The following is a 72,089-nucleotide window of genomic DNA, read 5'->3' as shown; positions in this document are numbered from 1 at the left end:
CAGTGGTCCCTAGACTTTTCGGATTATGATTGGCATTTTGTGGCAGGGTATGCCCAGACGTGGGTCCCTTCGTCACTTTTCCACTGGATTCAAGCTAGCCTTGCTGAAGAGGGCTGTTAGCCCGAAACCGGTCCCAGGATGCTTGTTTCCGGTCCAGGGAAGACATGGCTTGGCAGTTCGGGCTGGATTGTTCCCATGAGGCACAGGGTCAAGACTGATTTGCATATAGCTGTCCCTGAACTGGGGTGGCAAAATGAGCTAAAGAATGATGATGGATTCAACCCAGATCTGTGACTGGGGGTGAGTGTTTGAAAAGTATCAGCACTCCGTCCATCATCTTCTTGTGCTGGCTTTTTGTGTACCCAGATAATTCCAAACTCTACCCCAAATATGGAAGTAATACTCTGGCTGTGTATTTCCAACATATAATACTTGGGGGCTATTTTATGTTCGTGTCTCTAATTAAAACAATGAACTGGTAGGATACCTTACATATCGCAAACATTGCATGCTGTAGCCGTATATTCCTAATGTAATCATATGTTATCACTGCTAATGTCCCCTGATTGAGACCCCAGTAATGTTCCACATTAAATCTGTATCAATTGCGTTCGTATTTGAATTATTACAAAATCCAGGTTATAATTTCACAAACTCTTCCTGTCTCCCCTATACTATGCAGTTTAGGCGCTTTCAGCTTTTCCTGTGTTTGTTCTTTGTTTGCTTTTTGTGTTGGATAATCTCGAGCAGGGATGCAACTGTCAAAAGGAGTTTACAAATCATGTAACAAATGCGCACTTTGCCGTTAAATCTCATCTCCTGATGATAAAGCAAAACTAAGGTTTGCAGAAATATGGGAAAGCGTTCAGAAATATAATGAGCATGTCTAGACATTGTGATTTAGACTTAATGCTCCTGTTGCAATCGTTTAAGTACACTTTGCATTATGTATATACATGAAATTAGTCATGCTTCATGAATCAAAAATGACAAGTTGAAACAGGAATTTTGATCAAAGATATGGTTCTTACATTTGAAGTCGATTTTTTATTCTTGGTAGATAGACACTGTAGGAAAAAATATACAAAAGGGCTGTGCGTCTTCAGTTAAAAAGACTAAAGTCTGTGCTTGCCCTGCCTCTTGGGGCTTCCAATCCCTGAATGGCTAAATTTTTAATATCCTTTCCTAAAGAACGGCATGTTTCGTATCTGCTAAGTAACGCTACTAGGGTCGTCTCCCTGTTTTGCTGTTAACCCCTGTCACTGGTGAAAACAGATCTTGACTTTTTGTTGTAGCCTGATATTCCCCTTGTTAGTCGCACTTTCACATACGTGTACTGATTAAACAGTTTGACGTAGCTCATACTAATCTTCGCACAACACCATACCAATTACTAACAGGCAGGGAGGGCACTGCTGGTTTCTTGAACCAAAGTCCATGAGTTAATACTTTGTAACACTTCCATAGGATAACTTGCAAATGGCCCAGTAAAATGCCTTCAAACTCCAGCAGCACATAGAAAGATCGAAAGGCAGTTTCATTCACACAATTTTTGCTGCAGATACAATCTACTCCTGTATTTCCCGAAATCAACCTTCCTCAAGGGTAAACCCCCACGGCGAAGAGCCAAACTCTGAGAATGGAGATGATTTGAAAATGAACAATGTCAGCAGTAGCAAGTGAGTAATACCAGATAGGGACCTACATCTTGGTTGAATTAAAATGCTTTCCATTGTGGATGATGTAGTAGGAATGATGGTCTGCTGTTCCTTGAAGGCTACCATCCCTGTGATTTTTTGCACACAGTGACCTGCTTAATGAATAATAATAGCCTAGGAACTCCTGAGGTGGAAGCCGGGAGATCGTTTTTTTAAATTGCACCACTCGCACCTGTATTATTATTTACACGAAGAACTTTTAAACTTGCTTTGTTTAAAAATTGCTTTGTTAAGAATTGCAATCTATTGAGGCACCCCACGCACTTTACCGATTTAGGGCGGAGTGCAGGCAAGAACCCACGACCCAGAGGCAGCCGGTGGAGCGAGCGGCCATCTTGGGTGTAGGGAAGGGTTGCAGGCTAGTTGTTTTAGGCAGCGCGATTGGGAGCCACATTTAAAGACGCCTTATGCGTTCGCGCAGCTGACGCGAGCAGCGGGCGCGCCGATGGCGCGCCAAAGGCAAGCCCGTCTGCGACCGTCCGAGCCAGGCCGGGCCCAGGGGCCAAGTCCCCTGCTCGTGTCACTGTAGCCCCCCTCAAATATTTGCACTCCTCCCTCTTGCAATTTAGAGGCGCTGTTGACACTGCATGCAGACACTCAGTTAATATCGAAAAAAAACAACAGAGATGCCGGCATTGTACCTTTCAACTTAACCTGATGGAGGAGAATCGGCGGAAAACGGTGTGTGAGCTTAATATGGCATTGCTGAACTGCAGATCCTTGCCAAAACATGTCATAGAAATCTCAATGCTGTTACAGAACATGGCACTTGATGTGCTGTTTCTCACAGAAACTTGGTTAGGACCCAGCTCTGGCCCAGATATAGTCCAGGCTTTGCCCCCTGGGTTCCTGATCCAACACACTGACAGATTAGGGAAGACAGGGGGAGGAATTGCAATCCTGTATAAGGAACACCTAGTATGCCGACTCCTAGACAGCCCGCTTTCGGACTGTGAAAATGTCCACTTCTCCATTGCCCCGTCACCGTCAGCATCGTTTACAGGTCTCCAGGTATATCGGCCCCAGGATCTGCGGGACAATTCCCCAATGCACTACTGGAAATGGTAGTGAACCTGGCTAGTTCAGCTTCGAATTTCACCCTGTTGGGAGATCTTAATCTGCACTTTGATGACCCACAAGATACAATAGTCAAGGATCTGGCCCAAGACCTGGCAGCATGTGAAATGTTTTTAAAAATCCAGCAAGCTACCCACATAAGGGGACATCACCTGGACCCAATTTTTTCTAACATCAAAGAACTAACCACTAAGGATCCTAGTCCGGTCCCGTGGTCGGACCATTTTGTAATACCGTTTACCTGGAGTTCACCCCTTCCGGGTCCGATTAGACCCTTTGGTAGAACGCAGGCTAGACACTGGCGGAAGTATTGAGGGCTACTTACCCCCCGGCTAATCCTGATATTACAATAGCAAGTTCGGAGTTCAACCAGTGGATAGAACACTCGCTGGACATAGTGCTTCCCAGGAAATCCAAAGTCCAAAAGATTGGCTCAACCAATCACCCTTGGTTTGGCTCTGAACTCAGGAAACTTAAACAATGTTGCAAACGAGAGGGAAGACAATGGAGGAAAGACTTTAGTTCGGAGAAAAAAATCAAATACAGGACCTCTATCAATGCCTATAAATCCGCTCTAAAGACGGCTAAAATGGCCTTCTACGCAGAGAAAATTATTGCTTCCTCCAATGCACCTAAAGAGATCTTTAGGATCGTTAAATCCCTTCTGAAGGCCCCAGACTCTCCCTCCGTCCCAGATGTAACAGGATCCGGCTGTGAAGAACTAGCAACCTTCTTTCACACTAAAATTCAAAAAATTCTTTCGGGCCTCCCTCCTAGTCCCACTCCTGAATCATCCCTGCAATCTGAAATACCCCCTCAAAATAATGCTCCCAAGTTGTCATCCTTCACCCCCCTTACCGAGGAACTGCTGCTCCCTCTTCTTAAATCAATAAAAAGTGTTTCGCCTCTTGATCCTGCTCCAATTAACATTTTAAAAACAGCCCTGCCTATCATCATCTCACCAATCATTAACTTGGTTAATTCCTCGATAGAAGCTGGTATAGTCCCACCGGACTGGAAGTTGGCCATTGTCAAACCTCTGATAAAAAAAACTAATCTTGACCCCGGAGATCTTTCCAATTATCGCCCTATATCCCTCCTCCCGTGTATCAGTAAATTGGCGGAAAGATTTGTAAACCGCCAACTGTCCTCTTTCTCGAAACCTTCAATCTTCTCCACCCCTCTCAGGCAGGCTTCCGCCCTGGACGAGGGACGGAGACGGCGCTTGTAAAAGTGGTCGAGGAGTCTAGGAGGATCCTGGATGCGGGAGGTGATGTGGCCATCATCCTCCTAGACCTCAGCCCGGCCTTTGATACGGTGATTCACCGTATCCTTCTAACCCGTCTAAACAAACTCGGAGTCTCTGGAAAGGCCCTTGCCTGGTTGGAATCATTCCTGCAGGAAAGACATTTTAAGGTGTTTGAAGGGGACTCTCACTCCTTGCCCTTGCCTCTGCAGTGTGGGGTTCTTCAGGGCTTCTCCTTTAGCCCCACGCTTTTTAACGTATACATGTCTCCCCTGGCAGAGATAGTGGCTCCCTATGGGATTCAATTGGTCAGCTACGCCGACGACACGCAGCTTGTGGTCTCTCTTAACCAAGCAGAACTGTCCCCAATGAGCTTGAGTGCCTGTTTGGAAGAAGTCGCCAATTGGATGAGTCAGTCCCAACTCAAGCTTAACGGTGAAAAAAATGAACTTATGCTATTAGGCAGGCAGGCATCATTTAACGCTTCAACACTATGGCCACCTTGCATGGGCCCAGGACCAACCCCAAAAAGCGAAATCAAGAGTCTGGGACTCTGGCTAGACAAGGAGCTCTCCTGCAAAGTTCAAGCCAGGAAAACAGCGGCCACCTGTTTTGGGCTGCTAAAATCTATTCGGAAAATTCTTCCCCAGCTACCTGAGAAGGCCAAAATAATCTTAGTCCAAGCCTTGATTTTATCTAGGCTTGATTATGGCAATGCTATCTATTTGGGAGCCCCGACTTCGGTTACCTGTAAGCTTCAGGTGGTCCAGAATTCAGCGGCTAGACTGCTGACTGGCATAAATAACCGTACCTCAGCCAAACCAGCATTAAGATCACTTCACTGGCTACCCATAAAGGAACGTATACATTTTAAGGCATTGCTCACAAAAACCTTCATGGCAAAGGTCCTCCTATTCTCACCAATCTCATAAACCCTACAAAATGCCCAGAAATTTGCGATCCAACGATCTCCATCTGGCAGAAGTGCCCAGAATTAGTAAGTTCCGCTCCGGGGGCCGTCTCTTTTCTTACAATGCATCGAAACTGTGGAATTCCCTGCCCCTCTCCCTTCGTCAAGAACCCAACCTCCTCACGTTCCGTAAGAAACTAAAGACATGGCTTTTCCCTTAAAACAAAAAAAAACTCAACCCTTCCGCCTCCCTTTTGTTCCAAGCGCTGGGATGCTCCTGGGTAGCCATGCGCTATATAAGAACAGTTTCCGTTCCTTCCATTCCATTCCATTCCTTTACTGGACTTAGGGCCAGATGTAGGTAATCCCAGTTTACCGACTCTTAAATACCGAATCATACCGATTCGGTATTTAAGTACAGGCAAATGGGATGTAGGGAATTTTTCGTAAAAAATTACCGAATCGGTAAGTTTGGGTAATTACCAAATAGGTATTTACCGATTCGGTAATTGCCATTCATTCCTATGGGCCTTAAGGCCATAGGAGTGAATGTTAATTACCGAATCGGTAAATACTGATTCGGTAAAAGGGGGAAACATTGAAGGGTGTCACTTTGACACCGTGTTGCACCCCTCAATTGTGTATGGGTGCACATGTTGCAGACATATATGCCCTAAGGGCATGTATGTCTGCAACATGGCACTGTTGGAAAAGCAAAAAAAATGCTTTTTCAAAGGTTTTCATTATTTACCACCAACTTCAAGTTGGTGGTAAATAACGAATCCTTAACTGAGGAATGCACTAACTTGAGTGCTCCCTACATCCTGCATTTGGTAATTTACTGAATCGGTATGTTAAGAATTCGGTATTTTACAGAACCCTTAAATTACCGATTCGGTAAAATACCGAATCCTACAAAAATGGCACCTACATCTAAAAAGCCCAATACCGGTCGGTAATGGCCTAAATTCGGTAATTTCGGCCATTACCAACCGGTATTGGGTGACCTACATCTGGCCCCTAATGAGAACAGTGACCTTTATACTTGTGGTGGCCTACCATCCTCCCCAACTAATAATCCACTTCATCACATTGGTGTTCAGCTGTGAGATCCATAATTTGTGTTTAGCAGTATCACTCAGTTATTAGGTTGGAAATTAAAAATCCTTAAATTGAACTGAAAACAAAAATTGATTTTTGATTTTCAATTGAAATCAGGTCTTTAATTTGGTTATATTTATTCTTCCAAATTATTTTTCATTCCAATATTTGAACCTTTAATATCGAAGGTAACATTGAGTTGAATCTGATTACCCAACATTTCTCAAAGAAGTGGAGATGAAGGCCCTATACAAAAAAGAAAGCTAAAGCTGGGCCACAATGATAAGAAGGCGGTTTTTGACAGAGCCCTCAGGGGACAGGAGGAAGCCAGCCGAGCACAGACCCCCCTCTGTGGAAGAGGCAACTTCAGAGGAAGCTAAAGAAGGGTACAACCTGTCCCAACATGGTTTCTCTGGTGCACCATCCAGCGCTGGAAGTGAAGCAGGCTCTGCCAGCTCCTCTGAACTAGCCATCTGCAAGCAGGAGATCAGTGATAGGCTTTCAGAAAAAGATTTTCTGGGCAAACAGGCAGCCATAGCTCTGGAGGAAAAGAAACTGTCACTAGAAGGAAAATAAATTGGGCTTGCAGAAAAAAAGACAAGACAGGGGTTGATGCCCTGTGAAGATGGTGGTATAAAGGTGAGGTCTCTGAGGACACACACTGTTGCTCAAGGGTATAGTGACTACCTTTGAGCTGGGGGACAAAATTGATAAATGGTTTACCTCTGACGAAGGTTATTGTGAATGAGCAGAGTGGGTGAACAGCACTGGAGAGCCTCGCTATGGGAGTTAGTACCAACACACTGGAGGGATGCACCTGTGAATCTAGCAGAAGGAGTAGCTGATCCCTACACTCACATAAGGGATATTCTTGTGCAGAATTTCGACTCACACCTGAGGAGTACCGGAAGAAGATCCAGAACACACACAAAGACACACAACAATCCTGAGTTGACTCGGTAGACGTCTCACTGAGGGCGCTAAAGGGCTGGAGGAAAGGCAATACAGTCACTACTTACAATGGATGTTAGAAATGGGGTCTCTAGTTAGTAGTGACTTGTACCCTGTCCAAGTAGGGACTCTTTTTTCTACTAAGGATAAGGAAGTTACACGTCTAGATAACCCCTGCTCACCCCCGTGGCATGAGCAGTCAAGCTTATCACAGAGGCAATGTGTAAAGTATTTGTACATAACACACATAGTAATACAATGAAAACACTACAAATTGACACCACACCAGTTTAGAAAAATAAAGTATCATGAAATATGACTTTTAAAAGGTTTAAAGCAATTCTTTCCATAGAACTTCATGGGTGCAGTTCTTTTACACAAAGTGCCTCAAATGTGTCAAAATACAATAGGCAAAACAACCAGAGAGGAAGGTAGCATCTGAAAACACATTAATGTGTCAATTCCTGAGTTCTTGGGGAGGCACTGCACCAGATCTGCTGCACGCAGAAGAAGTCTTGCTTCGAATCCGGACTGTCGGGAGAACCAACGCGCCAAAATTCCTGATGGTTCTCATTTCCGGGTGATGTGTCAGAAACTTGCTGCACAGGTGCAATGCGTGGAAATCTGGACACCCTTGAGATTGAGGCTGGCACAGCCCCACAATGCAACGATTCTTTCAGCCCACAACAGGGCCTGCGTCGAGTCAGTGCGGTGGTCTCGGACTTCGGAGACTCTGTGCATTGAATTCGAGCTGTGGTGGTTTCCTCGTCTGTGTGCATTGCTGCATCAATTTCTTCACCGCAAGGCAGCGGTGCATGGAAATTTCTCCCACACAGCTGTGCTACATTGGAAAAACATGTGCTGGAAAGGCAATGCATCGATTTTGATGGTTTTAAGCAGATCTTTGGAACAGAAACAACCTTTCAACAGCCCAAAACTGGAATTGGCACCACGTGGCAGGTCAGAATTCCAGCAGTGGAGTGCAGGGATGCTGCAGGTGAAGTCGGTGCTGGCCCTGAGACTTCCTAAACGTTCACAAACACACACAAGCCCTTGGAGAAACTTCTCAAGCAGGATACAAAGCAAAGCCTTGTTCTTTTGCTCTACAAAGCAACTTCAGGCCAACTAAGCAAAACAACACACATCAAATGGGCAATGCTCCTCCTCATAGCTCTTTAGCTCTTCTCATTGGCAAAGGTTCCTCTTGTTCCAGAAGCACTCTAAAAGTCTGGGGTTTTAGGTCCAAAATGTATACCCCTTTTAGCCTTTGAAGTAGGAATTCTTCAAAGGATCGTCTTTGTAGTGCACAAGTTCATTTCCTGTCTGGTCTTAGCTCCAGACACACCCCAGGGGGGTGGAGACAGCATTATGAGAGGCCAGACACAGACCTATTCTGATGCAGGGGACAGCTCGTTCCACTACTCTAGCTCGGGAAGGCCCTTCAGCCTGGTGATGGAGCTTCAGAATATGCAGGGCACACCTCAACTCCCTTTGTTTGACTATCTAGAGTAAATGCACAATCAGCTCAGCTGTCAGCTTAAACTAAACCATAAGTCCAAAAGTCAGGCAGAGACACAGGATGTTAAAGCAAGAAAATACCCACCTTAACTAAAAGATGTATTTTTAGGTCTCGGCCTGCGAAAGACTGAGCACATGCGCAGTCGAGCTGGTGAGATTTAATGATGTAGGGAGAGTTTCACTAGCGAGGTTAAGCCCGCCCCTCTTCTCCTTTGGCTGGCATCCAAAACTGTGGCCAGCCATTGGAGAAGAGGTCCTAGTGATGTTTTTCTTTCTCTCTAAGCCCCGTCCTTTTCAGACTGGCTTTCTTGACTTACTGCTCCGGTAAAAGCTTTCTTATCTTTTTTATGGGGCCATCTGTTTCGCCACATAAAGAAGATAAAGAACCTTTTACCGCAGCAGTAAGTCATGCCGAGCCCGCCTGAAAAGGATGGGGCTAAAAGAGAAATTTATTTTATTTTAGTATGATTGCGGCACCCGAGCATTACTTTTAAAATGTTATTAAGTAAAGAGCAGGTGCCACAATTATACTAAAATGAAAGAAATAGAAAAAAATCAATTTCTTTCATTTTGGTATAATCGCGGCACCCGCGCTTTACTTATAACATTTTAAAAGTAATGCGCGGGTTCCGCAATTATACCAAAATGAAAGAAATAGATGTTATTTCTATTTCTTTCATTTTGGCATAATCGCAGCACCTGCGCGTTACTTGTAACATTTCAAAAGTAATGCGCGGATGCCGCGATTGTACCAAAATGAAAGAAATAGATATTTCTTTTATTTCTTTAATTTTGGTATAATCGTGGCACCCGCGCATTACTTTTAAAATGTTACAAGTAAAGCGCGGGTGCCGCGATTACACTAACATGAAATAAATAGAAAACACATCTATTTCTTTCATTTTCGTCTAATCACGGCACCCGCGTTTTACTTGAAACATTGTAAAAGTAAAGCCCAGTTTCAGTTAAACGTCTATGAGTATGCAATTATGTGCAAAATGCAACCGATTTTCTCTTACACCTTTGCACTGCTACAGGTTTCCACAGCATGATTGAAGCACTGTTCAGGGCCGGAACATTGCTACAAAGGCCACATTATATATCCACCCACAACAAACCACACACAACAAAGGGATACGCCTCGTCCACCCAGAAGCTCTTGGACTGGTGTTAATGATGTGAGGCACTAGAAAACTTTACAATAAAATACGACATACATCTTTAAGTTCTTTTTTTTGTTTTTAAAAGCCAAACAAGGAGAAATGAAAAATAAAACAACATTTTAAAATTTTTAGCATTTATTTCACTTTTTAAGGTTAACAGAGCTGAATCCACAACAACATATTATTGTATTTCCTAATGTTGAAAAAATGTTTCTGCACCTCTTGTTCTTGCCTGAAAGCACATTGTACAAGTCATCCCCTTACAACTTCCCACACCTGGGTGTCGTCCCTCTCTTGCAGACCTTGGCAGGATGACTTCCCCTTCAGCCCGGCAGCCATGCTGACCCTGTTTGAAAGTTGCCTGAATCACCAGTGGTGAGGGCTTTGAAGCTTCGAGTCCCAGCATGCACCTCGCGGGGGGAGAAAGTGAGGGCTGGCACAGCCCGAAAGTGAAGTGCACACACCAGGCTGTCAGGCGCTGGGTGTAGAGTCAAACTATCGAGTTTTTAATATCGACTAGACATAATATCGAGTGAAAAATATAGAATGGACATAATATCGACTAGACATAATATAGACTACCAAAATATCGACTAGAAAATTTTAATATCGAAAAGAATGGACATAATATCGAATCAAAAATATAGAATGGACCTAATATCGACTAGACATAATATAGACAACAAAAATATCGAATTTAAGGTAAGTTATTATTAATTTTTATTTTTTGTGTAGTATAATTCTGTAGCGGGTTGTGGGTTTATAGGTGAATAGAGTGGGAAGTAATTTAATTATAATTAATTAAATATGTTATTCCATTCATTGGTATTTATTTAGAATTCATTGTTAATTAATTATTAATTGGTAATTAATTAAAATATAATTGGTAATTAATTTTAACTGATTAATTGATAAATATGTTAAATTTAGTAATTTATTTTCTGTAGCGGGTTGTGGGTTTATAGGAGAATAGGGTGGGAAGTACTTTTATTATAATTATTTAAATATGTAATTTAATGTTTAGGTATTTATTTAGAACTAATTGTTAATTACTTATTCATTGGCAATTCATTAAAATATAATTGGTAATTTATTTTAATTGATTAATTGATAAATATGTTAATTTTAGTAATTTATTTTCTGTAGCAGGTTGTGGGTTTATAGGGGAATAGGGTGGAAAGTAATTTAATTATAATTATTTAAATATGTTAATTTAATTATTGGTATTTATATAGAATTAATCGTAAATTAATTATTAATTTGTAATTAATTAAAATATATTTTGAAATTTATTGTAATTTATTATTTGTTAATTATGTTACTTTTATTAAATTAATTTCTGTAGTGGGTTGTGTGTTTTTAGGGGAATAGCTTGTGAAGTAATTTAATTGTAAGTAATTACATGTTTTAATAAATAATTTATTGAGTTAATTTTTAAAAATACTTTTAAATTGTTAAATATTTTATTATTAATAGGTAAATGATTATTATCAATAGGTAATTTTTATTATTAAATAATGTTTATTTGTATTTTAAATTGATTATTTAATATATTTTACACAATTGTAAAATATTGTAATTAATTTGAAATCCGTGTTACTATTTATATTATTTATATTTAAATAAGAAGTATTTACTTGCCCTACTATTGCACTCACTGTAGTTGGAATAGTAATTTTTACCCCTACGCTATCCAACGCTTTCCCTACTGTTGCACTCACTGGAGTTGGAATAGTAATTGTAACCCCTACGCTATCCAACGCTTTCCCTACTGTTGCACTCTCTGGAGTGAGAATAGTAATTTTACCCCTACGCTATCCAACGCTTTCCCTACTGTTGCACTCTCTGGAGTGGTAATAGTAATTTTTACCCCTACGCTATCCAATGTTTTCCCTACTGTTGCACTCTCTGGAGTTGGAATAGTAATTTTTACTCCTACTCTATCCAACGCTTACCCTACTGTTACACTCACTGGAGTTGGAATAGTAATTTTTACCCCTACGCTATCCAACGCTTTTCCTACTGTTGCATTCTCTGGAGTGGTAATAGTAATTTTTACCCCTACGCTATCCAATGTTTTCCCTACTGTTGCACTCTCTGGAGTTGGAATAGTAATTTTTACTCCTATGCTATCCAACGCTTACCCTACTGTTACACTCACTGGAGTTGGAATAGTAATTTAAACCCCTACACTATCCAACGCTTTCCCTACTGTTGCACTCACTGGAGTGGGAATAGTAATTTTTACCTCTACGCTATCCAACGCTTTCCCTACTGTTGCACTCTCTGGAGTGGTAATAGTAATTTTTACCCCTACTCTATCCAATGTTTTCCCTACTGTTGCACTCGCTGGAGTGGGAATAGTAATTTTTACCCCTACGCTATCCAACGCTTTCCCTACTGTTGCACTCACTGGAGTGGGAATATTATTTTTTACCCCTACGCTATCCAACGCTTTCCCTACTGTTGCACTCACTGGAGTTGGAATAGTAATTTTAACCCCTACGCTATCCAACGCTTTCCCTACTGTTGCACTCTCTGGAGTGAAAATAGTAATTTTTACACCTACGCTATCCAACGCTTTCCCTACTGTTGCACTCTCTGGAGTGGGAATAGTAATTTTTACCCCTACGCTATCCAACGCTTTCCCTACTGTTGCACTCTCTGGAGTTGGAATAGTAATTTTTACCCCTACGCTATCCAATGCTTTCCCTACTGTTGCACTCACTGGAGTCGTTACAGTAAATCTAACCCTTTCGCTATCCTACAAAAAATATTGTATATGTTTTGTAAATAATATATATATATATATATATATATATATATATATATATATATATATATATATATATATATATATATATATATATATATATATATATATATATTTGTATTGAAAATATATATTTTTTAAAGTTACATTAATTATTTCTCAATTTTAAGTTTATTTAAGTATTTTAAATATGTTTAAATTAATTTAATGTATTATTATATTACTTTTAATTTACTTTTAAGACATTTAAAAAATTCGATATTTTGACAGTCTATATTTTTTACACTCGATATTTTGGAGTGGATTTTTTTGTACTTACCTGTTTGAAGATAGGAAGTCGATATTTTTGCAGTCGACATTTTGTCCTCTCGATATTTTGTCTGTCGATGTTCTGTCAGTGATCCCTTTCTGATCTTGTCTCTCTGCCTAACATATTGGGTGTCAACTTGCTTCAAAATGGGCTGCACAAACGAAGTGATACAGCCATGTCGAGGGCCCTAATGAACAAGGAAAATGGACTCCATAGCCCTGCTGAGCAGTAAACAACAACCAGGTGCCAGTCACACTCCTGGACCGCAGTGCCACTGCACCTGTTGCACCATTGATACCCAACCCCCTGACCAGATTGAAATCATAGACAAAGTGCGCGGAAAATTCAAACAGAGGTGCAAGCGCACTGCACTTAGAACACTAAACACGTGCACATCTGCAAATGAGGTCAGCAAATTCATGCGCAAGGAATATGATGCAATTACAGGAAGAATGTTGTAAGGAAAATGAGATGGCAGGAAACTTAAACATGTTCAGAACGACTTCGGCTGTCTTAGAAAAGATCTGTGAGCCAGGGGGTTGGTACATGTTTGAAAATGCCCAATTCCCTACATTTTCTGCAGCAGGTATCAGAGGCCTCACCCTCAAGAGAGGTTGCAGGAAAGAGCACCTCGTGTTACACGTAATACCCCGATTACCAGGAGTTTCAAGTGTACCTTTCATTCAAAGTGCATGGGCGTACCCCGAAAACCACTCAAAATCAAGTAGCTGTCAAGAGGTCAAGAGGACACGAGTGGCTGTGCCATCCGAAACACTGAGACCACATCAGCGAGACATGCCCATGGCAGGAGACGAGCCCTGGTACAAGATCCCCAGCTACGGGGTACCAAAAGGGACATTCCAGGGTTGCAAATCAATCAGAATGAATGTATAAGACTCTTAAAGGCGCACATTTTTTCCTTGATATTTCTCTACATCGATATTTATACATCGATATTCTAGCTCTGTACCCTTGTGAATATGTTCCAAGTGCCTGTGGATCAGAATATCAAGGGCAGGATCAGCCTACAAATATATTGTGACCACCAAAATACTGACGACCAAACTACTGTGAAGGTAAGTATAGATTTAGTGTTCTTATCACCACATCTGTGTACCTTTAAAATAAACAAATGCTCAATGTACATAACTGTGGAGTTACGTATAGTAAGCCTGTTCTTACGAGTATATACTGACTTTCACCATATCTCGGTGACAATATTGAGGTCACAATAGGTTTGTAGGACGATATTTGTTCCACACTATTCTGCACTACACAAATCTGGAAATATGTGTCACAAAATGGACTTTTAATTAACATTTTCTGTGGTCGAAATATAACACAAAGTTATTGAGGAAACGCACATCTCTCTAGTAAACCACTAATGTGAAATTGATAGCTTTCATTAAAAAATCGAATATGGTCATTTTTTGAATTCTGGATAATATTTTACAGCCACACAAAACTCATGAGACACAGGGTGCAAGTTATACATCACATGATTAAAGCATGTAGGAAAAACCAGGAGATCCCACGGCTAATGTTTCATTTTTCCCACCAACCTATAACCCCCACATCAGGATGCAATAAGCGAGGAGGCTGCTTCCTGACCTGGAGCTTAAACAGAATTTTGAGAAAGAGATCACTGCAGAGGAGAAAAACATGGAAACTGTGTGTGGTATTTTTCAATCTGCTTTCCACACATTTATCGAGCTCTACAAACAGAGCCCGCCATACGCTTAACAGCTGGAATTGTACCTCAAAGCGAAGTCGATAACTGCTGCGAAGCAGAGATATAAAAATCTATCGGAAATGGATAGACTTCGGCTGTTTCGGATGAAAAAAACAGACTTTTGAAAAGATTAAAAAAAGATATGTTCCATTCAGCAGACTTCCATTTGTAGGGCGTGTCTGTCATCTCCGTTCTTCCTCTTTCTAATATAAGATTCTATAATGCTGCTCTACTTTATTGATACCCTGGATTAGGCTTAAAATGAATAGAATGCGTATAGATTGGTTCCAAATAAAAAGCACAGATTATATATGGCGCAGTGTTTCTGTCTTTAGTGCTTGCAATTTAACACGAATACTTATTTGTATGTGTACATGCTGCTTTGGTCAATCAATGTCTCTGTGTCTCATTAGCCTCCAGAAATGTTCTTGGGCGTCTACTGCTCAATTTATAAAACAGGCAATGCTCGTAGTATGAGGTTTCAATTTGAAAATGCTATATAGGGAGGTTGAGTGATTGAATGGATACATTTCCGGCTTCAGCCTCATGAGCGCTGGTTCTAATTTCACATTCAACACTTGATCAGTAATGTTGTGCTCCTGAGCAAATGGTTTTGTTCCTCTGTGCCTTGAACTTCAAATTTGAATAATTTAAATGTGTACAGTGCTGGATTGTGTGTAATGTGAAAACGCATACATGTCCATGAATGAGTCCATGAATGAAGGTAAAAAGAACAAACGATGGACAGAATGCTGAACAATGTCATACATTCACCCCAGAACAGAGATCCTGGCCTAAATCCATCGTTTTTTTGCTCCTTGTGGCATTCCAGTTTGGACCCAGCCATATGCAAATCAGTCTTGACCCTGTTCCCAGTGGGAACAGTCCAGCCCGACCTACTAAGCCAGGTCTTCCCTGGACTGGAAACAAGCATCTTAGGACCGGTATCAGGGTTTCACCCCTTATCAGCCAGGCTAGCTTGACTCCAGTGGCATGGGGAGCAAGGGATCCACGTCTGGGCATACGCGGCACACTTAAGGCGAGAAAGCAAAAGACAACCAGATGATGGACAGAATGCAGAGCAAATCAAGCATTCACCCCAGTCAAGATATCTGGGTTAAATCCGTCATTCGTTTGCTCACCATGCCACGCCAGTTTAGACCCAGCCATATGCAAATCAGCCTTGACCCTGTGCCTCATGGGAACAGTCTAGCATGAACTGCCAAGTCATGTCCTCCCTGGACCGGAAACAAGCATCCTGGTACCGGATTCTTGGCATCACCCCTCATCAGCCAGGCTAGCTTCAATCCAGTGAGCCTGGGACCCACATCTGGGCATGCCAGGGGCACAAGCGAAAACATCTTTGCTTTGCCCTGGATAGGTTCAAAATGCTGGGAGGGTTAGTCCTTTACAAAAGCGAAGCTTCACATGGGACACCTGCTATGTTTATGGGCAATAGCTTGCTTAATCTTCCCGATGGCCCTCATCGCCGATAGACCCTTACGGGTGTATGTTCAGGCTTTAGGAATGTGGATTATTATTATTATTATGTTTGTAAGTGCTTTGTGTTACGGTTTAAGTTCTGTGAATGAGCATCAGTGCCAGAGTGGAACCTGAGTCTTTATATATGATGGGTGTTATCAGGATTCACACACAATTTTGTCAGGACCCAATTTAGGCTATGCTCATACCAAAACGGTGGTTACACCCAGAGGCCACCTGTTCTAATTGTAAGTATTCACGTGTGTGATTGGTTTGTGCCCTCTTGTTCTTATGAATTTGCAGGGTAAATAAATTCCAAGGTTTCGTATTGGATGTGGTATATGTAGTCTTTTTTTATTCGAAAGCATGTGCAAAAGTAAGGAACAGCCGACAAGTGTTTCGCCCAGTGGCCAGCAGGCCAGGACTTTCTCAAGGCTGATTGTGAAAATAAAGGTGTGAAGCAAAATAAAAATTCCACATGGTGGACATGCCATCAAAAAGTAAGGATGGCAAACGGGGATGAGGTAAGGTAGAGGTAGAGGTAGAAAGAAGGTGGAGAGATCTGAATAATTGAAAGATAATAGGTGAAAAGCAAGTGAAAAAGGAAATGTAAGTGACACCCGATACAATGAATTGTGTGTGACAGTGAGATTAGAGGGAAAGAAAGCAGGGTTCAAATGAATATATATAAATCAGGATGAAAATACTGTGTAATTACAGTCATATGGGTAAATGGACCCAAGATGAATGGAAATCAACAAAGAGGTACATCAATGGGAAAATAGACATATTTGAAAAAAAGAGTTGTTGTAAATAAATTAGGTAGGAAGCAGGACACGCCTTCAGGTAATTAAGATATATTTATTAAGTTAGATAGAATAAGACAGCAGAGCAGTAAAACCTCACAGCTGACCAGACCAACTGCCAAGGCTGGAATCCACACACACCAGATAGAACACACTTAGGTACTATGGGAGATAGAAAAGTTAGGAACACTAAGAAAGGACTACAGACACCAAGTAGCCATATTGAACCAAGTAGGAATATACAACAAAAGTATTATTCATATTATATACAAGGCTGGAAAAGCACCCACAAGGGTAAATAAAATCAATGCATATACATAATAGGGCAGAAAACATTGTTTGGCGATTAATCCTAGCTTTTACCATATACAGGGGAGAAATAGTCCACCTAGGTTTGGTAGAGTAGAACAGCCACCTGGTTAGGGACATGTTGCCATGTGTACGAAGAATCAAGAAACAGTAAACAGACTTATGGCAAAATGTGGTGCATTGGTACTTTTTCCCATTTTGTATTGGAATTCTATAAATTATAAAAGTTACATACTGGTTGTACATATCTTTATTTGATTGGAAACATTTCTTAGTAATGCAAGTCGAGTTCAATTAACCAGAATATTTTATGATAATTAAGTTGTAGTTCAAATCTGTAAAGGTCAGAGGTCAAAGTGGAAAAGGAAAGAAAAACGTAAGGGATAGCCAGTTACCATTATGGATTGCATGTATGTAAGCGCGATCGCGTTAGAAAAGCGCTGATAGTGAAGCTTCGACAAATTAGGTGGGCAAAATGAGGGAAGAGTGTGAAGCAACAGTATCGTCGACAGGCTGGGTCCTAGGGAAAAGCGAGATAGGGGAGGCATGGAAAATCAGTGGTATGGAGAAAGGGTGGCCGGTACAATTCCGCATATTTAAAGTAAGATGGCCTGAAATTGTGAGGAAGGCCCAAAATAAATACTAAATTGCCATGGTTGGGGAAGAGGGAATGACCGGGACGGTTTTGTTTAAATACAGCTGTCTTTCTTTAAATATGCTGAATTGTACTGGAATGTAAAAGTGTACTCCAGATCGAATATTTATTATAAACATAAACCCTTTTGTGAATCGGACCTTCGTCACGCAGTGCATCCATGTTGTGACTGTTGGTGTCTAAAAGAGTATTTTCCCAACTGGTCCTGAGCATAAGAGTACAGAACCACGACAAGTTCGAGTCATGAGAGAAGGAAGAATGCAGTATGCTCTCACTGTAAATCACATTGGAAAGGAGTTGACATTACAGTGGGGAAAAGCATGGACAGGCAGATGAACTTTCTTTGGCACATGACTGTTGTATATGTGTAAGGATGCTTATGTAGAGCATATCAAGCAAGGGAGCACTGAAATGCAAGGTTTAGTTATGAGGACACGTGCTAGATTGCTTCTTTCTCATTCTCATGACTCTGTTGGTATGTTATGTTAAAAGCACTTATTAAGCGCACGTACACCAACGGTTTCTTGGCGCTCATGTGAGGATCGGGGCCATGGCAAGAGGGAAGCTCAATCAGAGTATGCTTGGGTAAACAGCAAGGTCTTTAACCCCTTCACTGCGGTGGCTATTCCGCCGCAGTGCTAAGGGGGCGGGGCGGCCGAGCGGCGGCCGCATGCTAGTGACGGAACCGCTCCATCACCAGCGTCAGTTGCGCTGTGCTTATGACGGAGCGGTTCCGTCATGGCCCCGCCCGCTCAATGGAACGCTCAGCGCAGGCGCGGAATTCGCGCCGCGCAGTAGCGTCGGGCGGGCCATGACGAAACCGCTCCGTCATCAGCACAGCGCCACCGCAGCTGATGACGGAGCGGTTCCATCATCAGCAGGCAAGGAGTTAACTGCCTCCTGAATTGGGCAAGAGAGGACAAAGACCATAGCTCAACAGGAAGGGAATTCCAAAGTTGCGGTGCAAGGACAGAGAACCGAAGTCAGCCATACTTCTTCCGTTTGGCATGGGGAATTTCCGGCACGTTGAGATGAGAGGATATGAGGCTACGAAAGGGAGTGCAACAGTGGGGACACACCGAGATGAAAGCCGGACCATTGCCATGTAGTGCTTTTAAAAATATTACAGCTCATCTTAAAAATGCGCTGCTTACTCACTGGGAGCCAATGTAAGCTTTTCATTAGTGGGCTGACATGATGCCATTTAGGCTGATGAAAATCAGCCTGGCCGCCTGATTCTGAACTAGCTGAAGACGCTAAAGCTGGTATGATGGAATGGCCATGTACAATGAATTGGCATAATCTAGAGGAGAGATCACTAGAGCCAGAGTGACCAACATCATGGCTTCCCTGCTCAGAAATCTGCTGATCTTCTTTATTTTACGCAACTGAAAGAATCCAGCAGAAACTACCAAGCTGATTTGGGATTTCATAGACACATCATTGCTAATAATAATCCCCAGACTCTTCGAAGAGACAGCTAGCGTAGGGGGATTACCAAGTTTAATGGGCCAAAAATTGGAGTGCCAAGGGTTAGCCAACCCACTTGTGAGGATTAGCTCCGTTTTCTCTGGATTCAACTTCAGCTGGTTGTTATTCATCCAGTCACTTATAAAAACCATTGTATCTTGGACTTTGGAGTCGGATGATGGGGATGAATTAACATTAAACACCAGTTGAAGAACGTCAGCATAGTTAAAAATACTGACATTCCTTTCCCTCAGAGAGTGAATTAGGGGAAGCAGAGAAAGATTGAAAAGAAGTGAAGAAAGAGAGGAGCCCTGGGGAACCCCAGAGGTAATGTCTCTTTTATTAGAAGAGAAATTGGCAAGGCGCACAGCTTGTGTCCGATTGCTCAAGAAGAGGATGAAAGCCACTTGAGGGCCAGCCCCTAGAAACCAGCATTCCTGACACGGTCGATCAAAATACCATGGTCGACCGTGTCAAAGGCAGCCGATAGATCCAGCAGAATCAGGGCCTGAATAGTGCCTAGATCCAACCCCCCCCGAGTACATCCATAACAGTGAGGATGACAGACTCGGTCGAGTGTGCGGGTCTAAAATCAGCCTGGCGAGTGTCCAAAACATGGAAGTGTTCCACAACGGAGCTGAGACAATTAGTTGCATGGACCTCTAAAACTTTACCCAGATAGGGCAACAGTGAAATGGGCCGATAGTTACTGGTTTCTTCAAGATTGGAATAATCTCTGCTCTTTTAAAGGAGTCCGGGACAATGCCAAGCTCAAGAGAATTATTTAACAATAGCCGGGGAGGATCAGGGCAAGTAGTACATGCTTCTCGAAGGAAATGCAGGGGGCAGCAATCCAGGGGTGAGCCAGAACTGACCTTTTTTAATAGGTTCAGGATAGTTTCTTCTGAAATCGGAAGGATTCTGTCAAGATGATGAGGACAGAGATCATTTTTGAGAGCAAGTGGGCCACATGCCACCGAAGAGATGCTAGCCTTGATGGTGGCTATCTTCTCTAAAAAATAAGAATTCAGAGAGTCACATAATGACTACGAGGGAACCGGCCCAGGTGTGACTCTATCTGGTTTGGAAAGTTGGTCAACTATTGAGAAAATCTCTTTAGAGTTGTTAGATGCATTCATTATTTTTTGAGAGCAGTAGCTAGCCTTTGTTTGGGTAATCAGATTTTTAGGGCTCAGGCCTGCCGTACACTGTGCAGGCAGTGTCGCGCAGCGAGAGTCCTTTTCCCGGGGAATTGAAAATGGACCTGGAAATTCCACGCAGTTCGTGCGTGTTATTTCCAAAGTCCATTTTCATTGGCCTTCGCGTGCGTGCTGTTTTTTAACAGAACACGCAATAGGCTATAGGCAGTCATGTAGCTCCGCCTATGGCCTATTGGTGTCTGTTACGCGCACCAGAGGCCAGATGTTTTGAATTATCGCGGCTTGACAGCTGAGATAATTCAAAGCATATGCTCGCAGTGGCTCGCTTGCGGGCTTATTTTTTTCTGTAGTTCGGGAAAAACACAGCACACTTTGCAATGTATAAAACTGAAAATAAGTGGCAATCAGACTGGCAATGCTGAAAGCTCAGGAACTCATCTGGACTTGGCTTTTGCTGGGAACTGCAAGTACACGTTTATTTGCAAAATCGCATTTTGCCTTTTTGATCGTTTCTGGTCTGAGTGCATAATGGTTTTGATTGCACTGTATTTTTTGGGTTGCATGCAGAATGAGGATGGAAGGATAGAGATGGGCTTAGAGGCAGCAGTGAGCTATGGAATCCTCGCGTGGCATTTTAATTTAATTTTTTACATTTTTCTTTGAAGTTCATATTTTTATTTGTTCGTAGTTCACGGAAAGTCCTGGATTTATTCCGGGCATTTTTGATGCAGATACAAGAACCGGCAGCCTTGGTTCGCATGGGAGGAGTCATGAGTACCCCTGGATATGTTTTTGCCTTCATTCTATTTTTTGCTCTCAGTACTACGTATGCAATTCGTAGACACATCCCTGGATGTTTGTGCGCCTTTCAATTATGGAGGCATGTTCCATTCAAGCACAGCACTGGCCCCGTTCTTCTTTTTTAACATAGTTATTTGTAATTATGTCGAAGCCATGAATTCACAGCCATTTGACGTACATCCTTGATTGTATTTTAGCACTACCCTTGACAGCAATCTGCGCGTTAGTTGCTGTGCTGCACCTGAATTCGTCCTTTTAATTTGATAAAACTATCATATTCTGTTTTTCAGTACTCTTGCTATATGCAGCCATTGTGTGTATTTCTGTATATATTAATATTTATGTGCACATCCACTGCCCTGGGTTATTTGTATGTTGCTGCTGATTGTGTCCTATATTGTGCGGCTGGCTGAAGCAATGTGTTCTATGCATTTGGAATTTGGAACAGTGCATCATATTTCTTTAATGCCTTCATCTCGGTGTCAATGTTCTGGGGCTGCATGTGAATAGGGTGCTGTGATGTACAGTCTAATGCTGCAAGTATGGCAGAAACAGTTTTCCGAAAGAAGCCAGGCGACATTGGTGCGCATGCTCAGTAAGGGTGGGGGCATTGGCTTTCGGTTTGTCAGCTGTCTAGAGTGATATAGTATTGGTTTTACGGCAGGATCTTTGGGTGAATACGAATTGTGTTGGTGTAAAGTGGTGCCTTCCTTAAATCTCAAGAGGGCAGGGGTGGATGGTCATGGCTGGGGGAGTGGATGGTTCTTGTTTGCATGCATGCTATTTTGTTTTGTGATGTAAGATACCACGGTGCATTCCGTTTGTGAAAATAAAGATATGTTATGCCCCCAGCTGGTTGTCCCCACCTGGCACTCTGGTGTGATTGTGCATGTCACGAGAGAGTTTGGGCTGTGTTCAGGTGAAATTTGTTACTGAATCCTGTGCGAAAAATGTACAGTTCTACAACTAAAATAAACTATTGATTTCTGGTTTAGGATGCCCAAGCTAGTGAAACCGCACCCCTTCATTTGACTGCAGAGTGAGAGTGACAGCAGAGTAAGCGTGACAGCAGAGTGAGAGTGACTGCAGAGTGAGAGTGGCTGCAGAGTGACTGCAGAGTGACTGCAGAGTGACATCAGAGTGAGAGTGACTGCAGAGTGACAGCAGAGTGAGAGTGACAGCAGAGTGAGAGTGAAAGCAGAATGAGAGTGACAGCAGAGTGACTGCAAAGTGAGAGTGACTGCAGAGTGACTGCAGAGTGAGAGTGACTGCAGAGTGACTGCAGAGTGAGAGAGACTGCAGAGTGACAGCAGAGTGAGAGTGACAGCTTGAGTGACAGCAGAGTGAGAGTGACTGCAGAGTGAGAGTGACTGCATGAGTGACAGCAGAGTGAGAGTGACTGCAGAGTGAGAGTGACTGCAGAGTGAGAGACACAACAGAGTGAGAGACACAGTAGAGTGAGAGTGACAGCAGAGTGAGAGTGACAGCAAAGTGAGAGACTCAGCAGTGTGAGTGTTCCAGAGAGAGCAGGGTATGCTTGTGCGCTTACACAGTGCTTTGTCACACAGAAGCTAAAACAAAGAACAGCTGAGCACGTGTCTTGGGAGCTTCATGGAGGCAGCCGGCCCACTGTGAGGGGAGCAGCAAGGATTACGATTACAACACAGGCCAAAGGGCAGAGCTAGTTCTTTTCGCATTACGTAGGGTGAGCTGTGTGAGTGTGTCGGCTGAGCAGTGTGTGAGCATGCAGGGTGAGCAGTGTGTGAGTATGCAGGGTTAACAGTGTGTGAGCATGCAGGGTGAACATTGTGTGAGCATGTAGGGTGAACATTGTGTGAGTGTGCAGGGTGAGCAGTGTGTGAGTGTGCAGGGTGAACATTGTGTGAGTGTGTAGGGTGAACCGTGTGTGAGTGTGTAGGGTGAGCAGTGTGAGTGTGCAGGGTGAGCAGTGTGAGAGTGCGTAGGGTGAGCAGTGTGTGTGTGTGTGTGTGTGTGTGTGTAGGGTGAGCAGTGTGTGGCCTTATAGCCCGCCGTAGAGGGCTATACCGGCTATTAAAGGCCCTCTCCAGCGTTAAAGGCCCCGAGCCGAAGGCGAGGGCCTTTAACAAGGGAGAGGGACTTTAATAGCGGTATAGCCCATCTACGAAGGGCTATAAGGCTATTAGAACATTCTGTCACCAGAGAGCAGAATGTTCTAACAAAAAAACAAAGCCTTTTGGAAGCGTGAGGGAATTGGAATCCCCTCAGGCTCCCTGAAGCCTTTGTTCACAGCCAGAGCTGTGAACAAAGAAACATTGGAATGTTGGAGCTCCAGGCTTATACCAGCCATTATAAGCCCAGAGCACTCCATTGTTTTCAATGGAGCTCCCAACATTCCAGTGTTCTAATAAGAGTGATAGAGGCCTAATGTATACATGTGAAGAAGTAAGAGATGACAATAATCAGGAAAGGTAACATAATTGCAATCCTCTGATTCATTGAATATGATTTCAAATGGAAGGGAAGGGGACATTGAGGACTAGATACAAGATTAAAAAAAAAACTATGAAACAGAAAAATGTGGAAGGAAACAGTGAGTCTGGAAAAGTAAAACAGGATAAGTAAAAGAACAGTAGCATATTGTGCTTTCTTGTTGGCAGATTGTCACAAACTCACACAAACTGGGGCATACTGATTAAGATGGAACCTCTGAACAAACACAAAACGAATTCAACAGTGTTAAAACCCAATGTCCCTCAGTAATGGAGTGTCGACAGGAGAGTATTATGATCGAGGATATTTTAGAATAGATTATGTATCGAAAGACTGGAAACAGACAGTTTAAGAATCTTAGGAAACACAAAGCGAAGAATGTTGTGCAAGCTATTGTGCCGTCATCTGCATAACTGGGCGGTTGTGAACCTAGGAAATTGGATATTAAGGTAACAGAACAATCAATTTAGAATTAACAGATGCAGGGAGCTATTCCATCATTGTGACATGAGAGGCATACTTACATACATTATACACCATTACTTGTGTTAGCGATAAGCCAGTAAGGAATGTTCAGTCTAAATCACAGAGTGTAAATAATGTATTTTCATGTATGAATGAAGTGACTATATCAGAAAGAGAGAATAAATCTGTATAGTAATCAGTGGCAGCACCTAAATAGTTCATGCTAAAATATTAGATGAATGAGCTGCTGTCAATCAGTGTAGTCATCTGCTCATGAACAACTGGATGTGAGTACCAGCTTGCTGTGGCAGATGACACCCCAAAATCTCATCAGTGACATCTCTGGTGACATTACATATCACGTTAATACTGACATTATCAATTATGTCATTGTGGAGACAGTGTCATTTCTATATTTTGGTATGTGCTGTCATTTTATGATGTTGTATGGCTGCGTCATGATATGTACTCAATGTTAGTCCTGGGCAATTCATGTAATATCAAAATTTAGGAAAAAAGTCAAAAAATTACATGTTTTTAAGAGAAATACCAGCTTTGGTATGTTACACTAATCTTTCACGTGAAATGAGTCCTCAGCTCCAGTTTCGGTTTGAGGATGAATTCTTCACTAAAAAATAGCATAACATTGTGCATGACATGAGATGTAGTCGCTAACGTTCAGTTCTGTCACATTCTCCCCATACTCCCTCAATAGAATTTTTACCTGAACAACATCTCATTAAAGTCACGTGGTGCAATGGGGTAATCTCAGGCATTTCACATAATAATAATAATAATAATAATAATAATAATAATAATAATAATAATAATAGTAATGCAAAAGGGCCAAACAATATGCAAGATTGCAGCAGCACATATGAAATTTTGCTGGGGTCTTGTCTAAATATTGTGAGGTCATGAGCACTGCTTTTGGTATGTCCGTTATAGTTTGTATGGCTGAGGCGTGAATTATAGTTTGCTCAGTTAATCATAACTAGGCAATTTCCGTTTTTTTGGTTTTGCTTAGTAACCATAAATTCACTTTACCTGTGATCTTTCAATTTGAGGTTTGTTGAACAAGCATCAATGTGACTGAAGCCAAAAAAACATAATTCACCATTATCAGATTACTAGAGTACTTTTAGGGTTTTTGATGATAGTTTTCATATCACGTCTTTGTGTTCAACCCATGCGGAAAAAAGGCCTCTGTTTACACAGCGGGAGTTGGCCATTACTTGGCCTCTGGTCAGATTCTGCACCCACCCACCTGTGCACTCCACACTCACATCACACAGCTCCATTTCTATACATCACTGAAAAAAGCAAAGGTTAAACTGACGTTATTGTTAGGTGTTGGAATAACACATTACATTACTTTAAAGAAACATTAGAAATTCACTGATAAAACAAAAGGTTACAATACTGTTATAGTTAGTGAAATTGTTACACACGATATAACATTTAAAAATCAAACAAATACTGACATTTGCCAGTTATAGCTTACTGAGTGGCCACTGTACATAAAAACAAGACTTAGGTATCTGAGACTCCCAAAGAAAGATGATCTCATTGGCTAATGTCATTAGTTTGATGTGTTCACAGAAATTCACACCGTCTTGCTTTTATTAGGGATTGGCAGTTCACACTATTCACACCCTTTTCAGCGTCTGATTGCAATTTTTTTGCTAACTGCACAATATTTTTTGGGGTTCAACCAAAAACAAAAAATGGCATCTGGAGGACAAGCCACAGAACACCTGCCTGAAAAAGAACGTGAATGACTGAAGGACCCTCGGGCAACATCTCAGTCCATTGTTTTGGATTTGTTCCCAGATACCACTGAGCGAAAAGAAAGTCCCAGCAAGCTGGCACTGGTGACAAAGGTGCCCTGAGCTCTGTGCAACAAAGATTTCTCAAGAGGTTTTGGAGAAAATATCGAGTTGGTACTTTTGGGATGTTAAAACATCTTAAGGCATGGCATAAAAGGCAGCTTAATACTGCAAGAGTCTGACATGGAACATGGTCAAATCCTAAATCACCTGCGGTTACTCGCTGCAGTTTGGAAAGTCAACAACACCATTATTTCTCCATCATGTAAAGTTTATACCTATTGTCACTCTGTACTGTTAACATTGACTTTTCAAACCACTGGTCCTTGTCGGTGTTTTTTACTTATTGTTTTCTCCTTGTCCCACCTCTCATCACACCTCCTCATATTAACTGGATAATAGAGTGACACTCTGCCTTAGATTCTGCTTTTACTAATACCTTTGAATCCAGTTCCTTCTTTTGTGTCCTCGCTTACCGACCCTTTTTTCTTACCATTCAAAAACAATGGTCTCAACCTATTCTTTTTTCTGGAAGCCGAATTAATTGAATAATTAATTAAATCTCCTCTTATTCAAAGGGCACATATACCAAATTAGCCCAGTCCAGTCAATGTAAGTTTTATCCAGCAAAAAAAGCAAAGCAAAAGCAACAGCAAAAAGATTCAACAAGCATGGGGCAATTTTAATTCATTGCATTTCTAACTGTCTCATAAAAAAGCATTTATAGTTGCCCAAAGGAAAAGTGCAAAAAGATAGAGTTTTAGAGTGTTTGATAGAAAGATTGGAAAACAGCAAAAAGATAATATTTACAAATTCATATATACAACCAATACATTTGTAAAGTACACAATTTCTTTAGAATCCTGGTGTGTATTATACAATTTGAACGTAGTTCATCTTAAATGGAGACATTGCTTCCAAACTATTATTGCACCCAATATTTTGCAACACCATCCAGGATAAATTAAAGCGTCGACGTTTCGACCCGTCTTGTGGCCTTGGGGTGTTTTAGACCGTGGCCATGCGAGTCTTCATCAGGACTACAGAATTGGGCAGCCCAAGGAGCAGCATATAGCCACACTGGTGGCAGGAGAAAGAACACTTGGGTTCTTAGCTCTTGTTCCACTGGTGAATAATTTATTACCTTATGGTGGGACGTGGCAGGCGTTATCAATCCTCCAATTTTGACTTGAATATCCTGCAGATTCGAATTCAAGTGACCCCGGAAATATGAAGGTAAGCTTGCCTGCAGGTCAACGTGGTTTATTTGCATATAATTGCTTCAATCCAATCAAGTACTGGTATGTGACTCCCAATTTGATCGATTGTAGGTCACACCCTTTAAATATCAGACGTGCTTGACTTCCTCACTCGTCAATGTAGTCTCTCAAACATTCGGCATAAAGCTCAACGCGACGCCTTTTACTATTACCTTTGAATCCAGTTCCTTCTTTTGTGTCCTCGCTTACCGACCCTTTTTTCTTACCATCCTCTCCCTTTCTATTCATCTCTTAATATTTTCACCCCGTGACTAGTACCATAGTGAGGGACAAGTCATGATCTACCCTTATTATGCCTTCTACCCGTTTTCATTGTTTAATTTTTGATGAACCCCCTCTTTATTACAAATTTAATTTTGGCACTTTTACCTGTCTGCCTTTTGCTCCCTTCAATTCATCACATTACTTACAGGGATGGATGTACGACATTACAACGCATGCTTTTACAACGCGGGTTTTACAACGCATACCATTACAACGCATAGTGCTTTGGGGCGCTGGATAGTGAAGAGTTTAATTTACTATTCCAACTCCAGTCCCCGTGGATAGTAGGGAAGGTGTTGGACAGTAAATTAAACCTATTCCCTATCCTAGAGCGCCCCCCAGCGCAATGTGTTGTAATGGTTTGCGTTGTAAAAGTTGCGTCGTAAAGGCATTGCGTTGTAAAAGTTGCGTTGTAAGTGATGTTTCCCACAGGGACTTGAGTGTTTTTTACGTCCCTCCACTTTACTTTTTTAACTATCCGTAGTGCATTTTCTAAGCACTTATTTTCATATTCATGTGCCTGTATCTTATTTTCCATGATTTCCGTTTACTCCGCGCCCCTTTCGCCACTTTGTGGTGTTTTGTGAATGTACTATTGATACATTCACCAGCATATCTTGGCCTTCCGTTGCACACTGCTGCTCATTTCAGGGACTGGAGCTCTGAAACCCGAGCTCTAGTCGTTTAGTTTTCCTGTCATAATGGGCACTTCTGGCTTTGACGCTCTGTCCTTATCTGGAACAGAGACGAGTCGGTGCCTGCACTCTTCCTTACTACATTTGCGCCAAAGGTAATCTTGCTCTCATTGTCAAATGGTGGACACATTCCACCGATCTGCCTGTAAACTTTGCCTTTTATTAGACTCCTCACACCTTAGGTCCAATTTAAACATTCTCTAGATAGGCTGACCCGCCCTTCTACAGGCCGGAGGCACTCCTTCTGTGGTCTCCACCACCCTGCTAAGACCGCAATCTCACCTCAACCATTCAACACTTCTCGCGCTTTATACATGTGCGCCTGGATACTTAATTTAGATTTTCCCTTTCAGGAGCTTCCCTACTCACTTCACAAAGGTTTTCCTTGCTAATTAAGGTAAGCCTTCATTTCAGATTTTTTTGTGATACGTTCACCAAACCTTTTTTTGTTTCTCTCCTGTCCGGCCCCTTTACCTTGTAGCTCCCCATTACTATACATTTCCTTTTACTCACTCCTTTCGCCCATGTTTGTTTTGTACTCCTGTTGTTCCCCAGCCCTGGTAACCATTCTTAAACTATTTTTAGTCATCATCCTTTTTTCCCTCCAGGTGGCGAAATACCTACCAGCACCCTATTCTGATTAATCTCCAATTGTGATCCACAGTATGGTCAGACCAACCACCACTTTGCACTATGTGTACTGTATACATTTTTTTAATTACAGGTACGGCTTGCTGAAATATCATTTTGACAGGTTGTATGTCACCAACGTGTTTGTCATGCCTTGTCACCATGCTTTCCCACTTCACCTATCACCACATAATATTGGTTGTTTTTTGTTTACCGCTCCCTCAGATTCTCTCATCAATTTTCCTTTGTTTCATTTCCTTAAAATGTGAACCCATACCATTGTCGTATGCCAATTTTTTCACCATGTCTATGTTGTGTTTTCCCCCTTTAAAACTCACTATTATTTGCCCCCACACTACGCCTATAAGCTTTCCACTTGTACTGGTGTTTTTCAATCACAAAAGATGCTGCTTCATCATAAGCCTGCGTTTTTATAGGTCCACATTTAACATGACCTTTTGTATCCTTCCCAGCCCTGAAGAAGTCACGGGATACTTCCCATTGTGATGAAACGCGGGTTGGCTGGTTGTCCTTTGTACTTTTGCTATTGAGATTAAGACTATAAACACTTACTATTCGAGTGAACTTTAAACAACAATTCCTGCTCAAAACATCAACAAAAAGGGGGTTTGGCTAACGTGTCGCCTTAACTCCGGTCTCTCAGCGGCACAATCAACGTTTTCTTCAAATAAAACAGCGTTTGAGACCTAATTTCGGCTGCGTCACGGACCTCCGATCCCGACCCCCATTTTGAATCCCTGCTTCGCGCGATTTCGGCGCTGAGGCGCAATGATATTCACTCATTTGCCAGTTATTTTTGGGCTATGCAGAGGATTTTTCTTGCAGTTCATGTTTATTTTGGTCCTGTCATAATAAACTCTGTGCCCCCAGTGCTCTCTCGCTTCTATACCTTTTGAACACCATATCTCAACTGGTCACTTCGCCATTTTGTTCATTCCTTATTATTTTCTCTTCATGCTTCAAATTTCTTCATCTTTTTTATTTTTGACTACAAACTCAACCATGGAGTGATTTTTGGTGGTCTGCACACTGCTTAATCACTATTCCCTTGCTTCTTCATGTGGAAACTTCGTAATTTGAAGCTCTCTTCTACTACAAAGCGCCTGTCTGCTCAGATTCTGATTCTACATTACAGGACATGGAGGATATTACAGTGTCAAAACCTGAAATGGCACTTGGGACAATTCCTAAATCTCATAATGGGAGTAAACTACCAACCACCTCGACGTCAACCAAACGCCTCAAGAAAGATCCTCCCTCACCAAGTAATGATGCTTCTTCTTCATCTATGGACATTATTATGGAGGAGTTACGAGCCCTTAAGCCTTTTATGGAAATGACTACTAAGGCTCTCCAAACTATGCATGACAAATGGTCATCCTTGGATTCTCGTGTTCTGATTATAGAGCAATCAACGGAGTCCCTTCAATCTTCCTGTTCTCGTATCACATCCATGGAGGCTGACATACTTTACCTTAAAAAACAGGAAGAGGATTTGGAAAACAGAAATCGCAGAAACAACCTGCACCTGTATGGTCTTCCAGAACTTTCGGAAGGGTCCAACCCTACTGCTTTCTTCCAATCCTTCCTTCCAAAAATCTTGGACTCTCCTGCTCTTTCTTTCATCAATATTCAAAGAGCTCATCGTCTTGGTCCCAAGATCTCCACCAAGCCTCGTGGTGTCATCATGTTGTTTCTCCAATATGCGGATCTTCTTCAAGTTCTCTCACCTGCCAAAGTCAAGAAACAAATTATGTGGGAGGGCCATTGTCTCTTCCTGTCACAAGATGTAGCTAAAGCAACCGCTGATCGTCGGAAGAAATTCCTGGACATACGTCCCCAGTTGAGAGCTCTCAATGCCAGATATGGTCTCCTCCACCCATGTCTTTTTAAAGTCACTTACAGGACAAGACTACCACGTTTGAAGATCCTGCAGCTTTACACAAATTTGTTCTTCAACATGGAGCAGATGTTATGGACACCACCAGAAATGTTTAATTGGTCCATATAACAATGTGGTCTTGTTGGTTCTGCTCATTTTGTTGTTCCTGTTCTGATTTATTGTTACCCTTATCCCTTTTCAATACCTTTGGCTCAGTAACATCCTGATTTCATGTTTCTTCTTTTTTGTATAATACTATTTTATCTCTCTTTTTTTGCAGATGTTCTCTTCCCCCTCCTCTCCCAATTGTGTCACACTGTCTTTGTGATTTATTGAAGTCATTATGGTGGAGGTTTGGTAATCGCTCTTGCTGTTGTCGCCATCGTCTTTCGACCCCGTCATCCCCTTTTTTGTTTGTTTCTCGTAAGTATGTTTCTCAGTCGTCTGTTTTGGACATGTACTGACTTCTTGTTCTTTATCTTGGTCTCTTCTTTACTTCTTTTTTCAATGACTCTTCCTTCTTTATCCTCTTCGCTGCTAATGACGAGCTCAGCTCGTCATCAGCTATGGTGCTCGTATGCTGATGACGAGCTCAGCTCGTCATGTAACGCAGTATTTGCAAAAATGCCGCACACAGCGGGAAAAGCCGCCGCAGCGATGCGGTTATTCATCTATCCCATCTTTGTTTTTATTATACTCCTCTTTTCTTTGTTCTCTTCTTTCACCCACTTTCTCTCCTGATTTTCTTACTTACTTTATTTTTGCATTGTTTTTTATATTCTCTATTTTCATTATTACGTAAGTATACAATTGCTTTACATTTTTTCCTGATGCACCTTCCGGGTTACTTCTTGGAACATTAAAGGATTAAACAATCCAATTAAAGGGCAACGGGTGTTGTCCCATCTGGCCAGACTTAAGACTGATGTTGCCCTACTTCAAGAATCTTTCCTTTCTGAGTTGTAAGTTTTGAAACTCAAACGTTCTTGGGTGGGGCATGTATTTCTTTCTCCTTCTGCGGGTAAGAAAAACGGTGAAAAACGGAAAAACGGTGTTGTGATTTTGTTTCATAAAAAGTTAAATGTTTCTAATGTTTCTCATGAATGCGATGCTAATGGTCGTTGGGTAATTGTTAAATTACTTGTTGATAACATTCCTATTGTTATATTCAATCTTTATGCACCCACTGGCGTTGACAAATCCTTTTGGCCTTCCATCTCCGACAAATTGACTACACTTACTGATGACTATGTCCTTTTCGGAGGAGACTGCAACCAAATCTATGATCCCCGAACTTCGAGAATATAGTTTCTACTCTCCTACCCATCACTTACAATCCCGCATTGACTATATTTTTCTCAGCAAATCTTTAGCTCAACATGCCATACATTCTGACATTGGTTCCATTTTAATATTGGATCACGCTCCTGTCCTAGTTGATATTGACCTTATCCCTTTTTCCCCTCATTCCGGCAGATGGAGATTCAATAATTGTTTACTTCTTGACCCTAGTTTTTGAACACAATTTACCACTTTTCCCACTGAATTCTTTTTCCTTAACCAAACTCCTGACACCTCTTATGTTATGGTATGGGAGTCTTTTAAGGCAGCTTCTAGAGGTTTTTTTATAAACTTTGTATCACAGAAAAAGAAACTTATAGAAGCTAAATCTGCTCAACTTCTTACTAAACTTAAACAACTGGAACTCGCTTATCACTCCTCTAATACTGACTCCTTTCTTAAGGACCGCATTGAAGCCAAAATATCCTTCAATAAATTTACCACAAACGCCGCCTCCAATCTCTTATTAAAATGTAATTCACAGTACTACGGCGGTCAAAAAAAAATGGGGAAACTACTTGCCAATTACTTGAAGAATCAACAAACATTGTTTTTACTGTATAAACGTGTGCCCAGGTCTTGGCTTTTCATTAACTTGTGTGGGTTGACACCCACTCATATACGGGGGCTATAGGGTAATTCCTCCGACCTGGTAGCACTGTGTCACACTCACACCACAATCACCATACACACATATAGCAAGGCGCCACACTTCCTGGAACATCCAGAACCCTACCTCCAGACAACTGCAAAGGGAATGCGCCCAAAGAACAAAGGATCCTCAACATCTAGTGCTCCACTGCACAGTGTGCAGCCTGGTGACACGCCTCCTCCTGATGCTGTACTGGGCCTGACCTACAATTTAAAGCTCCTCTTCAACCAATCGCATTGTACTGTATCAACTATGGTAGAATTGTCTCTGCTGGAGAGCAAAGTACCTAAGCAAGAGACTAGTTTTTGACTGCACATTAGCAGATGTGCAAGAAAGATTTTCTTTAATTTTATGGTCCACATTTTAATGCCCTTTAGTCCTTGTTTTAGTCAAATCCCCCAAAATGTTTAAAAAAAGACAAACAACTGTGAAAAAAGGTTTAAAACACTCAAACAATGCTCTTGTTAGAACCACCTTTCCTTGTTATTAGATAGAAGAGTTGTCTGTCATATCTCTGTATTTATGTAAATATATCATTGTAGTCCACCATACCTTGATATATTGGCAATTAAAAGGTCCACTCTGGTGTTATAAGTCCAATCTAAAGGTGAGTGCCTATAAAAAGGCAGTGGGGCTCTAGTGGTTTAAATAGCCATATAAAGTGGACTATAAATCTAGAAGAACATTCTGCTATATGAATGTCTTTGTATAGCCTTATAGCCCACTGTTGCCATAATAGTCTACTTCAGAGTAATAGGCCAAAGGCGAAGGCAATGGCCTATAACAAGGACACATGCCTGGTATAGTACGCTATGATAGAGTATAAAGCTAACATAACATTCCACCCCATGAGGGCCAAATGTCCTAATTGACAAAACACAGCATCCAGATTCCAACCCCCACAGGTAGACAATTCTCCTGTGGATGGCTAACCCCGCTAGCACTGGCTTTGGCCTAAAGCCATGCACAGTGTGGGGCCAGGCTAGGCCTTGTGCCTAATCTTCCACAGGCAAGCAATTCCTGTGACCCAAACCCCATAGGCAATCAATCGTCACACGGGCAGGAAAACCCCAAGCTAGTTGGAAACCCCCAGCTGTACACGGAGCCCGTGAGTGAAGGGAATTTGGGCACGGGGCCAACCTCGGGAGACCCACACTCACTCAACATGTTTCATATATTTATTTTTATTTTTCACTTATTGCTGGACTCCTGCAGTGCAACAATCCACACCTCACTTTAATGGTTCTGCAGGACCATGCAAGCTTCACTATGTGAAGCTTCCATGGTCCCGCAATACTACGCCCAGAGGAGTACTGCAGCATTTCACGGGAGGGCTCTATTAGGTGCACTCAGCACAATTATTTTTATTTTTATTTTTGACCTCTGTTCTTATGGGTTCCACCCCAGAAGTTTCAGGGGGCCTCAGAATCCCTACCCTGCCCCCTTGTATGGTTTTTGTAAAGAACTTCAGGACATAGAGACCGAGTCCTTCTGTACTGTAAAGGCGGCCCTACTTTTTTCTTCAGTTGGATCAAGACAATCAGATTGCTCTGTACAGCGGAATGGGAAAAAAGCTCCCCTGGTGAACCAGAGTTATTTATTCATTTTATTGTGTGGTACTCCAGGAGTCCTGCAATATTATCATGGGTCTCCTGTGGGAACCCGGTAAGACAAACTGTCCAATATCATTACAATTTAAACTGTTTCCTCCTGGGTACCTCTTTAAACATTAAAATGCATAATTGTTTAGTAATGTTCTGACTTCATGAGAGATCTAGTGTCATCCATTCATTCATTTCTTTCTGTACAGCTTCACAAAATATCCTATGGGAATTAACATAGAAAAACAATGTGTTGGTCCCTTCCCTCAGCCAGGGTGTGTTTGTGTGTGTTTGAGTGTGTGTGTATATATACATATTTTTTTCAATGAAAAACCAAAGGTTTAGAATAAGTTATAGTTAGGAAAACGTTATTCCTTTTTTCTATAGAAATCCAACTTACACTACACAAACATTAAATAATTCCAAAGTTATAGTTATAACTTTCATTTACATTTTACACACCAGCTTTGAATTACTTTAACTTATAGTTATAACTTATATATATACTTTTTAAACCACCTTAAAATTACTATGTCAACCACCTCCATGCACAGACTGGTCACCTCACTCGCCACACTACATTAACTATGCACTAGTTATACCCATGCATTTTACATACTTTATAGCATCTGTAGTCATAGCATTCAAAACAACATTTATGACATTTGAAATGACTTGATTGGTGAGAACAGCGCACATGATAGAGTGGTGAGTTATAGTTAATGTAGTGTGGTGAGGCGAGTGAAGTGATAAGACTGTGACTAGAGGTGTGATCTTATTTTAATTTGAAGGTGGTGCATAAATTAGAAATGTAAATTATAACTATGAGTTATAGTAATTTGAAGGTGGTGCGAGAATTATAAATTTTAAGTTATAACTATAAATTTTGCATTTCTAATGTTTGTGTAGATTAAGTTGGGTTTGTATAGGAAGAAGAAATTACATTTTCCTAACTAAAACCTATCCTTAACCTATGATTTTTTCAGTGAATTTCAATGTTTTTTTTTAAATAAAGCAAAATGCAAATTGTGAAGTTTACTGTTGCTTACTGGAGCTTCAGTAAGTAGAGTATGGTACATTAGCATGGAGAAGAGTTTCGTAAGGTGTACTGTCATTCAGTATAGTGTAATAGAGTGGAGTAGAGTGGAGTGGAGTAGATGGAATGTGGGACAGTGGAGTGGCGTACAGTGGAATACCGTAGAGTGTAGTGGCGTAAAAAGGAGTGGTGTAGAGTAGAGCGACATATAGTGGAGCAGCATACACCAAAGTGGTGCAGAGTGGAATAACATTGAATTTAGCAGTGTACAGTCTAGTGACAGAGAGTGGAGTGGTATATAGTCAATAAGCATACAGAAGTAAGTCATAAAGTGCAGTGCCGTACAGTGGAATATCATAGAATATAGTAGCGTAGAGTGGAATGATATACAGTGGAGGGGCGTATAGTGCTGTGGCATAGAATGTAGTGTTATACAGTTAATAGCGTACACTGGATAGTTGTGGAGGTGGCGTACAGAGAAATAGCATGGAGTGTAATGGTATACAGTGAAGAGGCACACAGTGGAGTGGCATAGTATAGAATGACATAAAGTATAGTGCCATAGAGTGGAGTTGGGTACAGTGAACCAGCGTATAGTGGAGTAGCGTACAATGGAGAGGGGTACAGTGAAGTGGCATAAACTGGAGTGCCACAGAATGGAGTGGTGTACTGTATAATACCATAGAGTACAATGGTGTGGAGTAGAGTGACGTAGAGTGGAGTGGAGTAGAATGCTGTACAGTGGAATAGCATAGAGTGTAGTGGTGTAGAGTGGAGTGACATAGAGTGGAGTGGCATAGAGTGGAATGGCAGGGAGTGTAATAGCATAGAGTGGAGTGGCATTGAGAGGAGTGTGTTAATTGAAAATGAGGTAGCTTGAAAGTGTGGGAACATATATAGATGTAATGTGGCAGGAATGTCGAACTGTAAAGTCACTTTAACCTTTGTTTTTTTTGTGAACTTCTAGGTTTTCTTGTTCATGTTCACCCATTACTGAGCATATCTTTTGACTGTGCACATTATCAAGTTGGGTGCAGGGCCTGAGCTGTGGCCGGCCCTTTGACCAAACCCCTGTGGCTTCCAACCCCCACCATGCACTGTCTTTAGCTGTGCATGGTGTGGGGTTGACTGCAGGACTTGCAGCCATGCTCTGACCTAATCCCCACATTTTGACAATCCCTGTCAGCAGCTAACCCACACCCCACATTTTTCATGTCATTGACATTTTTTTTGAGGTCCCATGGCACCCCAATGAGACCACTCAATGTCATGCTGTGTCCCACTGGAGAACGGGTGACCTAGGGCACAATTATTTTTTGTTTAGGCTCTAGGTGACCCTCCACAAGGGCAAGTACGTCAGGCTACCTATACATTAGCTGTTTGGAACTTATTTTTGTTTTGGTTTCAGGACAACAGTCCCACATAACTGGCGAAAGTTTAAGTTTTGGAATTAGGGAAAGTAGTAGGCAGGAGATGGGTCGGGACACCACAGAAGATGAAGTCTGGCACACAAAACTATAAACCATACCAGTTGCCATATGTCTTTTAATAAAACCTGTGTTAGCACAGATGCCCAGGCATTTGCATACTACACCCAGACTTTAAATTGAGTACTATGTGAGTCGCTGATCATCCAGCTGAGGGCAGAAACCCCACCTCTGCATTTGTAACTATGCCATATCTGTGCTGTAAATGTAAATAGCTTTGCTTCCACTAACCATCTGACCAGAAAATGTTCCTCTTGTATGAAACATCTGATTAAGTGGAACATGGAACTATGGATCTAGGCCACGAGTCAGCATAAAGCACTATGGGGTCATAGGAGAAAAACTTTTGGCGTGGTCTCTATCATGACTGGTATTACCATCTACACAACTTTTCACCTTGTTGTGGTTTCTCACAAATTACCTCAGTTGTCCCTTAATAGGAAGTCATTTCCAGATTTGGCAGAAATGCTCATATTTTTTGGACCTTTTAATCACTGTTTCAGCGACAATATTAAGCTTCCTTTTTCCTCTTGATTTGAGTGTGGAATGACTGCTGCCTTCTTAAAGGTGATGGGAATGATTGTGTTTTATCATAAAAATAGGAATGTTGCAGTCTCTCTTTGAAATCTGGTGGACTTCGTTTACCAATTACTCTTCACCGGCAGAACCCTTAAGAATGGCTTTGGGAGTGCAGTCATCTTTTGATGCATAATGTCGACATTCTTCTAGGTGCATGCTCAGCTGAGCAGCAAGGAATTTCCTCCAACAAAGGATGCGGCCAACACCAAGTTGAAAGGGAATTTTTTTAAGACCCTTTGGGTCCACTTTACTGTCAGAATGTCTTTACTTGCTGAAGTAGATGTTGTGACTGGGAACATTTATTTTGCTAATGTAGCGACCTGAGACCTCCCTCCTTCCTTTGTCATCCTCTCCACACAAAGTCACAGTTGACGGAGCGGCCATCAGCTCATCTTTGGACTATTGGACGCTGGTCTTACCACTCCCCAAAAGTAGTGTTTGCAAAGGGTGTAAATAATGCAGTACTCCCGATTTCAAGTTTATTAAGTTGTTGCCATGCCCCACAAGGGATGTATGTCACTACCACGCGTGCGGTACAACGAAGTACCATTAAAACGCGGTTGTAACAACGCAAGTCGTTACAACGACTTGCGTTGGGGGGGCGCAAATTTAAAGAATATAATTTACTATTCCAACACCAGTCCCCGTGGATAGTAGGGAAGGTGTTGGGATAGTAAATTAAATTATTTATTATCCTCGAGCGCCACCCAGCGCATTTCGTTGTAACAACTTTCGTTGTTATAACTGCGTGGTAATGGTACTTCGTTGTACCGCGCGTGTTGTAAACACTGTATACCCCCACAAGCTACACTGGCTTTCAGTATAGAAAAGAATAATGTTTGAGCTCAGCCATTATTTCCACTATATTTGTTTTCTTCTGCTGCCTAAACAACAGGTTCTCTTTGCTGCCCTCCAATGCTTGTTCTTCTGTTATTATTATTATTATTATTATTATTATTATTATTATTATTATTATTATTATTATTATTATCAGCGTTTATTGAGAGCAGCCATATTATCCTGTAAGGGTCTCATGGCACTATTACGAAAACGTTGGAAGATATTAACCACTGAGTTGGAGGTGCTTAGACCAACCAGGTTTTTAACTCTTTTTTGAATCATCTGTGGTGCATAATGACCAACTATATGACGCAACATCAAATCCTTGATCCATCACGGAACGGCTTTAGGCCAGGATTCAGCACCGAATCCGCCCTGCTGACCACCGTAGAACACCTACGGGATATCCTGGACGCCGGTCAAAGTGCTGCGCTGATTTTACTCGACCTTAGCGCAGCCTTTGATACGGTCTCCCACTCTATCCTACTTAAACGCCTCGAAGCCATAGGAATTAAAGACCTTGCCTTAGAGTGGTTCCGATCGTTCCTGACGGACAGATCTTTCCGGGTCTCTGCCCCCCCTTTCACCTCCCAACCTCACCCCATAGAGCAAGGCGTCCCCCAGGGATCGGCGCTCAGCCCGTCCCTATTTAATCTTTATGTCCAGCCTCTCGCTGAAATAGCAAAAGAATGGGACCTGACGCTGGTGTCGTACACCCAGCTGGTCAGCTCCCTGACCGAAGGCCCCTCGATCTCAGCGGCGAGATTCAAGAACGGATTACAGGAAGTCGCACGCTGGAGGTCACACAACTGCCTCCAGTTGAATGCTGGCAAAACGGAGGTGCTGCTCCTAGGAAAAAATCCCGACTACTGGACTGATCACTGGTGGCCGTCTGCACTGGGCCCCATCCCTCCCCCCAAAACCGTGGTAAAAAACCTTGGCGTCTGGGTGGACGCATCTCTTAACTTCCAGACCCACACTAAGAAACTTGCTGCCACCTGTGTGGGCCTGCTGAGGAGCCTTCATCCAATTCTTGGTTTTTTTGACCACCATACACGCCAGCTGATTGTCCAGTCTACCATCCTGGCTCGACTGGACTACGCCAATGTCCTTTTCCTTGGCCTTAACAAAGCTGAGATGGTGCGGCTATAACGCATACAAAACTCTGCTGCCAGGGCAGTTGTAGGCCTCCCTCGCAGGTGTTCTGCAAGAAATACCATCCAGAAACTACACTGGCTGCGCATGGAAGCCCGAGTTCAGTTCAAAGCTCTGACTACTGTCTTTAAAATTCTTAAGACTGACTGCCCTGGTCTCTTGCGCCCACTCCTAGAGCCTTACACCCCTCAGCGTGCCCTACGCTCCTCAGGTCAAAATTTGGTTGTGACCCCACGCATAAGGCTAAGCAGAATAGGCGGCCGCTCTTTCAGAGTCTTGGGGGCAAGGCTCTGGAACTCCCTGCCACCCCACATTTGCTCCATGACCAATTTACTGGCCTTCCGCAAGTAGATTAAAACCATTCTATTCTCCCCATCCTAATCCCTTCTGTCCTTCCTCCCCCTTCCCTCCCTCAGGTTACTGTTATGGTTCAGCGCCGGGACGCCTCGTTGCTGGGGCAGCTGTTCGCGCTTAATAAAACTTAATAACATAACAAATAACATAACATAACGTGAGCTAGTTCAACAGTTGAGAGGCTAAGCAGGAAAAAGATCTGCCACCATTTCTGACAGTTCTGGCCCTAAGGGGGATCAATAGATGTTTCCTCCTGACCGAAGATTCCTTATTGGCACATACCAATTAAGTTTTCTCAATAAGTATTGTGGCACTTTCCGTGTAGAATTTTGTGGGTAAGGCAAATAAGCTTAAATCTTGTTTGTTTCCTTATTGGTAACCAGTGTGGGGTTTTTAAGATAGGGGCAGGTGGAGATCGGGGTGGAAGATGTACCAGTCCTGCTGTGGTGTTTTGCAACACCTGGAGCCTGGTGTTCAGTTCCTCATTTATGGATGCCATTAAGGTGTTTCCATAACTCAGGTGACTGATTATCAAACCCTGCACCAGGGATTTCCTGGGCTCCAATGGGATCCATTGGAAAACTTTTCATAGAGTATGCATGATGCCGTAGCAGGTACCCAGAATATGGCTTACCCGGTACTTCATAGACCGTTTGTTATTGATTATTATGCCTAGATTCAGTACTGTTGTTTTTGGGGAGGGGCATGGGCCGAGATTCGTGGGCCACCAGTCATCTGACCAGAATTCCTGTGCTTTCCCAAATAATATAACTTCAGTCTTGCTTGCATTAAGTTGTAGGCAATTTGTCTGCATCCAGTTGGTTATGTGATTCATGCAGTTTTTTAATCTAATGTTGGCTTCAGCTGGATTGGATCCCATGGGTATTACCAACTGGGCATCATCTTCATACAAGATTACGTTGCACCGGTATGATCTGATTACCCTTGCCAGCGGATCGATGTAAATGTTAAACAGCATACGATATGTTTCCACATAAAACCAAGAAATGAGGCGGCGATGGGCAATTGCTCCCAAAGATTCTCTATTAAACAGTATTCTAAAACACACCCAGGCAAGGCATTGGGAAATATCTAGCAGCAAGCAATTGTGAAAAAGGCCCAGAAGTGTCCACATTATTGAAGTTTCCTGTACCGTAACATAACGAGAATAAAATATGTGGACTCTGTGCATGTCAGTCCACTTGATGGAACCCTATGCTATGTGTTGGGCTTCCATTCTGAATAAGTGTATTGGAGTCTCGCTGACTAGGGGGAGATACCCAGCATATTAGTAAGGACTGAAAGAAGTAAGAGGGAAGTAAAAGTCATTCATTTTTCCAAATGTCTATCTTTGAAGAGAGTTTAATGAGGGTAACAAAGGACAGATGTAACCCATAGTTGAGGTGGTGCCAACTACCATTACAATGTATGATTTTACAACGCGTGCCATTACAATGCATCTTTGGACACTACCATTACAACTCATAACATTACAATGCAGACCACTATAATGCATACCATTACAATGCATAATACTTTGGGGGTATGTGTTGGATAGTGTAGGGGTAAAAATTAATATTCTCACTCCATTGAGTGCAACAGTAGGGTAAGTGTTGGATAGTGTAAGGGTAAAAACACTATCCCCACGTACCTCAAACACATATCCACACTAAAACTAAAAAATACCCGTTACTTACCTTATGATGTGTTGTAATGGCATGCATTGTAAAGGTATGCATTGTAGTGACATGTGTTGTAATGGCATGCGTTGCAATGGCATGCGATGTAAATGCAGTTGTGTTGCAATGACTGCGTTGTAAAGGTAATGCTTTGTAATGACTGCTTTGTAATGGTTGTTTCCCCTAAATACCTTGGAATCATACTATATAGACAGCGGGAGGAGGTCACCTGCACCCACTGTGGCCCCGCAGTTGACAAGCGCATCAGTCAGATTGACAGGTGGATTTGGCTGCCACTCTCCATTGCAGGGCGAAATGCCATTATGAAGATGGTAGTGCATCCACACTTTCCTTACCTGTTTCTAAACATCCCAATTGCACTGGCCAACTCTTTCTTCATCACTTTGTGCAGCCTTTTAACCCACGTTAAGTGGACTGGCCATAGTCATGGAGTCAAGTGGGAGACGCTAACCCTTCCATAGGACAAGGGAGGCTTCAGTGTACATGATTTCTAGTTACATTATCTTGTTGTGCAGTGTCATTTCTATTATCACCGTGACATCAGGCTTCCCTATCTAAAACCAGAGCAGGACCAGGCAAATCAACTGCCATTATCTTCCATCTTACCCCATTGGTTACCACGTGAATCCTCTGACATACATACTCTCTTCACAACGTGCTGGGTCATGGTTCAAACTTCATAGGTATCTGGGCAACAAACTGCTATATTCAGTGGTTAGCCCCCTTATAAACAATCCGTGGCAACCAATGACCCAGGAAACATTGGCACTGTGCACACTCTCAGCCCATCAGCTACATAATATAAGTGACCTCTTCACTAATGGTAAAGCTGACATACACACTGCGATTGCGACCACTGGAACTCCTTCTCCCATTGATACATTTGTTTGTGTTCACCTTCACAGCATTTTAAGTGAGAAATAGCCCAGTTACCTGGAGGAACCAGCAAAATTCCCCCCTCACTTTAGTGCTATCATCTACGGATAGTGCTGAACTGGGGAACATCCATAACAACGCGGTCAAAACACTACGCTGCCATTACCACGCGTCTTTTACTACGCAAATCGTTACCACAACTTGCGCTGGAGGGCGCTGTAGACTAAGGAATAGTAGATTTACTATTCCAACACCTTCCCTACTGTACGTAGGCTGGAGTTGGAATAGTAAATCTTACCATTCCTAAGTCCAACACCCTACAGCGCAAGTCGTGGTAACAACATGCGCTGTAAAAGATGCGTTGTGATGTACCACGATCTAAAAGATCGCGTTGTAACATCATACAACCTCTGAACTAGTATCCTGTATGGACCACTCCTGTCTCGCACACAAGAAAAATTCAACTGGCTTCTTCTAAGCCCATACCCACAAACCCTTTCAGTAAACGCCCCTCAGCATCTGATGGAAAAGAAAACAATTTTTTTAGATAATAAAATGAAATAATTCATAGGCAATGTGTCCTTTCTGGTATTGTATTTAAAAAAAATATTTTCATTGTTGCCAGAGATACAGACCAGTTAAATACAGAGATAGTGGTCTCAGAGTTTACATTGCTGTGCCTCTTACCTGTTTTCTGGTCGCTACTCCCCGGTCCACCACAGCTTGTGCTGATTGTGTGGAGGGAGGCTTAAGCGACACCACTTCCTGGTTGTCCTATTTTGGGCAGCCATCTTGGGGAGGTTGACGGGCTAGTTTCCCCCCTGGCCCTCACTATTTTAGGGCGGGAGTATCGCGCGCACGACCACATACCAACAAAGATCATAGCGCTAGTGCTTGAATGCGACCAGGAGTTCTGCAAGCTGCTACTTTCGTTTTTAATCATTTTAAAGACCTATTGACTAAGAATATGTGTTTTTAAAATTAGATTGCTGCTACTTCGTTTTAACAATTTAAAAACCTACTGATTGAAGAATATGTGTTTTTAAATTACATTGCTGTGCCTCTTACCTGTTTTCTGGTCGCTACTCCCCGGTCCACCACAGCTTGTGCTGATTGTGTGGAGGGAGGCTTAAGCGACACCACTTCCTGGTTGTCCTATTCTGGGCAGCCATCTTGGGGAGGTTGACGGGCTAGTCTCCACCCTGGCCTAATCTATATGACCTCTTCCTATCCCGCGTAGCGGTGACGCGCTGCGGTAGCGCCGTATACGCGCCGAAGAGGCGCCAAAGAGAAGCCAGTCTGCGTCCAGACGCTTCTCGCTGGTCCTGGTCTTGGGTTGTTACCGGCATCATGGTCGGTAATCAAGTTGTCTACAACTCTTTGTGGTTACACTCCTTACGCCCCCCTGTCAGTCCTTCCTGCTCCCATTCCGTCTCTCCTGCCAACACCGACCATCACTGCAAGCACTGTAAATGGAGCACCTCCCGCCCATGTAGCGGCTCCCTCCCGTTGGGAGAGTTTTGGAGATTGTATCTCCTTAATTGCCGGTCGCTACCTAAACACTCCACAGAGTTGCATCTGTTGATTGATGAGCTTAATCCTGACGCCCTATTTTTAACGGAAACTTGGCTTCAGATTGACAACGACCCGTCCTTATTATGGGCCACTCCTCCAGGCTACACCCTTAAGCACCTCGACCGCCAATCGGGGAGAGGCGGGGGCTTAGCTATTATATATAGGGACACCTATAAGTGTCGGGTCACTTCTAATTCCTTGCTGACCTGTGAGAGCTTACACTTTGCACTTGATCTCTCCCCTACCACCACTTTTTCTGGTATTCTACTCTATCGACCACCAGGCTCCCTCAACAATTTTATCACTCAAATTACTGATCTCACCGCTAACGCAGCCATGACCTCATCTAACCTCACTCTGCTTGGGGATTTTAATATCCATTCAGATGACCCCCAGGATACGGCAGCTAATAACTTGCGGGCCAACATGCAAGCGTTAGACCTCTGCCAGAGAGGCTATCAGGCGACCCATAAGAAGGGACATCTTCTCGATCACATATACAGTAATATCAACCTTAATGTAGAGTCCCCTGTTCCTCTGCCTTGGACCGATCATTTTTTGATACCGTTCACCTGGCTTTCTGAACTCTTGTCCCCCTCCTGAAGCCTCTATAAAGTACATGGGCAGGAAATGGTCCTCACTTCCCCTCACCGATTGGACAACGGCCCTTACTCAAGACCCCCCGAGAAAGGCCTTGAACCCTGCCTCAGCTTCTAGCAACTTTGATCACTGGATTTCCAGCACTTTAGACCAAGTTCTTCCCAAACGCCCTTGTAATCTCATCAGAAGACCTAAAGTTGCACCCTGGTACACTCCTGCTCTGAGGTTATTAAAGCTTGACTGCCGCAAACTAGAGAGAGCGTGGAGGAAGGACCATTCTCAGTCTAGGAAAGACGAATACAGGTCCGCAATGAGGCTCTATAAATCAGAGATTAAAATGGCGCAAACCTCCTTCTATGAAGGTAAAATTAGTGCTGCAGCAAATGCGCCTAGAGAAATCTTTAGGATAGCTAAGTCCCTCATTTCAGCTCCGGCTGAGCGTCCTTCTGTTGAAGGGGCACAAGACCGCTGTAATGAGCTAGCTGCCTTTTTTTCCAAGAAAATCTCGACCATATATTCATCTTTTAGTAATCCTACAGTCAATACCCCCTCCGTCCCTCCTAGGCCAGCTGACTCCTCGGCTCCCTGCAAACTGGACACAATTCCGCTTCTTGATGCCGCCAGCCTGGATAGATTAATCTCCAAAGTTTCTTCTGGCTCCCCCAATGACCCGGCACCCCCCCGGATCCTTGTCAAGGCACTGGACGTTATTCGTCCTGTGATCCTGGAAGCTTTAAACACCTCCATTGTGTCCAGGTCGGTCCCACTCGCTTGGAAGTGTGCGTTGGTGAGGGCGCTTCTCAAGAAACCCTCCCTGGACCAGAACAACCTGTCCAACTACCGCCCCATTTCGTTGCTTCCCTGGTTGAGTAAACTGCTGGAGAGGCAACCCAACAATATCTTAACAGACTATCTGGAGTCCAACTGTCTGTTGCGTGCCTCCCAGACAGGTTTTCGCCCTCAACATGGCACAGAAACTGCCATGTTGGCGGTCACAGAGGAAGCAAGAACGACTTTGGATCGGGGAGGAAAGGTGGCCATTATCCTGTTAGACCTTAGTGCCGCGTTCGACACGGTGAACCATGCCACACTAGTATACCGACTGGCGGGCATGGGCGTGTCGGGCGCGGCTCTGGACTGGCTCACCTCCTTTTTGAGTGAGCGCTTTTTCCGGGTCTTTGAGGGTGAGACAGTCTCTCCTAAACATCCTCTCAGGTGTGGGGTCCCTCAGGGCTCCTCCCTGAGCCCGACCCTCTTTAACGCCTACATGGAACCTCTGGATAGGATAGTCCATCCCTTTGGTGTGCGTATAGTCACCTACGCAGATGATACGCAGCTGGTGGTCTCGTTAGACCACGCAGATGGATCATCCAACACCTTAGGCCCCTGTCTAGAGGCTGTTGCCAGTTGGATGCAAGCCTCCTGTCTCAAGCTTAACGGGGAGAAGACAGACATCATTCTCCTTGGAAATCCCTCCCTGTCTGCTCTTGCACCCGTCTGGCCACCATGTCTTGGCGCTCCTCCTGCGCCCAAGTCCCAGATAAAGAGCCTCGGGATCTGGCTTGACACTGCCCTTGATTTCTCTGTCCAAGCTACTAAGACTGCTGCCACTTGCTTCGGACTAATGAGGATGCTCCGGCGGGTGCTCCCTTTGCTCCCTTTCCAGGCGAGGAGGATCATGGTCCAGGCCCTCATTCTCTCTCGCCTGGATTACGGGAATGCTCTTTACCTGGGAGCACCGGCTTCGGTCCTTCAGAGGCTCCAGGTCACACAAAACAGTGCGGCCCGCCTATTGTTCAATCTGTCCCGTCGGCAGTCGGCGAGGAAGGCTCTGAAGGACCTTCATTGGCTCCCAATGGCTGCCAGAGTGCAGTTCAAAGCTCTGTGCATCATGCACAAATCCTTCCACCGTGTAGGCCCAGCGATTCTGCACTCTCTGGTTACGCCTTATGTTCCAACACGCCCCCTTCGGTCTGGTACCCTGCAGCTGGCCACCTCCTCTAAAATTAACAAAGCCCGTTGGGGTGGCCGCTCTTTTTCCCATTCGGCGACCAGACTCTGGAATGCCCTCCCCTTTGCCATCCGGGGTAACAGCAACCTCTTCTCGTTCAGAAAGGCCCTAAAAACGCATTTGTTTGCTAAATCTCTCTGATCTGCCCCGAGCCTGCGCTAAAACCATTTTATCTTCAAGCGCTGCGAGGCCCCAGGGCGGTTATGCGCTATACAAATGCAATTTTTCATTTCATTTCAACCAACAGATGCACTGGCCTGGGAGCGTGACCTGCTCTATTCCAGACAAAACTTGGTCCTATTGCTGCACACAAACTAAACTAGTAATTAATATCAGTAGGCACTGACTTCTCCATTACAAGTACCTTCACCGGGCGTATACCATTCCCGAGGCCCTAGCGTACTTTGACCCCTCACGTTCACATTGCTGCCCCAAATGTGCGACTGACCACACCGATTTTGTACATCTCACTTGGAATTGTACTGCTCTTCTGGCTTGTTGGGCTGCTATATCTGCTTTGATATCTACCATGCTTGGACCCCAATGTTGATCGCGATCCACTAATGGCACTTTTAGGAGATGTTATACCCTTGAGCTCTGGACACCGATGATTTACTGCCATGGCATTGTTATTAACTAAGCGACCCACATCCCTTCTCTGGGGCAGCGGTAAAGCACCCACCGCCCATGATTGGTTAAATGATATGCACTACTTCTATATGACCAGTGAGCTCTACCCCTCACTGCAGCCACCCACTTCCAGACCTAAAGGCATTTGGGCACCCCTCCGACAGGGGTGGCTCTAGGCTCATCGTGGCCCTGGGCAGGGAGCGTAGGTAGGGGCCCCGGAAGAGGGGGTCCGGGTGGGACGGAGCGCGGAGGCCAGTGAAGAGGGGGGTCTGGGTGTTTGGAAGCGGAACAGAACCGGAGGCCACCAAATCCCTGCCAGTGGCCGCCACGCAAATATGTATCCATCCACAGAGGATTATTATATTAAGGATATATATTGGCGTGGTGGCCCCTGGGGTTTGGTGGTCCTGTGCAGGTGGCACAGCTTGCACATGCTTAAGGCCGCCCCTGCCTCCGAACATACCTCTCCTCTCTAGCTTCTGATGCCCTGATGTATTGTTCTTAATAGTGCTCTGTACTTCCTTGCAGGATATGCTGTTCATTCTAGCTGATGTAATATACACACATTTTTTTGTTTCCTATTTTACTGCAGCATTGTTTGTTGATAACCGGAAACAAATAAACACATTAAAAAAAATCCACGTATCTGTAGTGGCAAATGCTATATAAAACAGGTTTTTATTAACAGAAAATTATGCTTTTCGGCTCCCATCTGTTTCCACAATTTATTACATATTAAAATGTGCTTAAGCTGTGCGTGTTTCATGGCAAACATGGTTACAACTTTTCGGATAATCAATTGTACAGCATAATGTTCAATTACAGTTTATTAAAAAGCTGAACTCGGGCGGCGTATTATACTAGTGTGTTTGTTTCGAGGCTTCATGGGTCTCACCTTAACATTTTATATGCATATATCTGCAATATATTAGGCATACTCTATTTTGCATCATAGATTGGGAGCTGGTTAAAAATATTAAAACAATTTTATCAGCGAAAATTGAGGCTCAGTCTTGTGACCTTGGGCAAAGATAAATCGGTCAGTAATATGTAGTAATAAGAAACCTCATAATGGAAACTGATTACCATCTGTAATACAGCTGCCTGGAGGTGAAAAGCAAAGAGAGCCAAGGCACATCCTAATAACTGTCTGTGATGAGAATAGCTTGATAGATTGGGCGCTAAAGACTGGGGCTGTGCAACATATGTGTTGTTATTAATTATTAATCATAAGTAAAAGTTAATTATGGCAAAGGACAGCCTCGTCTGGACGACAAGGGAAAATGTATGATTGTTCACAACTACTAAACTGTGACCCTGTTTTTATAACCACTAAGACCTGAATGGAAAAATGTAGGATACATTTAGTTATTTACTTTCCTTAGGATTTTATTAAATCCCAACTAAACTTCTTCGTTTGCATCAGACCACTGTGGGCATATCACTGGGTATAAAGTGGGTTTAGAAGGTGGTTAAATAAAGTGCATGGCTGTAGGACGTATCGTTCACAATACAAACAATATGCAAAAGAAGGTACCATTACAAACAAAATCAGGCATCATCTGGAAATTACACCTTATAGGCACTGCTGTGGACACTCTATTTCCATGATTAATACTGTAGCACTGAGTGGCAGTGTTCACAGTTCAACTAAAACACACCAATAGCATGTGAATTACACCAGCATTCAGATGAAACCAAAATGTAAGACGAAATTAGTCCACACAGCAACATTTTATCAGAAAATCTGCTTATGCAATGAATTCGAAGCAAATAACCACACCTTTGTGAAAAGGGCTGACATAATCAGCCAGCTTTTTAAAAGTATTACCATTCACAAAGATAGGAAAAGTGAATTCGCTGGCTTTGCTAAAACAAAGTTCTCCTTTGCAATAGGACTTGCAAAGCATGTAAATAAGGCAGTTGCAATGGGACATTACCCCACTCCTTGTGACCCACGGTGGAATGCTTCAGTGGTCTGCAACTGCTCATGAGGCTTTAAAGTATTGAGTGGCTGCTGACTGCCTGACCTATATTGAACATGTTTCACTTTGCACTTCACAGCTATTAACATTGGAGAGGTCAGACAGCGGTCGTCTGAACTGTAGTAGTTACCTCCTGAAACTCCTTTCACTGTCTTGAAGAAATTTGTGACTATGGGGCAAGGGTCACTTCAAGGCCAGTCTCTCAATGTAAATGTTCTCCAAACATTTCTGCAGGAATGGAGGTTTGCTGGCTCTTCCATGTCTCTTTCTCTGCATTTACTGCTGTGCATAATGACGCTCACATCAAATGTATGCATTATTAATATTCATGAAACAGGTCATTTACTGCCCACTGTGCACAGCCTCTTCATGCAGTGAAGTAGTTTGTGTACAATATTTGTATTGCTTCTTCCAGAGCAGATAAGTGGAAAAAAGGAAAGAAAGGAACAAATAATCTGAAAAGACTGGTTTATTAGGATACATACATTGAAAGCAGACTGGTCATAGAGACCAGGGGCAGTATTATGGAATGCTGCTTGTTATCACAGGCCACACCTTTCAAAAGGTGCTCCCTGAGCAAGCAAGGATAGTGCCCCAGGGTAGCCGCGACCTCGTGCTGCCCTTTGGGCAGCGTATTCACGTGAAATAAGGAGAAGCTTTGAAGCAGCTGCTCTGTGTTCCACTGTGCAGGTGGCACCCACCTGCAATTATTTTAAGGGGGATTAGAGATCTCCTTGCCGGTGGGTGTAGTGAGTGACTGCACCTGCATCCAAGGGGATGTCTGTGGGGTCCCTAGAAGCCCCTTTTCCTCTTCAAGTGGGCTGCTATCCGGGGACGCACTGACAGTGCACCACCTTTTCGGTGGCACACTGTCAGTGTGCCTCCTGACAGCTTCTTTGCCTTTGCGACTGCGTCAGTAATACAGCTTAGGCCAGAGGCAAAGAGATTTCTTCATTTGCATGGGGCAACGCCCCTTATGCAAATGTGGGTACACCCTCTGGTAATAGCGCTGTTGCTATATGTACACCATCGCTATCTGTATTACAGAAAGGGCTGCACAAGCATCAGTGGCCTCTTCTGTAATACCATAGTGCCCCAGGGGCATGCAAAGCATCTGCCAATGCATTTGGGCTCCAGGGCACTTTCTGTAATATGGCTCCAAGCATCATATTATAGATACAGTGCACTATCCCACTGTGCACCACAGCACGCAGTTTGCATGCCGGGCACAGGCTGGAACAATGTGCTGTATTGTAACAAATGTCCAAACCCTCCTGTACTGAGAATGGAAAGTAGTGGAAGCCAGACCAGGTGTTTGAAGCTGGCGGTCTACCATCATCATCATCATCAATGTTATTGTTTGATTAGTAAAAATCTTTACAATATTCGAATAGATAAAAACAGAAAAAAGAGAGATTAAAATAAGAAAAAAATGACATATATTCTTGACGATAAAGAGTCAAAATATTCTGTCCCAAAAAGGACCTCTCTGGACATGTTTCTTTCGTTAAAACACAATACAACACTGACGGTCTACCTTTCACAGAGCAGTCGGCAAGCAGACTACACCTCCAATGGCGACAGAGATGCTCCTTCAAGTAGATGTAATGAGTGACTTCATGGGGTGCATGGGAGATCTACTTAAAGCACGCACTGGCAAAGTTAATACAGTCTGCCTTTTATAGGTCAATGTTTCATCATTGATTGGCAAGATTGTTTTCTTGTGTAAATGGATGAGTGGCTGAATGTGTACATCATTAAATGCTCGGATGAATGGGAGCATGAGTGATTGCATATATTGATGAGTTATTAAGTGCATGGTTGAGAATAGGTGATTGAGCGCACAGAGCGATCACTGTAGCGCATTGATGGATGGGTGAATCGGACTTATTAGGAACATTTACTGAAGGTGGAGACGTAATTTGCCATCAGCAGAGAAATAAGTAATAGACCTCTGTTCGTCTACATACCACATATTTTGACAACCCACCCTCGACAGCTTTAAATGCATCTAACTGGAATAGCAGGAAAAAGGATGACAACATTGTAGCAAGAATTGCTACAGAGACAGCAGGTTCAACCTTAGTCAATGTGGGTGGCAAATGCCACTGATGCCCACATTGTGCCAAGGTTTAATACCATAAAGGCAGGGTCAGCATTAGAACATGCTTAGAATGATCACATTAAGCCCCTGCCAGAATAAGGTTAGAAGTGGTTCCCATCAAGAAATGACTCTGCACGGTATGCCAATAATCATCACTATTCAGGACTGTGCAATAGATGTCCACATTACGTTAATAATTAACCTTTGGTATGAGGGTCAGTTTAATGCCAGAGATAAGCTCCATCATTACAGATTTGATCACATTATACCAAGAATTACCACTGTTATGCAAGAGCCAGCGTTAGGAAACGTAGGTACCATTGTGTATGGATTCCCATATTATGCAAAGAATTGGAATGTATGATGTTACTAAGCAATCTATTACCTTGCAGTAGGTTACAATGCGGATTTTACATCGTCCGCGTAGTTATCATGCATGGCTTTACATTGCAAGTTGTTTCTACTACTTGTGCTTGATGGTGCGCTGGATTTAGGAATAGTTTAAATTGCTATTCCTACTCCAGTTAGCGCAACAGCAGGGAATGCGTTGGATTAAAATCCAACACAATCCTTGGTGTTGCGCACAATCTAGCGCAAGTCGTTGAAATGACTTGAGATGTATTGCCATGAGTTATCTACCTGCGTAGTATTACCAGCGTAGTAAATGCTGTTTCCCAAAGAATTGGCATCATTATTCCAGGAGCAGACCACATCTGTGCTAAGATTAAGGAGCCATGGAGTTCTTTTGTTTTCTTCCTTTTTTCAACAGTGCCCCTGAAGGAGGGATATTCTCCCAAAATGCATTGGGCAGCAGGGCATAACTAAATGTTCAGTACATTTTACATATTGTATGTAGCATAACCTTGTGAATATTTTCTCGCTTTATGAAAAACTTTTGAACATGTGCATATTTTGTATGAACGTCAAATACAGATTGTGTTATCATGTAATATGTCTTTGAGCCATTTGCTTGTATCAAGACAAGTACGGACTTTCGTTCCAGATGTCAATCAGTTGTTTACTTTTGATTCAATGTCTAGTTAAGATTACTGTTTATACTTTATCATAGCTGTGCACCTGGCATACTAGTGGTTCTTCCTCTAGCTTATTGTGTTATATATTACACCAGGTTTACCACAGACTCTCCTTGTGATCTTGAAGACCGTCCCCTGTTCTCTTCTACCGGATGCCTCCTCTGCATTGCTGACAAGGTTATCGATGCATGTCTTCTCGTGAGCTCCTTCATTCTTTTGATTGCTCTATTTTCTTCTGGGTACTGTTGCTTGTAGCCTCTCGCACTTGACCTCTATAAGTTTCTTTTTTTTCTGCCCTCTTGCCTTGCCATATGTATTGTGTCTTCTTGGTCTTGGGGTCCTAGAATTTTACCACATCAAAGTGCTGTTGTCCTAATGTTTTGCATTCTGTTTTTCTGAGTGCTAGCATCACAGGAGTGGTCACTAGAGGATGATCACAGCTGACAGCCACTGCCTTCCTCTCTCTGACATGTTTTAGTGAGCCTCTCCAGGTGTTGCTTAATAGCAGGTGCTCAGTCTGATTTTTCTCTCTACCATTGGGTGAGCACCAAGTTAGTTTGTGAATATCACAGTGTGGGTAGAGAGTCCCTACTATGACCAAATCTTTTGTGGTGCAAGACTCCAACAATCTTTCTCCATTATCATTCAGTGTTCCACAAACTTCCTCTTCTATGGCTCTGTCAAGGTTCCTGTTGTCATTTCCTACTTTTAAATTCATCCCCATCACAATCTTCAGGTCATGGTTAGGCACAGCTTCAATGTCAACTTGCATCTTGCATATTAAAGGCATGTACTAAACGCTGTTAAGAAATTTAAGACGTAACTGGACTTAAGAAAGACTTAGCTTAAGACTTAAGAAACTGTATTGTAACTGAAGCCCTGCCAGAAAGAACCATCTGTGCATTTAGTTGTTGTAATGTATGATTACCAGGCATGCTTATTGTAGTTTCTTTTGAGATAGAAGTGACAGGACCCTTTTGGTTTCTGATGGACTCTGTAGAACAGTGGCGTATGTGCATGGATGTGGGTCATAGAATTTATGATATAGAATGCTCAGTTCACGGTTACATGCTGATAAATGAAGATGTGCAATACCAAGCTCTGTGTGTGGCATGTTCATTTACCAGTACCCAGGCTCGTGCAGGATGCTACAGCTGGCCATGTGATAGGGAATTACATAAACCCTATGACCCAAAGAACCAAGAGTGCTCTCCTGGAGAGTTTGCCGTGGTCCAGCAAACTACTTGTGCATGACGCATGGGCCTCAGTCGAAGTGAAAATCGACAGTTGGTGTATGTGGAGTCAAAGCGACACTCCAGCCAGTGCCAGGCCTGTGAAGAAAGTGAAGGCCTTACAGAAAGTGTGTTTGTCATCAGCTAGAAATGTTCTTGCACCCAACACAATACCGAATCGTCATTCATACAGTACAATAACGCTAAAGGCAGAGACAACCCAGGTACAGAGAAGCGGTAGAGGTTGTACTAGTGTGAGAAAGCACTAAAAGCAGAGACATTCTAACATCAAGAAACGCTAAAAGCAGTGACAACCAGGTGCAAGAGAATGCTGCAAGCTGAAGCAGGTGAATTCAAACAAACATTAAAAATGGCGACAACCCAACACAAAAAGAGAATACGATCATGCTCACCAGAACCTCAGTAAAGGAAGTCATCCAACCTGCTCAAATGCGAGCAAAGTCTCTCGAAAAAAAAGAAGTTGGGTTTCTGATGTGGATTTTCCTTTTCACGTGGGGCAGATGTCCCACCATTGGACAGGTATGCAAAGGTTGCAGGAAAGAGAACCATTTTGTAACAGTCTGCAAAGCAAGGGAAAGACCACGTGTGTCACGTCGAGAAAACAAAATGAAGTCAAGACCAAGTGCGTCACATAGAGAAAAAAAAATGGGTGCCAGAAAGTACCAGAAGTGATGTTCTACGCACGTCCACAAGGCTAAACAGCAACATCAGTTGAGGCAAGTAGAAACTGAACAATGTTGACTGTTATCAAACTCCTTGTCTAAAGGTTTTTGATTGTGATTACACTGAAATTGAATGGGCGCGCTATACTTTTTGTTATAGACAGTGGAGCATTGATAAGCATTATGCAGGAGAAGTAGAATGAACTGTCTCCAGTGCCCCTCTGAACTCCTTTGAAAACCAAAGTGTAAAGTGGGCAGTTTTGACACCACTGCAAAGTGAAGGTTCATTTATAGCCACTCTGAAGCATAAAAATACAAAAGTGCAAGTGTCAATTCATGTCATGCCAGGCACTTCATTGAGCACATGTTTACTCAGTTTCAGTACCACTGCCGACTTCGGGTTGATTTCTGAGAACTACAATGTCAATGCCTACCATGAAAGTGCAACTTCACATAAATGAGAACATTCATCCTGTTGCTCAAAAACTTCGTCACATAACATTCCATGTACAAGAGGTTATTGAGACCTTATTGAAGCATGACATGATTTAGAGATCAATTGGTCCGACACAATGGGTATCAACCATAGTGGTAGTGCCAAAAAACAATAGCAGAGGAGAAGTGTTCATCTGCGTTGATATGCGCCAAGCAGACAAGGCAATAAATTGAAAGAGAACAACATCCTGGCCCACACATTGCTGATATGATCATGAAGCTGAAAAGAGCTCAAATCTTTCCTGCCATGATTTGAACAAAGGATATCACCAGCTCAAAGTCAAAGAGAATTGCAGGTATGTTACTGCCTTTTCCACTAATGTTGGTGTGCTTTAATTTAAAAGCCCACATTTTTTAGTGTCATCAGCTGCCGAAATGTTTAACGATGTCATTCATAACATCTTACAGCCATTTACAAATGCTTTCAATGACAGTGATAGCATACTAGTTTCTAGGGCCACACAACATAAACCTGATAAAGGTCTGACTCAAATATGTCATTTACTTGCTGATGCAGGTCTCACTTTAAAAGCAGCAACTAAAATTAATAGCCCACCTTAAAAAAGCCAGTCGACTGGCTTTTTTAAGGTGGGCTATTGACTGGCGTATACCCTACCCTATATACATAAGGAATGGGAGGTTGTTGTAATTGATTGCGACATGTGATACCCCAGATCGATTAAAATTGAATGCCCTAGACCTAGGTCATTATTGTGGTTGTGACTTCTTGAGTGGAGGGCGACCTAGGTCTGTATTTCCCTCTTAGCTCCGTGTTGGTATACATACTTCTCATGTGTGACAATACAGAGCCAGGGCACTCCTTCTGAAGCGGGTGATACCTATGTTAATTTCATTGTGAAGTCCAGTGCCCCTGCTGCCATATTGGTAGAACAAATCATTGCTGCAAGAGTGCTGACAGGGATTTGCTAATACTTAAAGACATTATGAAAAATGTGTAAGATGATCTTTCAGTTACTCCAAAAGACATCATTTTGCGAGTGTCGAGAGTTGTCATGAGTCTGAGACAGCAAGTTATTGAAGTGGCCCATGAGGAACACTGTGGGGTTGTTGGTACGAAAAGAGCTTTACGGACTGAGTGTGGTTCCCCCATCTTATTGAAAGAGTTAAAAAAGAGGCCGGTCATTTGTGTAACTGATTGCCATCTAAGACAACCCCACATCCATTGAACATGTCTGATTTCCCAAAGCATGCATGGGCGATGATTGCAATTGATTTCCTTGGACCACTTGTCATGGACTTCATCTATTAGTAATTGTAGACGAGTATCCCCATTTTCCTCTGGTGGAAGATATGTTGTCAACAACACATGCCAGAGTCATTGAAAGACTAGAGAGTATTTTTGCATTTTTGGGTGTTCCTTTGATTTTGAAATCTGACAATGGCCAGTAGTTGGGAATTCAAAGACTTTCTCACTCATTTAATTATCAAGCAACAGGCGAATGGTGTGGGTGACAGAATTATGAGAACACTCAAGAAGATTTTTCAGTGCGCTGCACTGGAAAAGTTTTAATTTCAGTTTAAACTTTATTTCGGTTTAAAAAAAACCATAAAAGTTAGACAACACATAAAATTTGGTAGGGGACAAGAACACATAATAAAAGAACACATAGACCTGATACGCTTTGAAAACCCTGGTTACAACAATTAATTCACTATTAAAATGTAAAAGCGTCATAATTTTAAAAACCGTAATAACAGTCCATATATAAAATCTTGATATATATTGGCTACATAGTTCTTGTAAAGATATAAAAAGATTAGATCACCTAAAAATAAATTCACAAAGGTGATAAAAAATTATTGCATATTAAAAGAAGATCTGAAGCATGAGTAGCTACATAAATCTCACGTTATTCCTTCTTCTCACCCACACCCATCCCAAGAATTTAGCAGTTTCAACCACTATCGGGCCTTCTACAGAAGTTTTTAAAATTCTGAATGCCTCACGGCAGGATCTGGTACCCATATTGACCCAAATGGGTTTAAGCCATATACGTCTGGGTGTGGTGTATGCTTGACAGACAAAAAATACATGGGTCACTGTCTCATTAACATCGGGACAAAAGGGACAAACACTAGACTTTACTATACACCATTTAGAGGTGAAAGAGTGTAGCAGCAGGGAACCTACCCTAAACTGGTGGAATAATTTCCTGTCCCTGGTAGATGTAATAAGATCCCAGTAACACTCCAGCTTAGTTTTGTGTTTTATCTCTAAAAAAGCCTTTGTCAAATATCCATGTAAACATGATGAGAACCGCTTCATGCTGACCTGGTTCCAATAAGCTGCCTTCAGCTCTGTCTTACTGGGAAAAACATTACCCTTTGGAGACGCCCACAAGTGTTCCAAACCTATTTCCAGTAACAGATGTTTTAGTGCACTAAACCACAGACTTTTATGATTAATGTCAAGATCCCTCACCTCTAGGACTGCCTGGGCATAATGGGCAAGTTCAGGGGTAACCCAGATCCGCCTCCAATAGGCTAGAAGCCTATATCTGGCCACATCCCTGATCGATTGACAACCCAGGTCCAGAAGCAGAGAAACTGTCGGAGTGGATAAGGGGAGACCAATGAGGGACCTCAGGAATTTGTTCTGGCCCATCACTAGATTTTCCATGTTGGCATAACCCCACAGCTCAAACCCATATAAAATTGATGGACCAATTTTGATGTTATATAACTGGAGAACTGGGGCTATTGGTTTGGTATATGAGTGTTTGTGTTCCCTGAGCAAAACTCCTGAGAGTTGGGCATGTTTTGCTGTAAGACAATCTAATTGGGCTTTCCAGTTTAGTTTCCTGTCAATAAGGACCCCCAAGTATGAAAATGTCTCCGTTTGTTCGAGTGACCCATCTCTCATTTTAACTTCTCCGATGACTTTTTTTGTGTTGTGCAGAACCATGTACTTAGTTTTATCAACATTTACAGTTAGATCGTGGTCTGCACAAAATTCTTCTAATCTAGTTAGGGCACGTTGAAGACCTTGCCTAGTTTTCGGAAAAGTTTTAACTCAAATCAGTGCTTCAGTCTAGGCTTCCTTCCGCCTTAATGTTTGGGAGATCTATCAGCACCAAAGTGACACAATGGACCAGTGACAGATTTATTAACATTGATACATTTTGCAGTACTGACAAACATCACATGAAGACCTATGTGGACAGAAGCCGCTGTGTGCGGCTCATTGTTTTCAACAGAGGAGACCAAAGTGATTGTAAGGCACAAACGGAAATGTAAGTCTGATGCTCCTTTTGATGCTGACCCACTGAGGGTTGTGACCAGTAACAGACACATGGTGACTGCTCACCATCCTGGAAAGTCCATTACGCAAGATTTGTTTTACATTTCAAGCACCTGCCTCGACCTTCACCAACTTCAGATGTCAGGAGTGAGACTTATCCATCTAAGAGTCCAGAGAGCCCAACCAATGACTGTACTGATGTCTTTGTCACCACTGCCAGTCATGAATCCTTCTCCTTTATCTCTTCAGTCTCACATGACCAGCTCTGGGAAATTGCTTGGAGCCCCAAAATTACTTATTGAAGAGTTGCAATGTATAAATGTATTATTGGTTCTTTTTATTTAACAAGGAGGGAGATATAGTGTCTTGTGAGTTAGAGCTAACAGGAACCTTTTGGTTCCTGACAGACTCCATAGAACAGTGATGTAAGTGCATTGATGTGGGTCACAGAATTTATGACATAGATTCTGTAGTTCACGGTTACAAGTTGATGAATAAAGACGTGTAATGCTAAGCTTCATGTGTAACGTGATCATTTACTAGTACCAGGGCTGGAGAGGACTGTACACTTATCAGCAGATTTTAACTGTGCCTGGCTCATTGCCCCTAACAAATTAAATTGACAGATCTCACCATTGGAAACAGAAGAAACAGATTAAGGCAGTGTTAGGTGGAGATGAAGAAGCACACAATATTGCAGCAAGACCACAATTAGCAATTTTTGTTTGTAAGCACCAGCAGGCTTTGAGGGATCAGGAAATCTTTGTGCAGAGTGGCTACCTAGCTCCACTCTGCACTGACTCTAACTTCCTGACCTTGAACAGGCAGAGATACTTAAGTCTCAGAGGGGCAGGCATGGTTTTGAATCTGCTGTACGTTCTGCTCTACTCTTGAGGTTTTAGTGATATCCATTAGCTTCTAGACACTGTGTTGATTGCTTGGAAGGGGTGTTGCTACATGGGAATCTATATTTGAGAATGTCCCAGATCTTATATTGATTGAAAGGAATTCTTGTTTTTATTTAGTTTTTCTGTTACATCTTTTGGAGTTTGAGACAATAGGCTGGAATGAAAGGGAGCAAAATTAGGGGCTGCTAAGTGAACCGTCATCAATACTCAAGCAATACAGAAATGTATATAACACTGAATAAACATCATGCCATTTGTGTCTATTGAAGGGAGGGAAACAAGTTTACAATGTTTCATGAAGAACATCTTTGCGTACAAAGATAAAAGCCAAACCAATGAATAAACCAAACACAATGCTACTCCCCTTGCAGAGAAACAGTATAACACATGGAGAGACATTGCTGGGAGATTTAGGGGCCGATTATGATGGCGGACGGACCTGAGTCCGTCTGCCACCATAGAGTAGGAGGGAACCTCTGCATGGGCTGCGGAGTTCCCTCCTGTGCAATTAGGATGTGACCGCCACCCTGGTGGTCACATCCTCTATTTTTAACATTGGGGCGGGTGCAGCTTCAAGCTGCACCCGCAGCAATGTTAAAAATGCACGCATTGCATTTGTATGTAGAAAGTGGCAGGCACCGCGCGGTGCCTGCAGCTTTCTGCATACAAATGCAGGGGGCTACCATAGGTACCCCCCATGTGCACCCCCCAACCCCCCTTCACCTAGGGGGCCCGCAACGGGCCCCCGCAGTGAAGTTACACATGTGTTTCCACGGCGGAAAAGCATGTTTCACAGCCCATCCTAATCTGGCTGACAGTGTCTGAGAGACACCGTCACCATATTAGAGCTTTTCCGCCGCGGTTGTAAGCCAACCGCGGCAGAAAAGCTGCGGGCGGAAACCAGGACCCACCAGCCATCCTAATGTCGCGGTGGGTCTTTGGTGGGTCCGCAGAGGATTTTACGCATCCCCCGGGCTGGCGGTGGCTTCCACCGGCCCGGAGGATGCGGAAAATCCTCCATCGTAATAGGCCCCTTTCGGTCCCTTTAGATAAATTGTTAACACTTCAAATTTTCTAACTCATCTGTGATCGCATCATAACTTGTCTAAAACAAAAGACATACTGGGCCAACGGACCGAATATTTGTAAATTTAACTGACAGGGAGGTGTTTTCCACACTTTTATTCTAACCATTATCTGTGATTTGATCTCACATCCTTTTGTCCTCCTTGTGTTCTACCATCTACAAATCTGGCTTGCATGATTACAATAATATTTATTTTAATCAAGATATCTATCATGCTACAGTAGTAGTAGGATATTTCTCTTTCCTTTTGTGGGACAATACACCAGCTGAACTTAATTAATGCAGCTTATTTACTGGTGAAGCGCTCAATCTGTCATCCTTTCTTAACAGCAATAACACATTGGCAGCCACGTGTATCACCATTTTTAGAGGTCACAAACAGAAAATCGGGCCGTTTATGACCAATAAATAGGTCTGTGGCATGTACTAACCCTATTTTGTGAGTTGGTACCCTGTTATCGACTTGCAAAGTAGGGTTCGCGACTAGCTACTAGGAAAGGACGTGCCAAGAGCGTCCTTTCCTAATAGCATTTTGGAGTGCCATATCCGAATGTTTTGTGACCGAAATGCGGTGGCAAAATATTCATATTTTACCATCAATGGAAAGTTGGTGGTATACCAGTCACAAATGGGAAGGGGGCCCAAAAGGACCCCTTCCCTTATGTGAATGTGGCTGCAAATATTTTTTAAGAGCAGGCAGTGGACCCACAGTCATTTTTCTTTTTGAAATGCATCACTTTTCCTTTGAGGAAAACGGGCTGCAGTTAATTTTTATTAAAATAGCAAACTATTCAAGCACGAAAAGGCTTGGGTCCTATTACTACCTGGACTAGACCACTCTATTAGTAAACAACAATCAAGATGTCCAGATAGACCATTCACAACATATAAATGTACCTTAGACTGTGATTCCAAAGTCTGTGTGATTTATTTCACTTTGCTTTGACATTTATTGTAAACAAGATTATGCCTTTTTCTCCATGTCATATATCAGGAAACAATTAGTGGGGAAAAGGGCATAATCTCGTTTACAATAAATGTCAAAGCAAAGTGAAATAAATCACACGGACTTTGGAATCACAGTCTAAGGTCTCCTTTAACCATTTATTTGTTATGAATGGTCTATCTGGACATCTTGATTATTAAAAAAGCAGTGACAGCCATTGTGGTCTGCTGACCCCAGAGGCCAAGGTCCCTGTGATTGCCGGCCATTCCCAATGGGTCGCAAATTGTGACCTGCCTCATGAATACTAATGAGGCAGGTCCATTGCAAACCATTTGAGAATCGCAAGCAGTGACTCAGACACTGTTGTACATTCCATTTTGCGAGTCACAAAAAAATCACAGTTCACGACTAAATGGTTATACATCTGGCCTTATGTTTTATGTTTACTAGGCAGGCTTATTTTAAGCTGAAAATAGCATATCCAGATTCATCAGCAGTATTTTTAGGGCTCGTCATCAGCTTTTTGTATGATTACAAATTCTTAAGTCCAGTAATGTCTGATTTTAGGGGGTCAGAGACCCAATACTTATACTAGGCCTTGGTGGAGCATGCAGAGTTTCACTGTGTGGAATTCCGCCCAGTTACCAAAACGGAGTCCTGCGGGTGGGGGGAGTATTGCTCTGCTACCCCGTAGTAGAGAGCTTAAATGCCAGAGATTTGAGATATCACTAAAGGGACACTAATATATATTATACTGCACATGTGGTTAGCTTTTTTCCAGCAGTATGTACATTGAATATAATGTCTGAGAATGTGTGCATATTTGCAATAACACAATACCGTAAACTCTGGAATGCCTGTGAAGAGACACGGCACTGCATCATAGGTGTAATACAGTATATGCCACTAGGTGTCAGGCCGGTGGGTGGAGCTAATTTCATGCGCCACCGCTGTAGTAAAGGTTGCAAGTAACTTGCAAGCACAGCACATTCCATTCTGGCAACTGTTTGACAACCCTATGCTGCCATTGGAAATTCTCTACTTACCTGTCCAAATATAGTAAAACTTAACCCCTTCGAGGCTATTGACGAGCTGGGCTCGTCATCGCGCTTACCTGTCCTGCGCGGATGACAAGGCCAGCTCGTCACGTAACGCGGTATTTTCGAATTTGCCGCGCACAGCGGGAAAAGCCGCCGCAGCGATGCGGTTAAAATGGGAAAGTAGTATTCCTGACTGCAGATAATTACAACAGGTACATGTCCCTTCTATTCTTGTGTTACCGGTTGGGTAGTGTTTGTTGGGCCTACCAGCCCTTCATCCTTCATGATCAGCCACCTCATTCACCCTGTTTCCCACTGATTCTCCTCACCCAGATGTAACCTGTCATCACTCCATAACTTAAGTCACCATGGCCGCCATTCTTGATTCTTCCCACACGCCTAGAATTACAGTAGGCCCTTGTGTCACCAAGAACACAATATTCCAGTCCTGGGTTTGAGTTTAACAATCTAATACCTTCTAGGCGTTGAAGTCCAGATTCATTTTAGTTGAACAAAGGCACTTGAAAATTGAGATTTGCAGAAGATAAATCCAGATTTGGTACTTGGTGTCTTGGAATTGAGTAACTCCCAGCATACATTAGGACAGACCTTCATCCCTCCCTTCCTTCCTTCCTACCTCACTCCCTACTCTCCCCAACAGTCTTTAAAGCTTAGGGGTCTCGCTCCCCATTCTATCCTTCACCCAGCCCTGCTCCTGCTCAGCTTCAGTCAACCTTTGTATTATCCTCCAGCCAGTCTCCTCACATACAACTCATTTCAAACCTACAATCTATGCCTAGTGACATTTTTCATTTCTCAGCCTTCGTCCTGCCCACTGCAAAAACAACAGTTGATGGACAGAATGCAGAACAATGTCATACATTCACCCCAGCACAGAGATCTGGGCCTCAATCATTCCTTTTTTTTGATCACCATGCCATTCCAGTTTAAACCCAGCCATATGCAAATCAGTCTTGACCCTGTGCCCCATGGGAACAGTCCAGGCCAGGTCATCCCTGGACTGGAAACATGTTCCTGTATGGTAGGTGATGCATTGGCTGTAAATACAGGCTATCTGTGTTGTATATAAAGTCCTGTATGTCTGGTAGCGTTTGCTCGTTAACAGTGTTACGAGCAAACGCTATCGAACATACAAGAATTTATATACAATACAGCTGGCCTGTATTAACAGCTAACAATGGAATCTGTACCCCTTCGATACAAAACTGCATTTGGGATGTAAAGCAAAAGGTGAAGATTGAGTTACTTATGTTCTCATATGCTAGTGCCTCAGCCATTTGTCCTCCAAAGTCCGCAGTCGGCTCTCGCTCACTCAACCCAGTCCCGAAGCAATAAGGACAGGAAACCGACTGCCGCAGTCACCTCCGGGCAACCAGGGGACAGGAGGGTGGAGGCCTGGGTAGAGGCAGTGGCAAGGTCCTGTGGCATGGCAGAACCTCTTGCAGTGGGGTGGCAGAATTCCAGCTGATTTTCACTTTTTGGGATCCCTTGGATCATTAAGGACTCTGGCTAGGGGTCTGGCTAATGTGTTCTGAACCAATCAGAGTGCAGATCCTCCTGTGGAAGGTGGAATCCCCACCCCTGAAGGCAGCCCAGAAGGCTTGACAACAGTGATGTAAGTGCTGGGAAAGTCTAGAGGAACATTTACACTTATAAAGGAGGGTGAGCAGTGAGCAAGCCGGTAAACTCAGCTCCGCCAGTGGTTGGCGGAATTTGGGGCCACACTATATGATCCAAGCAGAGTGGGAGTAGGGGAAACTCTGTGAAATTTACCCGTGGAGTGGAGTTTGCCACCCAGGCCTAACTTATACCCAAAAGTACCTCTGATGTAGGGGGTGGCTTCTAAGCAGCTCTCCGAAGTGCACAAAGGTCCCTTTCAACCCAGCTGTGTGGACCCATACATTTGCATCATTGGAACCGACACAAAGCAACATGAATCCCCGCAAAGCCTTGCCACATAGATGATAACTCCTCAGAACCGGCGTCAGAGGATGCACAGCCTCACAAAGCCTCACCCCACATCCTCTGACACCTGAACCGACACTGGATGATCCAAAGCCTCTCAAATAACAGCTGACAGCTCCTTGGAACAGACACCGGACTAAGCAAAGCCTCGCAAAGCCTTACCGTGCGGACTTTGCCCTAGGATCCAAGCTACTTTGTTAATCGGACCCTAGCGGGTCCATGTAGTCGGCTCGTGCTCCATCATGGTAGGCCTGAACTTGTGACTGTGGCGCGGTCTGGCACGAACAGATAATCCCCATTGACGCTTATTGCTTTTAAGCACTAGAACTCTTTTTATTCTTTAAAGTTCAATATCTTGACTTCTACTTATTGGATTGTTGTCGTTTTGGTCTTTATTTGCCGAGAATATAATAATCTATTCTTCTGAACCTTTGTGAAGTCTTTTTTTTGGTGTATTCATTGTTTTACCTTGTGTTGCACAAATACTTTACACATTGTCTGTTTAGATAAGCCTGACTGCTCTGTACCCAGCTCTTAGTGAGTACTTACCTTACCCTGAATAGAGTGGTGGTTCCTGCCTGGCCTGGGTGTGTACCTCAGTCAACCAGGAATCCTAACACAAGCCTCCGATGCCACACTCCACCCCATCCCCCCACAAATTGTGAAAATTGTGTATATATAAAACAAAGGTCCAACAAGGGTGCGGCGACAATGCTACATTAAATTCGGCTCAAGTGCCTTTAGTTCCAGAACACAGAACTGAAACCACATCCTTCATCCATTGGCTGAACATAAGTCATTATGATTACATGACAGGTGGCACAAGATAATGCTTCCTCAATCACAGGAAACAGGTACGATGTGCAGTCCCATTAAACGATTCCCTGTGCGTGGTGTATAAATGACCTCCCTCTTTGTATAACAACCAACCATCCACATACATTAAAATACGAGCAACATTAACTATAAACTACAGATGATGGTAACTATGTTTTACTCCATTTGTTTGTAACTTTTCTGTTATTGCTAGCATGCAAGGCAATGGAAAAACCGGCCGCTATCGCTAGAAAGCTGTCACTAACACCTGTTAGCGATAGCTTGCTGATAGGGCGATAAAAAAATCGGCGCTAAAGCCCTTGCTAATCTGCCCCTAATTCTTCTACTATCCAACATTTACCCTACTTTTGCAGTCAATGGAGTGGGAATAGTACATTTTACCCCTCCTCTATCCAACACGTTCCCTACTTTTGCACTTTTTGGATTGGGAATAGTAACTTTTACCTCTCCGCTATCCAACACTTTCCCTATTGTTGCACTTATTGCAGTTGGAATAGTAAATGTAATTGTTTCGCTATCCAACATTTTCACTACTGTTGCATTTATTGTGTTGGGAAATGTACTTTTTAATTTAGTTTTAATAGTTTAATGTTTTAATTAATTATAGCATGGTTTTTTAATTTAAAATTATTGATATATGTATATATTGTATTTTTATATAATTTAACAGTTTAAAAAATAAATGAAAATAATAGTTAAAGTATTTTAAAGTAAATATATGTGTATGTATAATTTATTATGTTTGTGTGTTTCATTTTTATATTTAGTTAAAATGTATGTTAAATGTAATTTATTTTGTTAAAGATAATATTACTTTTTTATATTTTTTATATGTATTATTTTACTTTATTTATATTTTTTAATCGATATTTTGTACATCTTTATTTTTAATTTAGATATTTTTGATTCAATATTTTTGAACTTACCTGTAAGTATAGTAAGTCAATATTTTTACTATCTGTATATTTTTTCTATATTTTTACCATCAATGTTTTCACCATCAATATTTTATCACTAAACCCTGGGTGACAGCTTCACTTTGCACATACTTTCCAGGCAGTCATCACGCAAGAAGGGTTGGATGTGACAGGGTTACATCTGCATTCATCTGCATACTGATGGTCTTCCTGTGCTGGGAGAGGGCGAGGGCTGTGTCCTGCTCACACAAAAGGCTGATTTACCCTCAACTGATGTCTGGAGCCTGGGCTTGGTAGAAGGGGGATGTTGTGCACTGGGGCTCTGACCCCATGATTTTAGACACTGCATTGGACTTGTAATCAGGCATTGCTAGGTCTACATGCTCCACATTACCAGAGGCCATCATTGCTGCCTGGAGGAACCCCCATTTGGACTATCAGCTTCGTAGTGCTGGCCTACTGCCTGCTGGGATACGAGACAGACTGCAACTTTGCTAAAAGGATCCTGATGTTTATCAGGCCTGGTGCCTGCTACCCTTCTTTGTGCTCCACATCCAGTGATCTCCAAGGGCTGGTAGGTTAACCCTCCCCCTTGTGTTTTTTAAGCATCTTAGGCCATCAGGATTTTGTTCACTGCTTTTTCCTGCAGAGGTCCGTTCAGTGTGAACCAGCACTCCACTCCACAAGCGCCCGTGCTGTGACGAATAGCGCAGCCTGTTGCCAGCTGGGTCCCGTGATTGATGGTGAGTGCAGCGAGCCAGTTTTGTTTGACCGATCCCTTGTTCGGTGCTCACCATGGGACCTGCCTTCTCCAGCAGTGGAGTCCTGGTTGGCGGTACCTCACTTGACCCCTACACCCCTACAAGCCCCACCTGTACAGTGCTTAGAGGAAGCACCTACCCTTGTATTGTGCAGCCATGGAGTTCCCACATAGTTCTGGAGGGGGCTCTTTTGTAGTCACCATATAGGCCATAATAAGAGCACCAATGCTTTTTCACTCTACGTATGAGGCATGTTTATATAGGCGCCAACAGAAATTGCCCAGTGCTTTTGCGTCCTCTGATCCTATTTTCATGATATGCTTGTGTTCCTACTCTAACTGGCATAATGCGCAAGAGATTCATGATTCATGCTTAGTATGAGAAATACCCATGATTTATTTGGAGTGTGTAGAGAATGTATGGATGCCCAAGGTACAAAATATTTATGATTCATGTCATCTTGGTCTGCTATATATGTATAATAATATAGAACTGGCTATTCAATGCTGCCTTTTTATTCTTTTCTTATGCAGTGGTCAGTGATCACAGTGCCCACAGCATCGGGACACTCTCAGAGTAACTGTGTGCTTTACAAGTGACTTTTGATTGGATTGGATTTGATACAGAAGCATACTTTCATATAATTCTGTGGGGAGTCTCTGTGGTAGTGTATCCATTGTGTTACTGGTTTGAGTGTGTTGTGCAAGCGCTTTACTCATTGTCTCTGATGATAAGCCTGTCTGCTCTGCGGCAAGCTACCCGAGGATGATTACAGGTTCTCTGTGGTGTGTAACTTACTTGCCCTGACTAGAGTGGTGGGTTCAGCCTGGCTTAGGCGCATACCCTAAGCAACCAGAACTCCCATTTCTAACAGGCCTCCATTACTGAATTAGAAAGCTAAAAAGGTGACCATTGTTTGAAAATTGGGGCAGTTTTTAACCTGTAAAGACGTGGTGCATAAGTGTTTTGCAAGGCATGGAAGATTCCATGGATTTGAGCTTGCTGTAGGCAACGTTTGTTTTAATGTCAAGGAAACCAACATAACAAAACATAGGCCCACAAACAAACAGCCAAAATATACCTCGCACGCTGCCCTGTCAGCCCAGCCCGTTGGCACTGCCTGGGTGCCCTATAGGCCAGTCCAACCCTGCTTGCTTCAGCCGAGCTTTAGCGAAGAACACATTAAAAGGAAGCTTTTAAAACATGTCCCTGTTGATATTATCGATCTTCTGGAAAACACTCCTCGGGTGTACTATTTTTCACTTTACTCTTTCACTCATCGCACAATTCTGGTTTGTATACATACTTCTGTCATCTCCCATGTATGTGTTTAAATTGCCATTGACGACTAGAAATACTGACATTGTGGCCAAAGAGTTGTACAGAAACATAAAGGCGTGAATGTGTTCTTTTCCTTCTGGGTAGCCAATGAGCGCGAACAAAAGTGACCGGTCTCTTGTTGCTGCTATTTATTAAACTATCATTTGTAATTGCCCCTCAGCAATTTGTTGGAATGCAGAAAAGCATAATAGGCGGATTTGGAAACTGTCTAGTCCCTGCATCGACTATATCTTTAACTATTCGCCACTAGAGCGCCATCTGCTGGCTAACATCAACGCCTCATGGTATATAATTCAGCTCGACAGGTTGCAAAATCACGAGAGCAGTCATTGTGAATTAAACACATTTCGAAACAAGATGACGGTGGTCTAAGCCGAGCGCGCCTCTCGAGGAGCTTATGAGATCTACATTTCTGATCTGGTGTCAGCCTCGCAGGGTTAGTGTACAAGCCCGATTTCACTCTTTCTCAGACAGGAAGGATTAAGGGCTGAAAAGCAGTCTAAGAACAGGGCAGATAAGGGATGTGTCTGTCTGCCTCCAGAGCAGTCACAACGCACCTCCATTTGGCTTCGTTCCCAGACTCCTTTGTGAATGAGCAGGCAGTGTGCAGACCTCACAGCGCCCCCTCTGGGACAGTCCCCGACTCTGCAGTTCGGGTGTCTGCCGGGGGGTCTGAACCCTGCTTCCGTCTCTCTGTTCGCGTATTTAAAACACAATGCCCAAGGGAGACTGCTTTTGTTCTGCCCTGCAAAAGTCTATTTAAAACACTAGTCACCCGAGCAGAATGACCACTAATGTACATGCATGATGCTGAGTCATAAAATATTAAAATATGCAGATGTGATAAGCGCTCATTTATTCGGCTCACATGAAAGCAGACCGCGCTCTCAGCCTCCAACGTTTATTAAAAGATCTTGCCAAGACCTTGCTGTACCAAGTGTCAGCAATGACAAGGCAGCAGGAAATAATATGGTTGCCATAGTAACTAAAATCTTCAGTAGCAGAAGCACGAGTATTCACTTGCACCTAGTCTACATCGATTTGCTTATGTTACATAATACGTTTATCCCGAAAGCACATACAGTGAAAATACTTTAATACAAAATGTTCATGTTTTAAACCAAGACTTAAAGACAAGTCGATTAAGTAGCATGGAAAACTGACAATATCGTTAGGTATCCATTTTTCGAATTTCGAGTTGGCAAAACATCTACAGTCTCTTGCAATTTCTTAAACGTTTTATGATGTACTGCTGGATTTTTAATACTCTACTGTGGTGCAGCGGTGCCTTTAGAGTACGTATTACCAAAGGAATAGAGGAATTGCTTGGCATTGACAAAAACAAAAAAAAGGTTTATCCCAAAAGCACATAGAGTAAAATACTTTAGTACATAATTCTTAATGTTTTCTAATAATCAACGTGCCCGCATGTCAACCTTGTCCAGTAAGCTCTTAAAAAATGGAAACACACAAGCTAGCGAATCGGATCACTACAGTGCTTAATTTGTAAAAAACATAAGTGCCAATCAGCAGGCGACTTCCGCTCCCACTGTTCATTACCACTGTCAATTACAGTAACAGCATTACCAATAAGTCACTCCTACAAGTGTGAGATTTCTGAAAATTTCAGAACCCCAAAGTTAAAAGAACAGCTTTTGCAGCATGTATTAGTCATTCTTAATGTATATTGAATTAATAAACAACAGTAGTTGTGCTCATCTCTGAGTTTAAAAAAATAGCGCCACCAAGTGGTAGACTGTCATAGGTACCAGTGCTTGCAATTAAGTGCAGGTACCAAGCGCAGGAAACCACTGGTTCAAATTAAGCACTGGCCGACCACACAACATAATTGGGTAATTCTACAGCACAGCACTTCGTTATGTGTCCATGAAATTTACCTATTGCAAAGATCTTAATGTATCTTCAAATCTTTTTAAAGTATCAGCTAATTACAAGAAAACCTTTCTCCACCAATAGCATGGAAAATAGTTTATGGTGTCTAGAGTATATTGCAGATACAAAATAAAAATGATGGAAGGAATGCTTGAAGTAATCTCAGCCACAGACAATCACTTGGGTCAAGTTCCACTCCCTCATTTTTTTGTCCACTGCAACACTGTAGACAGAGAACAGCCAAAAGCAAATCAGCTTTATTCATACGCAAATCAGAACGGTCCAGCCCAGACTGCCAGGGCACATTCAATTCCAAATTGAGAAACATACATCGCCTTACAGTTTTTGTCTTCCTTAGACCTTGTCATAGGGAGATAGCCTGAACCCTGTCAGAGTGAGCAACAGACTCACATGTACACACAGCTCTCACACGTAAAATGTCTTCTGGAACTAACAATGAAACTGAAGGAATGTTTAAAATGATCTCAGCCAATGGCAATCACATGGGCCACATTGCATGTGCTATTTCGCACCTCGTCGTTCTAAACAGAGACCATCTTTATGAAAATCAGTGTTGGCCCTCCTCTAGTAGGAATAATCAGGCTTGAACTTCCAGCCAACGTCCCCTCCAGACAGAAATTCAAGTGACATCACACCCGTTTTGGCCTACTTGGGTCTCGTCAGTTATAGGTTGAGCATGGTGGCACAGTGAGCATGGGGCATACAACTTGGCATACTGGGCATGTCATTCTTAAGACATCTTCTGCCACAAACAACAAAGTTATAGAACTACTTGAATCAACTTAGGCCACTGGTGATCCTTTGAGTCTGTATTCCAGTCCATCATTTTCTCCCACTATGTCACTCTAGAAAGAGACCAGCTTGATGCAAATTAGTTTGGGCTCTTCTCAAGCAGGAGCAGTCCAACCGGAACTGCTATCCAGATTTTCTCCCTACACTTGGGGTTCTATTCAAGTCCATCGATGACCAGAAATGCAGGACATGTGATCACCAGTGGCTGAGATTAATTAATGGAAAAACAACACTGGGTGTGGGCTTCCCACAGTAAGGCCAAGCCTCTCAATACCAAAGCAACAAAACAAAAGCCAATACTGTAACTTCTATTTATCAAACAACTTTAGTTTCTACACACAAAGAATTAAACTAGGTGTGAGTTTTGACTATCTGTCAGAATCAATCACTTTTATTATTCATGCATTTTTTCAATTTTTTTTTGTTGGTTATGATTCACCAAAGTACACGAAATATATAAAGAAGCGACAATCCAAAAAATAATTTCATAAAAATGACATTTTCATAAAATACACACTGATAAGGAACTCTATCATACGTTGTTGATCAACATCAGCACTCCAATCTCACACTCTCAAACATACCATACATACACATATCATTATTTACAATTGAATGTCACAAAAAGAATTGGATTACATCAAAGAAACTTGTTTGGTTGAATTAGTAATTTTTAACCATATCAAATGACTATCTTTTAAATTGCGCTCTTAAGGTGTAGATAAGCGGTCTATGCGTTTCGAACCCCTAACTGGTGGGGGGGTTCTCATCAGGACCTCAACACGACTGTAGTCATGTTAATCGGAAACACAGACTAGACACTGCGCTTCGGCAAGAGACACTTCTTTGGAGGTCTTTGATCAATTCCTGGCTCCTTGCAAGCCTCGCTGCAAAACCAGACCACACAACTATCAAAATAACACACATCTAGAAGTCATTTGTCAACGTCCGGGTCTCTTATCAAATAGGGCACACTTCCATAAAAGCTATGAGGTCCTGATATGAGGTCACTTCTTTATATATTTAGTGTACTTTGGTGAATCATAACCAACAAAAAAAATTTGAAAAAATGTATGAATAATAAAAGTGATAGATTCTGACAGATAGTCAAAACTCACACCTAGTTTAATTCTTTGTGTGTAGAAACTAAAGTTGTTTGATAAATTGAGATTAATTAAAGCATTTCTTCCATCACTTTGCCTTTTTGTTAGTCTCTTATTGCATCATTGCAGTTGTAAGTAATCCAGATGTCTTGCTTTATATCGTATACCCTAACATAGCGACAAGGTAATCTGAGATCTAGCAGTGGTGCTTTCCCGAAAAATAAGCTGCAATATAGAATTCTGTGTCCATGCACCATCCTGAGCCTCAGGACACCATACATTGCAAACACAGAATTTCACACAGATTAACCCCTTTGTTGCTGCCGTCGTCCAACGGCCGTCGCAAGCACTACCTTGGTAGTGCTGCGCACATCCGTTGGCCGACACAGCGTCGCCCACACAATAGAACCCCCACACTGCGGCGAAATTATCGCTGCGGTAATGGGGTTAAAAAACACAATCTGATGCCCATGTAAACAAAACAAACATAAACAAACCCATATAT

This window comes from Lissotriton vulgaris, chromosome 10 (genome assembly GCF_964263255.1).
Source record: "Lissotriton vulgaris chromosome 10, aLisVul1.2, whole genome shotgun sequence".
In the NCBI taxonomy this organism is placed as follows: Eukaryota; Metazoa; Chordata; class Amphibia; order Caudata; family Salamandridae; genus Lissotriton; species Lissotriton vulgaris.
Note: the sequence above shows the minus strand (reverse complement) of the source record.